This window comes from Nothobranchius furzeri, chromosome 12 (assembly GCF_043380555.1).
Source record: "Nothobranchius furzeri strain GRZ-AD chromosome 12, NfurGRZ-RIMD1, whole genome shotgun sequence".
NCBI classification, from domain to species: Eukaryota; Metazoa; Chordata; class Actinopteri; order Cyprinodontiformes; family Nothobranchiidae; genus Nothobranchius; species Nothobranchius furzeri.
In genome coordinates, this window is record NC_091752.1 from 43,398,339 (window position 1) to 43,470,427 (window position 72,089).

At 42.6% G+C, this 72,089-nt stretch overlaps 1 protein-coding gene and 1 long non-coding RNA gene across 4 annotated transcripts; both read left to right on the plus strand.

Annotated features, from left to right (window-relative positions):
* The first annotated feature begins 28,965 nt into the window (after positions 1-28,965).
* LOC129160017 (uncharacterized) lies at positions 28,966-31,446 on the plus strand. Of its 2 annotated transcripts, none has more exons than XR_011515607.1 (8): positions 28,966-29,104; positions 29,189-29,293; positions 29,369-29,401; positions 30,332-30,379; positions 30,492-30,583; positions 30,664-30,928; positions 31,069-31,281; positions 31,365-31,446. XR_011515607.1 is itself a non-coding variant. In XM_070542026.1 (8 exons), exons 2-8 carry the CDS (start codon positions 29,261-29,263, stop codon positions 31,427-31,429), a joined length of 795 nt encoding a protein of 264 aa, XP_070398127.1. In that variant the 5' UTR covers positions 28,977-29,104; positions 29,189-29,260; the 3' UTR covers positions 31,430-31,446. The 2 variants fall into 2 exon arrangements, 1 of the variants encoding a protein (XP_070398127.1); XM_070542026.1 differs by having other exon boundaries at positions 28,977-29,104; positions 30,664-30,974.
* Positions 31,447-43,069: 11,623 nt separating this feature from the next.
* On the plus strand, positions 43,070-44,006 carry LOC139061994 (uncharacterized). Of its 2 annotated transcripts, XR_011515609.1 has the most exons (4): positions 43,070-43,263; positions 43,341-43,409; positions 43,479-43,550; positions 43,628-44,006. It is a non-coding gene; the product is annotated as an uncharacterized lncRNA (long non-coding RNA). The 2 variants fall into 2 exon arrangements; XR_011515608.1 differs by having other exon boundaries at positions 43,341-43,550.
* Positions 44,007-72,089: the final 28,083 nt, after the last annotated feature.

A 72,089-nucleotide genomic window follows, 5' to 3' on the forward strand; every position in this document is an offset into this window, starting at 1 on the left:
ACAATGAGTGTCTGCGTATTCTTGATGATGACATCAAAAATCAAAGGCTGACAGCCAAGTTGCCTGATTGGTTAAGCAGCAGATGGAACCGAAAAGCCACACAGTATCAGCTGGAGCATGGGAAGTTCCCAGATTTCAAGTATTTCGTAACTTTCCTGACCTTGGAGGCTAGTATTTCTTGTAACCCTGTTACATCTTACTATGCTTTGCGGCAAGGGGAGCAGGAAAGGACAAGATCTAAACCGCAGAATGTAGTGACCCCTAAGAGCCAAGCAGCAAGTGCAAGGATTTTTACCACTAACACCACTGAGAAGAACATAAGCACATGTATGTTCTGTAAGAAAACAGGACATGTCCTGCACAAGTGTCGTAGACTAACTGCAAGGCCAGTTGCTGACCGAGTGAAGTTCATTCAAGGTGAGAAACTGTGTTTCGGCTGTATGAGTCCTGGCCATCAATCCAAGAATTGCAGCAACAGGATGGTCTGTGACACCTGCTCTAAGCGTCACCCCACATGCTTACATGAGGATCGCTCAAAACAACAAGAAAATGATGGGACGAGTTGCATTAAGGAAAGAACGCTACAATCGCTGCAAGACACCATTCAAGAAACCACATCCAATAGAGTTGTACATGATGGTAACAGTGCTCAGACTTCAGCAATAGTTCCTGTTTACGCGTCAATGCCTGGTAATTCAAATAAAGAGGTCCTTGTCTATGCTCTGTTAGATTCACAAAGTGACTCTTCATTCATTCTTGAAGAAGTAGTGGATGCTCTTGATGTTAATGCAGAGCCAGTCAAGTTGAAGCTGTCCACAATGTCGTCCAAGGAAACAATTGTACCATGCAAAATAATCAAAGGTTTACAAATAAGAGGGTTATCTTCTTTTAAGAAGATCACAGTGCCAACGGTCTACACTCGTGAATTCATACCTGCCAATCGCACACACATTACAACATCTGAGACAGCAAGGGCATGGCCTCATTTAGAGCATCTTGCAGAACACATTGCCCCGCCGAAGAACTGTGAAATCGGTCTTCTTATTGGGTATAACTGTCCACAAGCACTGATGCCAAGAGAAGTTGTATGTGGTGAGGACAACCAGCCCTTCGCACAGAAAACTGACGTAGGCTGGAGCATAGTAAGCTATGGTGATCCAAGTGAAAACTACAGTGATGCAATTGGAGTAAGTCACCGCATCATTGTAAGGCAAGTGATTCCTGAACCCAAAGTAACAAGTAATCTGAAGAGCAATGTTCATTATGTCTTCAAAACAAGAATTAAAGAACTGACTGCTCCAGAAGACGTACTTAAGGTGCTGGAATCTGACTTCAGTGAAAGCATTATCATGAGAAGGTGCAGCATCAAGGAAGAGGTATGACTGTAAATGAGTTGCGATCTAATGGGATATGGGTCGTTGGATGCAGTGGTGCAGTTGCCTCACACATCTTTAAGTGCGTCACATGCAGAAAGTATAGAAGGAACAAGCACGACCCAAAAATGGCAGATTTGCCAAAGGACAGAGTGGAAATAACCCCGCCATTCACATATTGTGGCATGGATTGCTTCGGACCATTCTATGTGAAGGATGCAAGAAAGGAACTGAAGAAGTATGGCCTTCTCTTCACTTGTATGTGTTGCAGAGCTGTACATATCGAGATGCTTGATGACCTCAGTTCGGATGCTTTCATCAATGCATTGCGCGTATTCATTGCAATACGTGGGAATGTTAGGCAGTTGAGATGTGATCAAGGTACCAACTTTGTGGGCGCAAAAAGAAAGTTCATGGACTCAATGAAGAACTGGGATCATGAGTAGGTGAAGGAATATGGCTGTGAGTTTGTAATGAATCCCCCATCGTCAAGCCATATGGGACGAATTTGGGAGAGGCAAATAAGGACAGTCAGAAGTGTCCTAACAGCAATTCTTGATCAGTCTGCTAAAAGACTTGACACCGCCTCTCTTAGGACATTTTTGTATGAAGTGATGGCTATAATAAATAGCAGACCCCTGACAACAGAGCACCTGAATGATCCAACAAGTCTTGAACCGCTCACACCAAATCACATTCTGCTGATGAAGTCTAACATCATATTGTCACCTCCAGGTCAGTTTGTAAGTCAAGATTTATACCTGCATAAGAGATGGCAGCAGGTGCAGTTCTTGGCGAATGAGTTTTGGACAAGGTGGAGGAAGGAGTACCTTCTTAATCTCCAGCAAGGACAGATATGGCATGGGGATAAGAAAAACATCAAGGTCAATGACATTGTTATTCTTCAAGAGGAAAGTGCTCCACGAAATCACTGGAGACTAGCAAGAGTCACAGAGGTGTACCCCAGCGCTGATGGAAGGGTCAGAAAGGTGAAGCTGTTGGTTAGCGACTCAACTTTGGATGAACGGGGAAAACGTTCAACAAGGCCAGTTTATCTTGAAAGGCCGGTGCAAAAAATAGTTCTACTGGTTGAAGCTGAATAAGCATGTGTTAAACTGTTGTAAATGCTTATCACTTGAAGGTTCAAATCTACAAGGAAATCTCAAGTTGAGATTTGGTGGGAGTTTAACTGCCACAATTTAAATTATGTCAATTTGTTTGATTTATTGTGTTATGTATGTATCTTATTTCCCTGGTCTATTGTTGTTTCTTTTGGGGTAGGAACCAAGTTTCATGCTGTGTTGCGCACGGCCCATTTTGGGTGACGGAAAGGGAAGTAAAAGAGCATGTGAAAAGAAGCTGAGCTATAACCTACGCAGTCACAGGAATGAATAAATAAGCAGTTTAAAGTAAGGGAAAGCTGTAGAGAAGACGAAGAAGAAACCAGCGAATTACCTTTGTTAAGTTTTGTTCCTGAAGCGGATTCACTCCCTTATGGTTACGTGCAGCCAGCGAGGTACGTTAACTGTGTTTATTTATAGAGTATCTGTGAACTTGGGTTAATGTTTATTTGTAATATTTATGTTTGGTTATTCTGTACTTTGGTGTAATGACAGTTTGACGGTGGATTAATGGTGTTTTGGAGGAGAAGTGTGAAGGAAGAATAAATCCATCAGTGAATGAAGAACCGTGGTGTCGTCTATTAACCGGAGGGAGCGAAATAAACCATCACCTGGCTTCTAGTCCACGCTATCAGCATTATTTTAATTGGTGTGTGTGTGTGTGTGTGTGTGTGTGTGTGTGTGTGTGTGTGTGTGTGTGTGTGTGTGTGTTTTCCACTTCAAACACTGGTCTAACCAACCAGACCAGCGTGTTCAGTAACATATTAATGTTACAATTAAACAGTTTCACTTCATGCTAGGAACATCTCACCTGCCGTGGCCCGACCGCTTCTGCTCCACATAAACTTTGTGCGTGATCAAATGTCTCTACGCATCATGCGTCTCCATTTTAGAGATGGGAACAAGCGCTGTTCAGCCAAAGTTTCATAATTTCATAAAAAGAACATTTTTCCAAGTGACACATCCCTCAGAGAGACCGGGTTTCCAGACTGTTTCAGTGGGAGGAAATCTTATCGCATGCGCCGTGGTTCTGCGCTGCGCTGCGAACCCCAGATCTTCAGCTCACTGTCCACCATGGGCGCTCCGAGCCACGCTGAACACAGTGTCCAGTATAAAGCTCTGATGTTCTGATGGGAATATTTTACCTCCGCGATGTGCTTTAACGATTAAAATGTCAGCTCATCCATGCGCATCAGTGTGCGTCGGGGTAATTCTTTCAAACCAAGCAACATCCTTGAGTTCATCTGTCAAAATAAACAGTCAAATGGAAATATATGTAACCTGCTGTTTAACTGTTTTGCCTTCCTGTGAAGATTGTTGCAAAGAGAAACAATTAAACTTGATTAACCCCAGAGCCACCCAGAGAACCAGAGCGCTTCCTCCCACTGAAGCGAGTGTTTTCCAAACCCGGTCTCTCAGAGAGACTTGTCACTTAGAAAATGTTCCCTGATTATGAAACTTTGGCTGAATAGTGCTTGTTCCTGTCTCCAATGTGGCGACACATCCATGAGCCGTCTGAGGAGAATCCCAGAATCTCACATCCTCTTCAGCTCAGGAAGCGCCTATGATTACGCACAAGCGTGACCCGTCAACCCGGTCTCACAGTAAGACCGGGTTGGAACTGTTCAGGTTTACGCAGACAATCTTTACATTTAGAATTGGCATACAGATGTAAAATTAATGCAGTAAAATATAAAGCATTTTATTTAAATATCCATTCATTATTTTACAAGCACAGAGAGCCGCATCAGATGGATGGAAGAGCCGCATGCGGCTCCAGAGCCGCGGGTTGCCGACCCCTGTGCTAGCCTACTTTATTGTCCCCAGCAATTTTTAAACCCCACTCAAGTGTATGGTTATTGTCCCCAGCAATTCTGAAAACAAACTGACGCCCTTGCATGTGCAAAACCCACCTAAAGTATCTTCCTGGGGAGGTGTGGTGCCAGCAGACTGTCCCTCCTCGAGCTCAAATACTGGCCTACTGGTATGAGCAGTGGAGGTAGATGGCTGTTCCTCAGTGGCAGCTGATGTCATCCCAAAATATCTGTGTAGGGCTCCTGTTGTTGCATAAAACAAACAATACAATCTTCATGTCACGTCTGTTGCTTAAGCATTTTAATTAACATTTTACAATGAGCATTTACAGTTTTCAGCAGTGGTGGAAAGAATTCTGAAAATCTGTACTCAAGTACAAGTACTGTTACACTGCTAAAATATTACTCATTTACAAGTAAAAGTACTGGTGTTAGAGAATTACTCAAGTAAAAGTACAAAGTATTCATAAAAACCTCAGAGTTTTATTTATTTTTCACGGCTGATGTCACCATCACTTCACCCAGACTGGGGCTGCCTGGAAATTGTGTGTTTTCCTTTACCAAAAGTTAAAATACCAACAATCAATCATTAATAATTAATAAGATACAAAACAAGTGTTTTTCCCAAATTTTTTTGTCATTTTAAGTTTTTATTTCCTTATTCAGCAAATGTCTCCAGCAGACAAAAAACAAAATGACAAGAGGAGCCACGACTATTGATTAAATATCCATGAATCCATTTTAACTGGTTAAATTCTTCAACTCTCCCACGCTGCTTCTTGGTCACTGTGAGTTAACATAGCCGCAGCGTGTAGCACACTTAACGCAACATGATGACATCATCGACTTGTACAGTACAGATGTGCTGAAAGGCGAGAGTCTCAACTTTCAGCTAAAAAAAGACCACTCTAGCTATTACAGTTTTTATTTTATGGTAGTTTACAGCTTAAACGGGATCTTACTAGCAGGGCACCTCCAGCGGCCCGCTGCCGCTCGGTTTTTCAAAGCTCATTTCCCGATTCCAAAAAGAAAGGCGAATGGCACGAGATAGCAGGACAACCTGCCGTGGTGATCAATACTAATATCAATGTATTTCAGCAAAATTCTCGAAGACTCATTTTTATTTGATAGCGTTTGGTTATCAGCCTTTCGGTTTTCCCCTCCTAGCTTTTCATAAAAGCTCATTTGACAAAGAAAAAGTTAGCGGTTGGAAGTAGTTCTAAATACATGCGACGTAAGAAGCTAGCAAGACATTTGAAAGGATCATCATAGCACCATGCAAAACGTACAGATTAGAAGTTAGTTAATCAATAAGTTGGGGGACAGGCGGGAAAAATACCAACTAAATAATAAAGACACTCATACCTGCATCTTTTCCTCGTTTCTCCTCCTCTTCTTTTCTTTTTTTTTTTCTAAATTGGGCACCAGATGGCTTCGACCATTTCTTCTCAATTATGTTTGTGAGTGGTGATATGTCAAACGGTACCTGTATCCCTCCACCATCATTCTCCGAGATCCCTCCGCCCCCACCTGACGAAGGGCGCTATAGAGCGCACTATCCCACCCTGCATCCACAGAGGCGAGGCGGACACAAGGGGGCGCAATAAAATCACAATTTAAATGCAAACAATGACTTTGTTGTGCTTTTATTACAGAAATATTATTATTATTATCATCACTATTATTTTTAAGAAAATGCGATTTCTACGTTTTGTTTATGTATTGGTTGATGCTAAAAAAAAATTTTTTAGAAAAAAAAAGGGAAATTAAATGCTGCCCCCTGCAGACTGCCGCCCTGTTCGGCCGCACATGTTGCACATATCAAGCTCCGCCCCTGGAAATGTCATCTGTCGGTCTACATACCCAGCGGAAGTCCCCCGTTTAGATCAGAAGGTGTTGAGGTCCAGGACCTTGTCTGGAATCGAAGCCTGTAGCAAAGCCGCAGTTGCCGACCAGTCCCGTCTTGAGATAATCCCAGGTCATGACAGTTTATTGGCATCAGCGAGACCCTGAAGGGTCGTGATGGTTCAGCTTTTATTCTGAAGGAACTGTTGCAGCAGGTGGAACATGCAAAAGATTTAATCCAGCTTGTCATGGATGTAATTTTCACTTTAGAAGTGTGTGTGTGTGGTGGGGGTGGGGGTGGGGGGCACGGGGTTTAATATAGCGTAATATTGCTTTTGGATGGTAAAAGTGCAGGGGTCAAAACTTGACTTTGGAAAAAGTGTGTGTGTGTGTGTGTGTGTGGGGGGGGGGGGGGGGGGACCCAAAATTACGTCCATGCAGCTTGTCGTTAGGTTCTTTTGGCTTTAAGAGGAAAGTTATGGATTGGCCACTCCGACAACTTCTCTAGAATCTTGGAACTCAAGTTAAGATGACGTGGGGCATAGTTTTACAACTTGGATGTTTTGATTTATGGTCGAATCAGGATTTGCCAACAAAAGGGGATTTACCAAGCACCAACAAAACCACGCCTCGCGTCATATCTGGAAGGTTCCGATTGGATCAGAAAAAGGAAATGTGTCATGTGATTTTTAACATTACGTGTGATCAGTCTAGTGTCTAGTTTAAAGTGATATTAATTATTAAAATACTATCATAGGATTATAATATCAAGTAATTAATATTCTCATTTCACAGATTGATTGAACATTAGCTTCACATGATTATTTGATTATTATTTAATAGAGAAATAGTTCTGTTTCTAAAAGAGTTCTTTCTTCTTTCTTGTGCTGTCCGGGGAAGCAACAGTTTAGATAAGAGCACAGAGCATGAGTGGCCTTGGCCCATATCTTGTAGATTAGGCTTGTGTCAGAAACTTATGGTTTTGTTTGGGCAGAGCGAACAGAGCAGGGCCTTTAGGGCAAAGATGGACAATTCATCACGCTACAAACGATAGACCAACAGTTCATTTTTAATCATTAAAATTATTTATTTAGACATATGTGTTTGTGAGTCATGAAAACATAGTGAAAGGGTTATAAGAAATGACTAATAAATGGCAGAGCTGTTCTCTGACTGGAAAAAAGCAGGGTTCAAAAGGAGAGAAGGCACAAGAAGATGGTATGGAGTCATAGGGCGCCTAAGTCATACCCATCTACTTTTGGACCCCGGAAGAATAAAAAAATTAATGCAAGTCAATGGTGCCAAAAACACTCTTTTCTAATTCCACTTGTTATGTGTCAGGGATTTCACATATGGTGTCCATGAATTTTAAAGAAGCATTTTGATACCAAAAATGTGTTTATTTTCGAATGGGGGAAATGCTATTTTAGGTTAAGTGTGAAAATAAGTAGGAGTACAAATGCGCTTCAAAAAAGTGATGTCGTCGAACCAGAAACAGAGAAAAGGAGAGGGCTGTAAGTTCAGCGAACTTCAAATCCTTCCTTCACGAGGAAAGAACCAACATATAGCTGATCATTTGGTAAGTAGGAGCTATATGCTAGAGGAGAGGAGATTATGTGGTGATGTCACATATAGGACGTGCTGATGTAGTCATGATAATTACGAACAATTACAAGCTGATAAATCTCAAAGTACGTGACAGGCGTGGTCAAAACACCCATCATTAGTTTTCATTTAAATTGCAGTACAACTTATGTGTGATCCAGGGCGTAAGGCAAAGCGGGTTAGAAAATAGCTCTTTTAGCCCCGTTGACTTGCATTCATTTTTTTGTTCTTCTGGGGACTCATTAGCTGACCGGAAAGGGAGGTGACTTAGGCTCCCTATGGTGATCTTTCCTTTGAAGTAAAAGTTGCACCTGCAGACTTTGCAGTCTGGTTCTAATGAGACAGCTATTACTTGGACCATTTCAGATGTTTTATAGGGCTGACAGATTGATACACTGTCCCCATTTCTGTGTTAGCAGGCGCTAACATCTGTGTGAGCTAAACTATGTTAGCCATTACAAGCTGTTGTAGGTATGAATAGAGAATAGTGTTTGTGCTCCGTAAGATGTATAGAATGATTTAGTTGCATTGCCAGACTTGCATTTGAATTTGTTCAGATTACATCAAGGGTAAAAAGGCTACATAGCATTGTAGTTTTGCTTGGTTAGCTTACAGCCTCTTTAAAATCCACCTAATAACATGACTTCAAGCTCTCACCTGCCTCCTCGGATCTCTCGCCGTCATCTCTGGTTCTGACCCATGCTTCCACATGACCACGTCTCAGCCTTCTCCCTGGTTCTGACCATGCTTCCGCCTCACTACAACCCAGCCATCTCTCTCTGCAGTGTTGGTGACAAAGTCCTGAATTGTTTTAATAAAAATTTTAAATGTCTTACTGTGTTCAGTGTCCTCACAGGTCCTTCGTCCAAGCTCAGGTCATATCAAAATAAACAATTTTAGATTATTAAAAATTAATTGTTGGTCTATCTTTTATAACTACAGGATCCTGAAACAATTTTTTCCACAGAAAAACATCTGTCCCCTCAACACAAATTGTCGAATTCCAAAGGAAATTCAAATTTCCCAGCTTCCACCCAGCATTCAAATGCGCCATGTACACTCAAATCAGTCAAGTGAGGAAAATGGTCTCAAAAGGATTTTTGTATTTGTAAACTGATCTGTGTAATGTAGTTTTGTCTGTGTTTACCAGGTGGTTTGTGTGTGTAGGAGCTGAAGTTACACACGAAAATGTAAACAGAAGTTACAAATCAAGAGTTACACACACACGCACACAAATGTTTAGTTACATACACACAATATCCACTAGGGCTGCACGATATTAGGAAAACCTACCATATTCGATAACAGTGCTTAATATTGCAATATCGATATTACTCACGATAAATGAACATGATAATACTCACGATGAAATGTAAGGCTGGCAAACATCTCAACCTTCCGATGGAGACAGCCGAGCAGCGTGGGGCAGCTCGTAGGGGGCGGGCGTACTACGTGAACGGACCCATCTGATTGGCCGCATATCAGAAGGACTACATTTGATTGGTCAAATAATACTTCCGCATAATAAACAGAGCTGGTTTACAAAAAGTTGATGTATGACACGGATGGAAATGTTTGAACCAAACATTTATCGCCGTTTTTGACGTGCTTTGCGATGGACCTATCGCACATCCTGTTATCGCGATGACGATAATTTTTCGATATATTGAGTAGCCCTAATATCCACACACACATAAATTTAGACACCAAGACAAATTTAGATACACACAAATCTTTAGTCTCTCTCTCTCTCTCTCTCACACACACACACACACACACACACACACACACACACACACACACACACACACACACAGATCTAGATACACATGCACAAATCTAGGTACACACACACACACAGACCGATCTTTTGAGACTTTTTTTCTCCCCACAGTTTATGAGCCATAAAAATGTAGTCAAAGGTTGTTTTTTCCTTACTGTGGCTAACATGGTTAGCAGTGTTGCTGCAGTCATGCTAACGGGACTCTGGAGTCCAGAAGTACTGGTGTGGGTCTAGATGGATTTATAGATGCATGTTTTTATTTTAGATCAGACCTATTATTTTAAAATGTGTGTAGGACACGGACATATGGCTCAGACCTTTTGCTGCAGCTGTAAATGGACTTTTCCGTAATAATTAAGAGCACGAATATAAACAATACAGTTATACACAATACTAGCAAAATTAGCTACCTTGTTTTACATGTTGGAGTGATGTATGAGAAACACAGTTCTTCACTCTTTGGAGGAGAGGATTTGGATTGTCTGTAATGATTCTAGGCAAAACTCTTCAACAGAATGAAAAACAGAACCCAGTTCATATTTATATAGATGGTAAATTGTAGTTATACTGTATTTTTAATGCGGAGTCTGGCCAATACCTGTAACCCTTTGGGCGCCAGAGTTTTTTTAAGAAAATATTCAATTTTGACATGACTTTCAAAAGCTTGTTGCTTGGAAACGGTTAGAGATAAAGGTAAACTGTAAATGAGAAAAATCCTCAGTAGGACCTAAAGTTTGTGTTGGGACCAAATGCACTCGTCAGATTTGCCTATTGTGACATCATCAGGCTGCCATATTGGAATTCATCATTTTTTACAGATGTTTTGAAATTTCCATTTTATTTTGAGCTGTTTGATGCTGCACCCTGGGAGAAGCGTAACCTTTCCGACTGGATGAGTGAATTTCGTCAATATTCTGCGATATAATCGACGTCAGTCATGACCAGACAAAGAGATCAGTCAACAAAGACCAGACCTGCTGGCAGTTGCAAGTTTTATCCCTTTAATATTCTCCCTCTTCCTGCTGCACTCACCTCCTTGTCTCTTCCTCTCTGACCGAGAGCCTCTCGGTGGGAGGCATTTTTCTGAACTTTCAATAGAAACACACCCATAAGTCTAGTTCAGCCTGAAGTTACACATCTCCACTGTCTTCTGGTGTAAAGTGGTAACTTCATGAGGAATCATATTTGTAGCTGTGGCTCGTTAAAGTCAGCAATGACGCTTTGACGTTTAAGGGGTTAACATGGCGCACACAATAATGCACTGCCTCGGTAAACATGACAGAGCTTGAGGGCCGAAAAGTGGAGGTTCGTGGTCTGGACCCGGCCCGTGAGTCGCCTATTGAGGAATTTTGTGCTAATATTTTCAGTGACATAAAAAAACAGTCAGAATATTTAAGCTCATGTCATGAGAAATGGTTTGTTTTTAGGCCTGATGGAACCAATTACTCTGGACAGGCTGCTTCTGACACATCTTACAGCTTAACGAACAACCTCCAGTCACTCAAGCTGTTTACTGGTGAGCTCTTTAATGCAAACACTTTGGTCAAATGTCCGCAAACTGGCTTCATCTTGTTTCTGGTCATTTCAAACAATGACTGGTTGTTCTAATTGTCCTTTAATTATGAGGCTGTCACTAAAAACGGGTGCAGTTTTTATTTGCTTGGCTTGGCTTTGCTTATCTTCCTGAGGGCTCAAGCCACTCTGTGTACAGACTAACTGGTGTTACTTGGTCTGAGTGGTGGGACGCTCTGTGGTTGTCTCTAATGAGACGTCCATTGTAGTCGGCTGTGACAGAGTATGACAGTGGTTCATTAAATTGTTGTAGTAGCGATGCCTCCTCATAAATGCTAGCCTTACTGGGGGCAAACTCATTAAACAGCAAAGCTGCTTTTCATCAGGCGACTTGTGGTTCGATATGACAGTGTTTACTGAAGCAGAGCAGACAAAGAGATGAGGAACGTGTCCATCGATAGCAGGATGCTGAGATTTATTGTTTCATTCATCAAAATTAATTTGTGACAGCTGCTGTACCATACTCATATAAACCTGTGACTAGATAATAAGACTGACATTTACATATTTTTGTTAAACTAAGCATTAAAATCCTCCTTGTGTGAAATTTCAATGAATCCAGCCTGTTAACAACAATGCTGTCAAACACACACAAGATTTTCTTGAAGATTTTTTAGTCCCTGCATTAAGTTTGTTTACAGCCTTCTCAAATGAAACAGTTTGTTTTAGTGTGAAAGGATGAGACCTGGAAACCAGAGGCTAAGCCCAAATACAAGGCTCCCTTGCTTCTGCTTTGAGCTTTCTTGTTTAAGACTACATTTAGGTCTCATTTGATCCAAATTAGCTAATAATCAACTTGATCAGCTTATGAATAATAAACATAATTGAAACCAAAGCATGCTGGAGGGACTGTGATTCTTGTCTGGCCTGGTAACACCTTAGGATTCCCCTGAAGGAGCTGGCCCAAAGGGCTAGGGAGATAAAGGGAGGGGTGGGTGGATATATAAAGAGAATGTCTGACAACAGTGAAACCCAATCAGTTATCTTAATTGTGAAAGAAAGCGGGAAAAGTTAGAAGAAAATCTGATCTGATCCAGCTGAATGATGAGTGGACTGTCATGTAGAGATTGTTCAGAGCTGTCCTAATAACTTAAGAGAAGAGCTGACCTTTATGAGAATTATTCACATTTAGTGTTGATGTCGTTAAAACCAGAAAGAGCACCAATACGTCCATGATGGTGCCGGTAAACATGGCATGCTGCCTATCCTCCCATGATTTAAGGTTTTTACTTGTTTTTTTTTTCTTCTGTTTTTCATGGACTGTTCGTGGTTTATGTGACTGCCCTTTTAACTTATGATTGGGAAACTTTGCTAGAACTTAGCCTGACTTTTCTTCTATGAATGTGGTGACGCATACAGACCGTATCGATTCTACCATCTTCTTTTATCCCCGATGTGCTTCGTCACCGCCCCTTCTGACCCATCCGATTATGGAGCGAACTTATAGTGTTAGTATTGTGTCAAAACATCACGCAGTTTTTGCCCCTGTGTCAAACATCATGTGCATGAGCGTGACGCACAAGGAAATTCAAACTCTCAAGTAAAAATATACATCATGAGAGGGTATTTGTTTACTGTGAGCAAGGAAATAGTGTATGAGCTCTTAAGGATGTACACGTGACAAACCTGCGTGCACTCGTTGGCCAACGAGCATATGGCAGGGGAAAACATGTGTGTGGCAGCCTCACTGCACATTTGATTGCTGATTCTACTCGCTCGGCTGTTGAGGCTTTTGGTACTCTGGAGGTGTGGCCTGTGGCTGATCTTCTCTGTCCTCTGATTGGTAAGTTCTGTACTTTCCCTACTCCCTCTCTCACTGGCCCATTGACTTCCTCTTGGACCACAATGCCAGTGTGTAACACGTCTGTAAAACACAAGTGTTTATGTTTATCTCTTAAAGTTTATACATAGTAAAACACAGTCTACCTCATTGAAATGGTAATATTTGAGTTACAGGAAGTTTATTTTATTTTATTTTTTTTGAGAGTTCAGTGAAGTGCACACAGATGGCTAGAAATGACAGGTTACTGTTATGCTATCTAATGAGTGCTTTTTCATGGCTCTAGGAGTCAAATACTTCTCTATAAAAGCACTCTAGGTTTTTGTTTTAAGAATTACACTCCTGTGCTCCTCTTTTTTTCAGTGAGTGTAACTGGTTGTGTGGAAAATAACAAATAAGAAGCTCAAAGGTTTGCACTGTCAGTTAATCTTAGTGCTAGCACTAAATACTTCTGTCACATTAGAAATTCTTTCTTTGTTTAAATGCAAATTGTTTATGAAGTTGTAACATGGTGAGTGAAAAACTTGTTTCACAACCTAAATAAATTCAAACATTGCACGTGGAAATCGTGTACATATGTTATAGTATGATCCAAACACCATAGAAATCGCCTGACGAAGCGATGGAAGCATTGGGGAAGTCATGATGGACAGTGTCTCAGAATGTGACACAAACCTTTTTGGTTCTGGGGGGGGGGGGGGGGGGGGACCTTTTTAGGCTCTTTAATTCCGGCCGTCCTCATTTGTTGCAGTCATTGGATTCAGCCCCATCCTGCCTCATCTCGCTTGTAGATTTTGAATCAGTGACTAGCTGCTCTCATACCCTTTCGGATCTTTGATACCGTTGGAAGGGAGTGAATATAAACAAGATACACACTCTGAGGGATGTAGGATTTTTTTTTGGCTCATCCTGCTGGTGGTTCTGGCTCAGCCATTCTACTCAGCTACCCAGTTTGGTCTGATTAATACCAGGTCTGTAACGAACAAAACCTTTATTCTAAGGACCTTTATTTTATCATGCATTGGCTAGATTGTTTCTGCCTTAATGAAACTTGGATTCCAAGGTGTGACCTAAGTACTTTAGGGGAGCTTATACTTGTGGACTGTGCTTGTTTCAATGTACCAATGTGTATTTGTTGTTCGTTATTCCAGTCATTTTCGTCCTTTATCACTCTCTCACCCTACTCCTAGGACGAGAGCTACGTTCCTTTTAATTAACTCCCCTTTTAACTCATTCACTGCCATTGACGACTAAAGTCGTCATTTTTGATCCAACCATTCACTGCCAATGATGACTAAAGTCGTCATTTGCATTTTTTTTTTACTGTTTGAGCATCGGAACGAGCCCCCGCGCTGAGAGAACAAACATCTCAGCCCTGAAGCCGATCTTCATCCACATACGTCACATGATCAGGAAGCAGACCATCCATGTATTAGGAGATTGTTTTGGGCCGTTCCTGTAAAAAAAAGTGAGGCGCGAACCGGAAAAGCGTCTGCCGATCACAATTCAACAACGGATTATGAAAGAATGGATAACGCTCGAAACACGCGGCTTCTTCCTGATGTAAGAGGTGAGTCTCCTCTTTGTTTTGGTTGTTTTGGCATTGACATCATGCTAGCGCGCAACGCTCTGTGACTCTTAAAAAAACAGTAAAAACAGTGAGAAACGCTGGCAGCGAAGGCCGTTAGCGATCAGGAAATTGCTGGCAGTGAATGAGTTAAGAGCATCAAACTTGGTTCCTCTCATTCACGCACATGAATTTCATTACTCCCTCATATCATACTCCTAGCAAGCAGAGGGACGTAAAAGTGTGGGGGCTCGTCCGGAAATTATTTTTCCTTTTATGAAACTTAATTCCCGGTTTTATGTATAGATTTTGTATTTCACTGTCTTTGGGACTAACCTTGGCCAGTGTTGTGCCCGAATGCGTTCATTGAACGATCGTTCGTGAATTTGTTCGTTTTTTTCGTGAACGTGAACTGAACTCATTCATATTTTGCCTAACTGTAAAAGTGAGTGCGTTCGTCCTGGTGTGCGTGAACGGGTTTATGAATGTCGATGCTGTGTGCAGGAGTCAAAGTTCATTTCATTAATATTGCACTATGTGATTGCTACCTCAGTCTGGCTGCTAAGATTATTTATTAATTTCCCATTGAAAAAACTGTTCAAATAATGTTTTCCTCACGGTATTGACAATTAACTGTAGGGTAAAAACTGCAGCTGGGTATGAGTGTGGACTGAACGGGTGCCAACTATTGGAAAATTATTTCATGGTATTTCATAGTATTTTATATACATATATATATATATATATATATATATATATATATATATATATATATATATATATATATATACAGGAGAAGAAAGAACTATGAACTAGTTCGTTTTTGAAACAGTGAACTTAGTTAAAAAATGTTTGAATTATGAACTAAGAAACAAACTAGTTTGTTTTAAAGTGTATGAACTGAACTTTGAACTAGTTCGTTTTTTAAACGAATTTTACCGACACTGTTCATGGCATCCTTTGACGTGCAGGCATTTGTAGAGGCTCCCTCGCGCTGGCTGCTGGAGAGGTGTCGAAAATCTTACCTGCAGGCTGCTGCCCACTTCATTCTGCTCGTCCCGAAACAGCTGACCAAAGACGCCCTACATCAGCTCGTCATGAATTTCCTGGTGTCACAAGATATCCTCCATCTTCAGAAACTGTCTCGCCCCTTGTCACATCTGGTGACCCATGAGGAAGAGGATCGAAAAGGAGGAAAAAAAGGAAACATCCTCCTTGGTATCGTCTTCACCAGGTCAGAGTCCTCCTTGTCCCCCACTGGCCTAGAGATCCGGCTCCAAGAACTTGAACTACAGAGCAGGAAGCTTGAGCCTGCTGCTGTTAGGATTCCATCTCAAACACCTGAAGGCCCAGATGCTACAGTAATGCCTTCTCACATGGATTACCGACCGGGAGCGGCGACCCAATCAGGTTCTATGTCGCCCACGCCGGACTTTGACGTCAGCAAGTGCATCACTCTTCTTCCGCCATTCCGAGAGACTGAAGTGGATGGGTATTTCCTAGCTTTCGGGCAGATTGCAATGACTGCAGTGGCCTCGCGAGGTTTTGCCTCTACTTTTGAACTGCAAGTTAATAGGTAAGGTCCTTCAAGTGGTGTCTGCTCTGTCTCTAATAGATAGTGCTAATTATGAGAAAGTAAAATCCGCGGTTCTGAATGCCTATAAACTTGTACTGGAAGCCTACCGGCAATGGTTTCGTCTTGAAAAGCCAAGGCAAAATCAGTCTTATAATGAATTTGCTCATACTAAGTCAGTGTTATTTGAAAAATGGTGTATTGCTTCCCACATAACCACACTAGCTGAACTTAAGGAACTCATTTTACTGGAGGAGTTCAAGAGACATGTTCCTGAGAGGGTGGTTCATTACCTGAATGAACAAAAAGTCACATCCGTTACTTCGGCTGCTCTAATGGCTGACGAGTTGTCTCTAACTCATTGAGTTAGAGAAACCCGTTCTGAACCTGTTCGAGGAGTAAGACAAACTTTAAAACCACCCAACCATGTTGATCTTCCTGAGTTTTTTTTTATTGTCATAAAGGCGGCGGCCATGTTATCCGTGATTGTTATGTGTTAAAAAAATAAATAAATAAAAATGTAGAAATGGAAACTCGCCACATGATAAAGAAATAGCATTCTGTTCTCAGAAACCCCCTGCGCATACAAATCATTCTACTGAAACAGCTCTTCTTAGGGTCTCTAATGACATTCTGACTCCCAGTGATGCAGGGGACTGCTCTGTACTGGTCCTGTTGGACCTGACTGCAGCCTTTGACACTGTTTACCATCACCTGCTACTGGAGAGGCTGAGAAACTGGGTAGACCTATCAGGAACTGCTCTGGAGTGGTTCTCTTATCTTTCTGAACGCTCCTTTTTTGTGGCCGTCTCCAAGTTTAGGTCCTTCACCACTTCCCTTACCCATGGTGTCCCACAAGGTTCTGTGCTGGGGCCTCTGCTCTTCCTCCTCTATCTGCTCCCTCTTCAGCACATACTGAGTTCCTTCAAAGGAATGTCCTACCATCTTTATGCAGATGACATCCAACTGTACATCTCCTTTAAGCCCCATGAGATGTCTAAGCTGCAGCTTTTACATTTCTGCTTAGACTCTATCAAAACCTAGATGGCTGGGAGCTTTCTACAGCTGAATAAGATGATAATGATAAGACTGAGATCCTCATCTGTGCCCCAGACAACCTGGTTCCCAAAGTCAGAGACTCTCTTGGTCAGCTTGCTTCTCACACCAAACCTTCCGTCAAAAATCTTGGTGTGATCTTTGACCCAGCTCTCACCCTGGATTCTCATGTCAGTTCTCTTGTTCGCTCTTCCTTCTTCCATCTCAGGAACATTGCAAAGCTGAGTCCCACTCTGAACTTGAGACAGTTCTCCACACCTTCATCTCCTCATGTTTAGACTACTGTAAATCTTTTCACGTGTCTGAGAAAAACCTCCCTGAACCGTCTACAGGTGGTTCAGAATGCCTGTGTTCGGCTTCTGACCAAGTCCTCCAAACACACCTACATCACCCCGCTTCTCCTCCAGCTTCATTGGCTGTCAGTCAACATCAGGATTCATTTCAAGGTCCTGGTTCTGGTCTATAGGGCCTTACATGGTCAAGCACCTTCTTACATTGATGATCTTCTTAGTCCCTACACCCCCAGCAGGTCCCTGAGGTCCAGTGATCAAAGCCTACTGGTTGTGCAGCGCACCAGGCTAAAGACCAAAGGTGACAGATCATTTGCTGCTGTGGCCCCCAGACTCTGGATTTCTCTCCCCTGAGCCTGAGATCAGTGGACTCCTTTAAAAAACAGCTGAAGACTCACCTGTTCAAGCTGGCTTTTGTATGATCTTCTTCACCACTCTCTCTTTATTCTGCTCTCCCCACCTATTCGAACTTCCTCAGGATCCCCTCTCCCTCTTTCCTAGTCACTCTCTCTCTTTTTGCTCATTTTAAATATATGTTTAACCATTTTTTTAAATTATTTTTTATATTTTTACATTTTTTGTTTTTGTGAAATGCCTCGTGATTTTTATCTTGAGAGGCGCTATAGAAATGATATTTTCTTCTTCTTCTTCTTCTTCTTCTTCTTCTTCTTCAGAAACAAACATGTTTACTGCCTGATTTCAAAACATGTTTAAGGTTTAATAGATCTAGTTACACTCACGACAACTCTTAGGGGGGTGAATTTTTTGTTACTCTTCTGTTTAAGTGTATTAAATGCCTAAAATTCTGAATAATTAATGAGCATCAGACGCACATGACTGCAGAGCTAGCTCTAGGGAAAGGCCTCAGCCTGAGCCTCGGCCTCACCTTAAGACTGTTCCGCCATTTTCAGTCTCTCAAGTTAGACCATTAGTTGTGCCGTTTGTGCAATTATTTATTAAATTTTTTATTGTTGGACAAAATGACTGTGGTATTAATTGCACTAATAGAGTGTCTAAGGAGTCTCCATTTTTTTCAGTAAGCAAAATTATGTTTATGTATTTTAGGTCACTGCCGCTCTTGCGCTAGTTGAGCTTATCAAAGTAGCTCACTAACTAACCCAGTTGTTTAACATAACCCAGTGCATTTAACATAACACTGCATTTTTGAAAATGGGTTGAAATATGACATGTTGGTGGAGCTGGGTTCCGACTATTGGTATGGTCCTCTCTCTTCAGCTGTAGCTCAGCGCATCTCTGACCGCAGCGGTGCCTGTCTGCTGCGTGGGCTGCCAGCTTGTGGAACTCTTGGGAGACCTCTGTGTTCCACCCGGTTTAACCCAGCAGCAACTTGGCGCATCTCTGACTCAGAAGCTCCGGTGTTGTGCATAGTTAACTCCGGATGTAGATAGGTAGCTACCTATGTTAGCTTTGCTCCCACCTCTGCGTTAGCTTTGGGTTAGCTTGTAGCTACATCGCTTCAGTTCACCGGGTGTCGTCGTTTGATCCCAGCGTTACAGCCCCACCCTCAGCCAGTGTTGCCAACTGTTTTTGACTGAAAGTAGCTGAAGTTCCCCCCAAAAGTCACTAGATGTCGCCAGATGACGTCACGTGCTAATTTACATATTGATGACGTCATCACGCCACATTAGCGTTCGTTTTCCCCATAACATCTAAAACATATAAATATTTTGACATTATGCAATTACTCAATCTTCAATATCATCCCTTGTACATTGTCATCTTCCACATGTAGAACGTTCTGTAAAAGCAATATCACAATTGAGTTTGTGATGGGGGGGGGGGGGGGGGGCATAGGTGTGTGTACTGGTTATGTAAGCTCTTGTGTGCAAAGAAAAGTGTACCCCCAGCTGCACATCAACATCTTCGTTAGCTTTCCAACTAGCTAGCTTTCATTAGACTGTGAGATACAAGCTAATGTTTGCTAGCAAGAAAATGATGTATGGTAACGTATAAAAATCATATACACACAGGCCTTGAATACCTGTGAAGTTATTAAGCTTGGAAAAGTATTCTGAGAGGACTAAAATGAGCCATTGTACATCATTCTAATATTTTAAATAAGTAAATTAGGAGCGATCCTGCAGAGAGTTTTCCTTTAGTTAGCGACATAGTTTGTGCCCACTGGCAACTATTGTTGCCACTCACAGAAATAAGCTTATTAAGAAAAAAATATTTATCTTTGGTATAATTTTTGGATGGAGACTGTAGAGACTTGAATGAGTAAATTATTACAAATATATTTGGGGGCAGTTCATCAGAAATGTCTAAAAATTACCTGTTTCCAGGATGATTTGCAGTCACCATGTCTTCAGCGGGAAGGAGCAGGAAGCAGATGATGTCATACGATAGGAAGCACTTGGAAACAAAAAATTTTTAAACAAAATTTTCGTCTAAGTTGTTTACTAAGTGGAAAATGTTGGATTAGTAACACTGTAATTTTTTATTGTGAGTCAAAAATGACAGGGATACACTTTGGCAACAATAGTTGCAAGTGGGGCTAAGCGGGTTAAATTCAAGCCACTGCAGAGGAACACACTATCCTCACCTACACAGATGACCGTTGACCGACTCAGGGGCCAAAATCTTATAGTCAAAGAAGCCTCTTCACACGAGCAAGGACCTCCAAGGCTGCCTAAGCCCATTTGCCCCCCCCCCCCCCCCCCCCCCCCCCCCGGCGATGAGGAAAAAAAGACTGTGGATCATTTCCTTTGGCTGACTTGTTATGCTAAGCCCGATTGGTGAATTCAAATTATCAGAGTTTATGGCGTGTTTTATTTCGATCCAAATTCTTGTTAGCTCTCAAGAATTATCCTCTTTTTTCTGCTACCACACCAACTCTCATTTGCACACGCACACACACACACACACACACACACACACACACACACACACACACACACACACACACACACACAACGGAACGGAATGACTCTTATTTTTCCCTTCTTAACTCAGGACTAGTCTGCATGAGCGATAAGCCTGGTCTATGCTTCTCCGTCAGCTCCGCAAGGGACAGACACGTACGGATTGACAGAAGCATTTTGCTCTCATACTTCTCCGTCTCCTGGAGAGTGTTGCTAAGCAATTCCCCGGCAGGACAACAGAGGGCGTAGCGCTGTTCTGTGGTATCCTGTCATGTATCGGTCAAGCTGGTGTGTTTATATTGTGTTTTTTGTGTATATAAGAGACTTTTTAACACGGACATATTTGTCTCTCATTCTCCCACCTCTTCATGCGCTCCCCATGTCTAAACCCACGTTTCCCGTCATTTCCATCCACAAATAAAATGCTTGCTGCGCATCTTTTCACTCCTCCAGTCACGGGAGAATTAAACTTTCATATTTTTAGAGTTTTTTCGCGAGGTATTCTTCAAGCTTCTCCGTGTCTGCCGCTAGTTATCCTCGGCTCTCTTTGCAATGGTGGCGCTGTAAACAACAGTGGCGTCCTGACCAATCACAAGCTTGCGTAATCCGTCTCGTTCGACGGATGTTTAAAAAAGTGGGCTCGACTCCGTACGTACTTGTGTGCCTGCCGGAGCCCTACGCAAGGACGGATAATGGCGTTGCGTGTCTCCACACTGACGCAGACAGAGAAGCATAAATCAGGCTATAGTCTCAAGGTCTCGTGCATTCCTTCTAACCTGCTTATTTTCAGCTCAACAGAAGAATGAACTCTTTTCTTTTAATTAATCAAAGAACTCTATTTTAATAAAGCTAATCCATCAATGTGTTCGTCAATGAATAAGATGTGACCGACCTGTGAAATCAAGATATTAATTACTTTATTATGATCCTATAGAATATAATAAGTACTGTGACTTTAAGTGTTCCAACAGGACTCATTTTGCGTGGTGTTAAAAAGACATAACACATTACTTTCACTGATCCAATCAGAATCTTACAGATCTGACGGAGGCGTGGTCCTGACAGTGTTTGGTAATTTTCATTCGACAATAAACCATAACATCCGAGGTATAAAACTATGCCACGTCAGCTCTAACACCAGTTCAAAGCGTTCCAGAGAAAGTGACGGAGTGGCCAATCCATACCTGATAACAGATAAGCTCTCTCCAGTCATGTATCAGATCAAGATCACCCAAACAAACAAGGAGCCCGTCTACAAATGGGTCCACAGGGACCAAATCAAACTGCACAAGGGTCCCACTAATTTAGTCAATTCTACCACCAACAACTTACCGACTTCGAAAGGGGGGTGATTTCGCACCTCGTCGGTTCCATAGCTCTCTATCTTGAGTTACACAAGTTTGTATGCTTGTGTGTGTGTGCATGGTTGTCTTTCCCGTTTATACATGACGTGCAGACTTGGGTGATTGGAGATGAACATGCTGTGGGTTCCTGAAGTCAGGTAATCAGGTAGAGAAAGTGACGGAGTGGCCAATCCTGATCTAAAACTCTTTAACCGAAAGAACCAACGACAAGCTGAAAAATCCAGTTGCTACACCAACCAGCGGCACCAGCTCCTTTTCAGAATAAAAGCTCCATCCACCGACCCAGGCTTGGGTCTGACCAGACGCCAATAAACGTGTCGTGTGCCAGAAGTACCTCAAGACGGGTTTGATCCGAACCGCGGCTTTTCCTACCGGCTCGGTTCCAGAGAGGTTTCACTGGACCTCGATACTCCTGATCTACAGAGGACTTCCACCGAAGGCAAGGTAGGCCGGCATGATTGGGTCTCATGTTTTTCTGAAGCTATTCAAAGCTTAATACAAAACAACATCTTCAGTTCCCGTCAGAACAATCACTTCTTCGGATTTGCTGGTTCTGATTTACATCACACGTCATCCATTCACCGCCTCATCCATTTTTAGTTACACTATACATTTAGTTTTGAAGTCAGTCTAGTTTAATTTGTTAGTAATAAAATTCTTAACTTTTAAACTTGACTCTATATTCTGTTGTCTCTGAGTGAATATGTAACGGTTATCTAATCCCTGCAATAAAAAGATCCAATCTTCTGGTTTAAATAACCCAGTGTCCATTACATGGGATTCATACTCGATATGGATCTTTAATGTCTATGGTCATTAATTAAACTGTAATTCTACATTCCTTACACACATGAACACACCCCCTCCTGCACCTATACTAACACACACACACACACACACACACACACACTTCACATAAACTCACATGAAAATTCACTTGTTCCCCTTTAGAAATTATTCCCAATTCTACTATAATCTTGTGTGTCACCAAATGTCCACTTTTATTACAGATCAGTTATTTCATATCACTGCTATGAAGTTTTGGGTTCAACCATTTTCTTAATTCCATGCATGAAACTATAAATTATGTTTGATCCATTTGTCAAATGTATTAAATGATGTTTGTAATTAACTAACAAAACGTAAATAACGCCTGCTCATTTCTAGCTATCTCGAGAATAGTTTGCGCATTCTGGCAATAATTCATCCTTTGGATTAATTTGTGGTGTTAAATTTGAGACTGATTACATTGAACAAATCTGAATATCAATTCAAGTGTTCCAAGTTCACACTAACAAAGACTTGGTGGTGCCCTGATTAATTGATATAAGATTATAAACAACTAAACAAGCTAAATCTACCGTAAATCCTCTAATACAGGCCCGGGCCTGTATTTTACTCAAGCTCATCAAGCTCCAGGCCTTTATTGGAAGGAGGGCCAGTATTAGAGGCAGACCTCAATTTCTATTTGAGCAAAATGAAGTAATGGTTCGCTGGAGTTTTTGACAATCAAAATTGCGCCCACATTTTCAAAGTTAAACACATTTCTTTTAACAACGGAAGTTTCTGCTTCAGCCCTCTCCCCCCTCCCCCTGCGCAGCGGCCGCAAACTCACTGGTGCGCCTGCAGCCTCTCAGTTTTCCTGCTGCTCTAAACATTAAAATAATTATTTCATTTTCTGTTCCTCACTTCTGGTTACCTTCAATGGTGTCTGTTTGTTGCAACCACCAGGTACAAAAACTAACTTGTTTTTATTTGACTATTTTTCTGTCCTGTCTCTGTTTATTATCTTCCTGCGTCTCCTCTCAATCCTAAAGAAAAACTGCTACCTGGGTTCATATATATTCACCTTATGAGTTACCTTTGAACTGCAGTTCTAAAAGATCTACCGACCGAAAAAACAGCGGAGTGAGCGCTACGCGCTGGTCGCACCGGTGAGGTTCGTTACCAGAGGACAAGGTGATGCGCCCCGCTCCACAGCAGTGAAAAGCATCAGGCACAAATAAAAGACAGAAAACCTAAAAGGAAATGAGCCGACATAAACGATCGCGTGTTAAATTTTTGAGGTGGCGACACCTGATTTGATAATGTTACTGTGGCCGTGCTCAGGACGCAGATGTCTGGAGCGCATCAACAATCAGAGCTTTGCATGCGCAAGGTTAGGATGGGGGTGAGGGGAAGGTCAAATTGCAAGAGGGTAAAGGTCACAATTTGGTTAAATGTCCGTTTTACGGCGGGTGTCAGTACCGACGCTCTGGCACAGCGCGTTGCCTCCCAACGCGCAGGAGCTTGTCACCTGCTGACAGCAGGCTGCTGTCTTTTCCGAGGACTGCATCTTGCCGGTCATTATCATGTGACAGCGACTAGTCGATGACAGGCATAAAAAGTCACTATAGAGCAGTGAAGTCCACTAGTCAACTAGTTCATATAACCCCTATTTCTCCCCAGAGTGTTCTGCAGCATAATCAGCACGTTCTCTTTGAACTTGATATAAAATTTTCGCCTCCTCTTCGTCTCCGCACCTGCCATGGTTAAAGTTACCCTCGCGGTCTATCACTGGCAAAGCAAAAATGAGACGGATGACACAACCGCCCCCTTGTGGTACTTGCTTGTTACCACATTCCCCCCAGCCACAACAAAAATCCAGCCATTATTCACCTCTGCCGACTCCGACACCGGCCAAAATGTGATACCCGGCCGTTAATTAAATACAGGCCAATATTAGACGATTTACGGTATACCACATTTGAAATATGGATATAATTCTATATTTACCGCTACAGTACACTATATTCAGAGTGGGGAATGCAGCAGTCTGGCTTTACGCAGAGATTGTAGGACTTTTGCAGGAGATCTTTACAATTTTGTTATGTTTTCTTGTATATAAACAAGGATTTGGATGCCAGACAGTGGGTTTATGTCTGCAAATGAAAATGTATCTTGTGGTCAACTAGATGGTGAAAATTTGACCCTTTGGTATGTTATACAGGCTTGGCCCTCCAGTGGCTGCAATCTTATCTAGATAGGATTTTTTGTGTTTGGATGGGGGAAACCATGTCTGCCTGGGAGGAATTTGTGTGTGTGTGTGTGTGGGGGGGGGGGGGGGGGGTCCCACAGGGCTCTTTGCGTGGTCCCCTCCTTTTTGCACTCTATCTGCTGCTTGTAAAGCAGGCACCATCTTTACAGGCCATTTTAGCATGATGTTGATGATGATGATAAAAAGACATCAGGAACCAGACCATCCAGGCATATACACAAAGGTAACTTTATATCCAAAGCTAACATTTTTTTCTCACAATAACAAGCCAACATTAGACAACCTCATTTCTTTTTGATTATTAGATTCAAACATCCTCAACATAAAGGGATCTTCATTTTAACCTCTGAGTGAAAAGATGGCGGATGATGCTAGTTTTATTGATGCAGTGTGACCAGATGTAATATAAATGTTCCAAACACACACTCCAACTGTCTCTGGTGTGTTGTTTTGACTTTGTACAAAAAATACAAATTGCACAAAATCTTCCAGATGACTCAAACATCGATGGTAAGTCTGTCACCCTCTACACTCGTCTCTTCTCTACTCTGAAAACAATCTGACATAAAAAAGAGATCAAGCTTTTCTTATCTTCTGTTCAGTGACGTTTAAAGCTAATATTGACCCCACCCACAGTCAACGCTCCTTTCGTCTACCAGCAACACAACAGATGGCTTTTAAACTTGACACACTCACACAGAGGAAACAGGCATGATGGAAAAGGGTGTGATGCACTCCCTTATGTATGTTCGTGCTCTTGTTCAAACGTTGCAAACCCATAATGCCCCACTGATGAGAATCATAATGAAGGGAGCACTTGAGCTGTAACCATGGTTACATAAAGGAGCCGCTTACACCAACATCTGATTTTATATGTGTTTAATCTGAGGTTCTGGCAGGAAGAGCATCATATTGGTGCCATCTAGTGTCGTCCAACATCAGGAGACATGAAGAAACATGAACCTCCTGATCTCATCCCTTCATGATTTCACTTCCTCCCTAAATCACCAGAACTAGGAGCCTAAATGTTCTAGTCAGTAATCTGATGAACACAGGCCCAGACGTTGCTCTCTACACTCTTAAGTCCTAACTGACATTGACAGAACTTTCAGCCATGTTGGAAATGAATAAATGTTTGCCAACTGAAGATTTATGGGTGTGGGCGAGGAGAAAGTAAAAAGCTTGTGTGCCACAAAACATCTGTTTGTGTGCAGCGCTCCTCCTTCGTCTGACCTCCAAAAGCAAAACCTGCAATTTGTTGCAAATGAGCGAAGTCAATGTGAACTCTGCTCGCATCTGGAAACAAGAAAACAAATTTTAGGGCAAGAACAACTATTTTCCTCTTCAAATGTAGAAAAGCTTGAATGAAATCAAGTGGCAAACCATAATGAGGTCTGATTTATGAGGTTTTTTCATATATTTTAAAATTGTCTCTTATGCAGTAAAACAAAGATAGTTATTTAAAACATGTTAGTGAGTAAATCAACCATTGAAAATTATTTTTGTCATCCACTCAGATAATTTTTGCATTTGTTGCTAGGAAGATAATGGTATGTAATCTGCTCTCTGATTGGCTGACTCAAATACAACTCATTGCAAACAGATTTTCTTGTACAGGCCTTCTCCAAAAATCAGAGCATTTTGAAAACAATCAATACTTTTTGTCCCCAATTTTTGAAAGTGAAACTTAAATTATATATAGACTAATTTCAGATTGAATTAGATGTTTCAGGCCTTCATTTGTATTGTCTTTGAAAATTAATGATATGTGAAATCAATGAAAATTTATATTTTAAAAATACATTTCAGGCTCCTAATAAGTTTGCTCAGTTTGATGCATCAATACCTGGTTGAGCCTTCTTTTGCATAAATTAGTGCATAAATGCACAATGGAGTGGGAGTGTCCAGCTCTGGCCAGTAACACCAGGGTTACTGAAACGGCTTTTGTTTATTTTGGGCAGTGTGGGCAGGAGACACATGCTGCTCAAAATTGAAGTCAACATCTCCATAAAGGTCTTCAGCAGAAGGAAGCATGAGGAGCTCTAAAATCCCCAAACTGTCTGCATTGACTGCACTGTAAAAAATCATAAGCCAGTTAAACTTAGAAATGAAATCTCACTAGCTGCCTTAAAAAAGTGTTACATGTCAACACCTCTTTCTTTCAACTCTAAATGTCAAGATGTACAAATAACAGAAATAATAACAATGTATGTAAAATAATATTGTGAGTTGAAACCAAGCCCCCACAATGCCGCTCTAAAAATGGTCCCATCCCGGAAGTAAGAAAAATTGCAGTTCCACCCTCATCCGCTGGGGGCTGGTACCAGAAGCGAGCAAATCCTCATTGACTCCCATGTTAAAAATGCCGATTTCACAGCAGAAATAAACATGTTTACAGCCTGGTACCAGAACATGTTTTTTGTCTAAATTATCTAGTTTATACTCATGACAACTCTGAGGGGGGTGAATTTTTTTCTCACTCTTCTGTTTAAGTGTATTGAAAGCCTAAAATTCTGTATAATTAATGAGCATCCCACACACGTGACCGCCGCCTCAGACCCACGTGACCACAGAGCTAGCTCCGTGGAAAGGCCTCAGTACAGCCTCGGTCTGGCCTGGAAACTGTTTCGGGATTTTGAGTCTCTGAGCTTGTGAATTCTGTTTTGGATATTATTGGTGCAATTGTTGGACAAAATGACTTGCAGTTGTATTAATTGCACTAATAGAGAGTCCAAGGAGTCTCCACTTCATTTTTTTCGGTAAGTTAAAATCTATATTCGTATTTTATGTCACTGCCACCTTTAAACTAGCTGAGTTTACCGAAGTAGCTAGCTAACTATCAGTTTAACATGTAGCATGTATTGTTTAACCATGAAATTTAAATGTAAAATACGGTAAAATAATTAATAGGGCATATTTAGATGGGTAATAGGGTAAAACCCAGTGCATTTAAGATAAAAATGGGTTGAAATATGACGGGGCGCGCCGCTTGGGGGGACACTTCTGTGCTCCATTCTTTCATCCGGTAATCCCCAGCGGTCAGGCCGGGCAGGCTGACCGATGCGGCGCCTCGCTGCTGCGGGCTGACCGCTCGTGGAACTCGGAGACAGATCTGACCGGAGAAATACTGCAGCTCGTTGAGAAGTCTATAGGGCATACAGCGTTTCCCTTATATCCCACCGCCACGCCAACAAGATCCCAAGTTTCTTTGTTTTTGTTGGCGCTGTTTACCGAAGAAGCAGCGGGAATACCAGCAAGTTTCATCAGACTCGTAAAGTTAGTTTTTGCAGGGGACACCCTGTATTTTACTGCTCCCTCCTGCAGTCTTCCCCATTAAAATTTAAAATGTGTAACTTCATGTATTGGGATGAATGACTGATATTCATGTTAAACTCAAACGTTAGGTATTTAGGTGGAAAAAACAAAATAATAAACATTATACAGATGTCAAATAAATCAAACTGTAATTAAACTATATATTTTCAAAGTCTCGATTCTGGATAAAATCCAACAACATATGCTTTATAAATAAACACTACACATGGCTTTTACACACACACACACACACACACACACACACACACACACACACACACACACACACACACACACACACACACACACACACACACACACACACACACACACACACGTTACATTGTGATTTCTTAGTAAATATTCTATTTGGAGAGAGATAAATTTTATTGTATTTTTCCTAGTGAATCTATAATTAAACGGGTAAACTAGCAGTAGTACATCCAACATCTAAGAAAGTAAAATGTTATTATCAGGAGAGGGAGAATGATTAAGTGGTTAGCAGCGGTGTGCTAGCCGATGGCCCCCTCCATGAGGCCACCACAGCTCAGCAGAACATCATTGTAGCTTCTTCTGGGGAGAAAAACACTTACAGAAAAAATAAAGTTAACAGCTGAAATAGCAGGAAATAATACAGTTAAAGAGCAGATTGTAGAAGAAAGAAACCCCTGGGTTAAACTGGTCGGTCTACTGCATAATGCTGAACTCTAACATGAGTCCTCAGGGAAGGACCTGATTGGTGTCCAGAACCTGCTGAAGAAGCACCAGGCTCTGCAGGCTGAGATCACAGGTCATGAACCTCGCATCAAGGCTGTCACCCAGAAAGGAGAGACCATAATGGAGGAAGGTAGAGCAGGTCTGGTCCTGACATGTTTCTGAGGTGTCTGCAGGTTCTGGCTCACTTTGTTTGGGTCCAGGTCACTTCGCTGGTGAGGAAGTGAAGACTAAACTGTGGGAGCTTCATGGACGTTGGGACAAGCGAACATCTCCACACCTGCTTTGTGTTTGTGTGACTTTAGGTTGTTTTACTTGAACTCGCGTCTTTAGCTGAATGAGGATGGAGAGACGGGTCGGACCTGGAGCAGGTCGAGGTCTTGCAGAAGAAGTTTGACGACTTCCAGAAGGTCGGACTTTTCCTCCTCTCCGTCTTCCAGCAGCAGCTGTCAGATCAGCTCAGGTGATAATCAGCAGGTGCTTTTGTCCTGCAGGACCTGAAGGCCAACGAGTCTCGCCTGAGGGACATCAACAAGGTGGCATCTGAACTGGAGTCAGAAGGTCTGATGGCTGAGGAGGCTCCTATGGTTCAGGCTCAGGTGAGCGTCACCTGTCTGCAGCAGCTGGTCCCTCTCACTTCCTGGTTTGTTAACTCTGCTCGTCTCTGTTTGTAGCAACAAGAACATCTGGGTTCTGCTCCTGGAAAGGTGCGTGTTGTCCTCCGCCTCCACCAGAACCAGACGTGGTGTTTTTGTTACCACTCATTTGTTTGTTTACAGGATGAAGCCGACTCTAACCCCGGCTTTCCACAGGAGTCGCCAGCAGCACGTTACTGCAGCAGCACGTCATAGCTGCTGATAGGAACCGCTGTGGTCAACAGAACCTTTTCCACCGGAGCCGTCAGCAGCGCGAGTCGGCCGCGTCTCAGGAGCAGCATGTCGCGGCCTTTACGCGCCGGTTCTATTTTCTACGCGCGACGCCTCTGAAACGGTTCAAGTTCGACATTTTTGGGGAAGGAAAGACAGGAAATCGGATGCGGAAATTGAGAGAAGCTACCGAGATTTTCAGAATAAAGAACGTACTGCCTTCCGGTTGCTTTACTTTTAAAAAAGGTTACTAACTGCGGCCCCGTGAGAAGTTATCACCTAGCTAGCGGTCTCCTTTGTTTTTCAGGTCCGTATTGGCGATTATAAAACGGACAGAACATAAAACACAAACCATGTTGTAATTTTCTCCTGCTTGTTGTTGTGTTTACTGACGAAGTCACTCGTGTGACTTCGTGCTCGGTCGGTGACAGCTGCTCCCCTGCTGCTTCGCGTCTCGTGGGAAGGGCCAAGCAGCAGCTTACGCAAGCAAGACGTGCTGCTGCAGTAACGTGCTGCTGACGGCTCCCGTGGAAACCCGGGGCAAGACGGCGTCACCCTAGAAGGTGAGTTCATTCAGCTGATCAGAGGTCACCTCTGATGGCCGCAGTCACGGCCGACCGTGCTGACATCACACAGGAATTCAGGTGACCCGGCAGGCACCAGGTGCTGGTGAAAGTGGGGACATGTCAGCTGGTTGCCATGGCTACAGTTATCTTTATGCATCTGTATGACTGCTGACTGGTGTGTGTTTCCTGTGACCTTTGACCTCAGACCGTACGGTTGGGCGTTCAGACGACGGCTAACTTTAATTCCATCAAGGTAAGAGGAAGCTCTTCCCTTCCTGTCTGAGCGATCCGTCTCCAGGTTTCCTCGTCCGGCGTCCAGCCCGCTGGCGTCCACCTTCATCTCACTGGGTTTGGTTTCTCTCCAGGAGCTGAACAACCGCTGGCGCTCGCTGCAACAGCTGGCTGAAGACCGGAGCAACATGCTGGGCAGCGCCCATGAGGTGCAGCGCTTCCACAGGTACCCCGCACACTTATGCGCCGCTTACGGGTCAGTAGAGTTTGGACCCACACTCAGACGGAGTTCTGATGTCTTCTCAGAGACGCTGATGAGACCAAAGAGTGGATCGAGGAGAAGAACCAGGCCCTGAACACAGACAACTATGGCCACAACCTGGCCAGCGTTCAGGCTCTGCAGCGTGAACATGAAGGCTTTGAGCGTGACCTGGCAGCTCTGGGTGATAAGATCCGCTTCCTGATCGGTACCAGGACCCGGGTTGTCTCTGGAGACACGTTCTTCATGGTTCTGGTGACTCCACCCCAGCCGTTCCTGGTCAGCAATCAGCGGGGTGCTTTCCTATTTAAGGTGGATGGAGGACACAATTTGACGCCAGAAGATTGCCTCAGTTTTGGTAGTAACCAGCCACTCGTGTTACCTCTAGTGTTCCTAGGATTAATGTTATGTCGTAGTGTTTTTGCTCTTATATTGGATTTACCATTTTTCAGGATTCCTGTCGACCTCATTGGATACTGACCTCTACTCCAGGATTTGGATATTCAACACACGGACCTTATCACCACCCTCCATAACCCACCTCTCATCTCACCCAGTGCCCCATCCACCAGGACGCCCCGCTTCTCTCCACCTCTGCTCCCTCTCCTGCGCTTCCCCCGGCTCTCTACCTCTCCCTCCTCCAGCCAACACATACACCCACCACAGTAAGTTCTGCTGAACACCTCTGCCTGCCTACAATGGATTTTGAAACCAGAACCTAAGCTCACCTGTGTTCTCCCTCCTCCAGACGCTGAGCTGTTGTTGCAGTTCCAACCACAGACTTATCTGTGCACCTTAAGTTCCTCCTTATAAATAAATCATTTTTTCTATCAGTTTTTGGTCAGTGTTGTATTCTGCATGTCTTGGGTTAAGTACCTTCCTCCAAACATGACACTCCTCTTCAAAGAGCAAATCTGTTCAGCACATTCTGACAGACAGACCACCATTCTTCTGTCATGATGCTGTACAGGACATTTTTAGAGTTTTTCTTTTTAAAGATAAATAGGATTACATTTAAAGAGCAATACTTGCAACATTATCATTTTCCCACACTTCTGTATAACTGTATTTTGTTGTTTTTCAATAAAGAATGACAAATTATTTAAGTTTGGTTTTTGTTGCACACAAATATATATCTGTAAAAAATATCTAAAAAGCTAATGTTTACATAAGTATGATTGGGTTTTGCAATACGGCACTATTTTAGTAAGATTTTTAAACCAAGTAAAGTTAGTAAAGAACACATTTCTATTGTCTGCTAAGAAACTGTTGGGATTTAAAATGGGCCTGTTGTACAAATAACTTGTAAATGATTATTCCTCACTTTTGTCTTAACCAAAGAAATTCCAGTAATTGAGCAAAAACATTTATTTTTAACACTACATTTTATAAAACAGGGCGCAAAGTGTCGGCACATGTATGTATGTCGATGGTCCACCCCAGCCGAACCAGGAGACACAGACGTCAGGGAGGCCAAGGTTGTCTCCGGTCTCTGCAGCTCTCTGGGCACCACGCCTCACTCAGCTGTCTCCAATGATCCAAATGGCTATGGAGAAAAAATAACAGGTTTGTCATAACTGTTTAAAGTACAAAACCATACATGAAGTGGTGAGACAGGTATGTGGAACTTACACTTGCTGCTTTGTGTAGCTGATGTTGGAGACACACAGGCTGCCATGGTGACATTTAAACAGATCTAAGAAAAAAATAAAAATTAAAATTAAAAACTCCCAGACCTCATGTCATATTTACTAATCAGCTATGGCTGATTTATTGTTTGGATCACAGTGAGTTACACTAATTCTAATATATTTTTATTTCTATTATACATACATACTTTTTAACTTATTTTCACATGACTGTTATCAGGCTCTCTTGTTCTGGTTCTGATGATAATTCCGTGTCTTCCAGTAAGTTATCTTGTGCTTACTTCATCTGTAGAATGTCTCTTTACTTTTGGTAAATTGTACTGAGTCCAGAATAAAGACTAGTTGGCTGTACAAGATACAAACAAGTATCACATTTTGGAAATATATGAAATGTATTTAGGCTGCATATTTAGCTCGAATACTAATAACTGCCATATTTTCCGGACTATAACTCGCACTTTTTTACATATTCTGGCTGGTCCTGCTACTTATACTCCGGAGCGACTTATATAACAAAATATGTAGGCTACACCGCGCTGCTGCGGGCCGACTCCGACCCGCCCAAGAATGGGTTCCCCTGTCCCGCTGGAAGGGTTTCAAACACCGCCAGCATCTGTTAGAGCCTGTGGCGGGGTGCTGAGGGCCGGCTCCAGCCCAGGAATGAGCTCTCCTCGCCGGCCGGGAGGGTTTGAAACACTGCCATCCTCTCCTCTGCTGGCTGTTGTTCATTCTGTTATGGTTACCAGTGCTTGTGTTGCAATGTGAAACGCTTGGTCTCAGATTTTGTAAGAAAGATAATAAAATGTCCCCCCAAAATACGACTTAAATATATTTTCTCTTCTTCATTATACATTTAATGGCTGGTGCGACTCAGGAGCGATAGCCCGGAAGATACGGTACTGAAAACTTGCTCACAGCAAAATGTTTTCATTACGGAAATAAATTATAAACTTACAGATTCAATACTTTTTTAATCCAGGTACTTGTCACTAACAGGCGCCGAAAACCTCCGCCTAAACTCCGTGTGAGGTTCAGGTCGATGGGTGTTCCAGTTAGCTCCGGTTGGGTTGAAGCTAGGTGGCTACATCCGTTAGCTCGGCTCCCACCTCCGCGTTAGCTTTGGGTTAGCCAGGGTTAGCTTCAGGTTAGCTCGTAGCTAGTTCGCACGGGTGTCGTCACTCGAGCCCAGCCTTACAGCCCCACCCTCAGCTCCTCCTCTCTTCCCTTTTATGGAATTGTCTGGGCTGGACGGAACCTGTGACACGGTCAAAATGGCGGTGGTGGCCACCTCCCATTATAGACAAAAAACGTGTTATTGGAGTCTATCGAATCCGTTTGTCCAGTATGTACAGTCTATGGTTGAAACAAAAAAGTTTTGTTAGATTAGCATAGGCGTCATTTTAACCGGGGACGCTGGGGACATGTCCCCGGCAAAATTTGTGATTGGCAGCTGTGTCCCCCCCCCCCCCCCACACACTTTCAAAAACGCCTGCTGATGAGGATTTTTGTTTTACCAGCTCAGATCTTATACCAGGGGTCGGCAACCTATTCCCATCAAAGAGCCATTATTACCCGTTTCCCGCGGTAATTTTGGACGGACCTTAATAAGCAGTGACTTAAGTGAAGCAGGCAGGTCGCGCTAGAAAATTTAGTTTAAAAAGACGTCATAAATGTGTTCCCCCGACCTTTTTATTTATAAAATATGAAGTAAAAACTCACAATTTAATTTTCATTCATTTGTCATTAATATTTAGTCTACACCCGTGTGTTAAGTGGACCATCTTCCAGTAAAAGCAAAGCATCCAGCCCACCTCTCCAAATACGTAAAATGTGCATCAGCCGCTAGTTAGGCGCGCCGCGCGCACCATCAGCTGATCAGCCCAGACAAGAGCAGAGCAAATAGAGAAAGAATAGAGGATAATTGTGTCTTGATGTGGATGGAGATTACATTTTACAGCAGCCTGATCATCATTTAAATACATAAACCATCACCTGGCTTCTAGTCCACGCTATAAGCATTATCTTAATTGGTGTGTGTGTGTGTGTGTGTGTGTGTGTGTGTGTGTTTTCCACTTCAAACACTGGTCTAACCAACCAGACCAGCGTGTCCAGTAACACATTAATGTTACAATTAAACAGTTTCACTTCATGTAGGCTAGGAACATTTCACCTGCCGTGGCCCGACCGCTTCTGCTCCACATAAACTTTGTGCGTGATCAAATGTCTCTACGCATCATGCATCTCCATTTTAGAGACGGGAACAAGCGCTGTTCAGCCAAAGTTTCATAATTTCATAAAAAGAACATTTTTCCAAGTGACACATCCCTCAGAGAGACCGGGTTTCCAGACTGTTTCAGTGGGAGGAAATCTTATCGCATGCGCCGTGGTTCTGCGCTGCGCTGCGAACCCCAGATCTTCAGCTCACTGTCCACCATGGGCGCTCCGAGCCACGCTGAACACAGTGTCCAGTATAAAGCTCTGATGTTCTGATGGGAATATTTTACCTCCGCGATGTGCGTTAACGATTAAAATGTCAGCTCATCCATGCGCATCAGTGTGCGTCGGGGTAATTCTTTCAAACCAAGCAACATCCTTGAGTTCATCTGTCAAAATAAACAGTCAAATGGAAATATATGTAACCTGCCGTTTAACTGTTTTGCCTTCCTGTGAAGACTCTTGCAAAGAGAAACAATTAAACTTGATTAACCCCAGAGCCACCCAGAGAACCAAAGCGCATGCGGGAAGATTCCTCCCACTGAAGCGAGTGTTTTCCAAACCCTGTCTCTCAGAGGGACTTGTCACTTAGAAAATGTTCCCTGATTATGAAACTTTGGCTGAATAGTGCTTGTTCCTGTCTCCAATGTGGCAACACATCCAGGAGCCATCTGAGGAGAATCCCAGAATCTCACATTGTCTTCAGCTCATAAAGTGCCTATATGATTACGCACAAGCGTGACCCGTCAACCCGGTCTCACAGTAAGACCGGGTTGGACCTGTTCAGGTTTACGCAGACAATCTTTACATTTAGAATTGGCATACAGGTGTAAAATTAATGCAGTAAAATATAAAGCATTTTATTTAAATATCCATTCATTATTTTACAAGCACAGAGAGCCGCATCAGATGGATGGAAGAGCCGCATGCGGCTCCAGAGCCGCGGATTGCCAACCCCTGTGCTAGCCTACTTTATTGTCCCCAGCAATTTTTAAACCCCACTCAAGTGTATGGTTATTGTCCCCAGCAATTCTGAAAACAAACTGACGCCCTTGTAGATTAGCAATTAAAAAGACACATTTTCTCTTGTTAAACACACACAATTCTACAATATTTTAACTTACAAGTTTAAGTTAGAAAACAATTATGTATGTCCAAATTATGTATGAAATCAAAAGTTTATGTTGACTGAACTAATGGAATAATTGTTTCTACTCATGTTACCAATGTTGTCCCAACGCAGGCAATAGCTGGAGCAGGACGCTAACAGTGACACTGAAAGACATCAGACGACAACAGAAACTCCACCTTTGCAACACTGAACAACACAGTAACTATGAAAAGCAAAAACCAATAATAAACATTAATGATAATAACATATAAATAAACAATAAACATTTATAAACACCCCTAAATTGAACACAATATGAAGGAACATGACTATCAACAATGAACCTTGCCCACACACACAGAGGAAAACATAGGCATGGTGAAGTGTAGACAGCAGCTTCTGTGATGGGCAAGGTAATTTTTAATCTAATTTGAGGTTAAGTGTAGTCCACAGACGCCCTATGATGAGTATTATATATAGAAACGGTTTTCCCTCCCCAGACGCAGTTCATGTTTGGATGTTAAACATTGGATTAGTTGGACAAAAGGGCAAGCTGTGGTTACTAACAGACCATCCAAGCAGTTTCTGCTTCTTTTTATCAGTAAATTTATATTGCTGTACTTTATTTTGCTGGTTGAATGGTTCGAAATGCTGTGTCATTTAAGTGCTTGGTCAAACATGTTGCTTGTAACTACTGTTGGCTATTTCATCAGCAAATCATCTTCCCATGCTAAGTGCAGGTTGTTCTCCTGCCATTGTCACAAACAGAAAGCTGTTTTTGGGAGTTATGTAAAGAAAATGTGAACTTAGCGCTATAATATTCAGATGCGAGAAAGACGGGAGCTTCCTTGGACATACTATGATTCCAAATGACACGACCGGGAGTCCTGGCCTTTAGGACCAGCTTATTCTACATGGCTGGAGATCAGTGGGATATTCGCTATATGCTAACCCAAAGCTAACAAAGTTTTTCCGAGCATTTTTAGCAAGAAAAATGAAGTAATGCTAAAAATGCCTGGGAAAACTCCATTAGCTTTGGGTTAGCATGTAGCTAATGTTCCGCTGATCTCTGTCGCTAGTAGCTACATTGGTGACATGTGTTCCATTTAGGGGTTGCATGACTTAATTTTTTTAAAAGTCGACAGTCAAGTAATGAAAATCGAGTCTACTTCGACTAGTCGTTGATGACGTCATACACCTGAAGCAGCGGCGGCGGCGGTGGGGGTGGGGGGTCGGTAGGTTCGCCTGAGTTTTTGACAATTAAAATTGCGCCCACATTTTCTAAGTTAACTTATCTCTTTTAACAACGGTAGTTTCTGCATCCTACTTCAGTCCTCTCCCCCTCCCCCTGCGCAGCAGCCGCAAACTCATGCGCCTGCAGCCTCTCGGAGTTCCTGTTGCTCTAAACATTAAAATAATTATTTCGTTTTCTGTTCCTCACTTCTGATTACCTTCAATGGTGTCTGTTTGTTGCAACCACCAGGTACAAAAACTAACTTGTTTTTATTTGACTATTTTTCTGTCCTGTCTGTTTATTATCTTCCTGCATCTCCTCTCAATCCTAAAAAAAAACTGCTACCTCGGTTCATATGGGGCGACGGTGGCACAGGAGTTAAGTGCTCGCCCCGTAATCGGAAGGTTGCTGGTTCGAGTCCCGCTCAGTCTGTCGCTGTCGTTGTGTCCTTGGGCAAGACACTTAACCCAACTTGCCTGCTGGTGGTGGTCGGAGGGACCGGTGGCGCCTGTGCTCGGCAGCCTCGCCTCTGTCAGTGTGCCCCAGGGCAGCTGTGGCTACATTGTAGCTCATCCCCACCAGTGTGTGAATGTGTGTGTGAATGGGTGAATGACTGATTGTGTTGTAAAGCGCCTTGGGGGATTCTAGGACTCTAGAAGGCGCTATATCAAATACAGGCCATTTACCATATATATTCACCTTATGAGTTACCGTTGAACTGCAGTTCTAAAAGATCTACCGACCGCAAAAACAGCGGAGTGCCGCTGCTCGCCGACTGATTACAACGGGACCGTTTTTGCTGCGGAGTTCGTGCCGGAGCGGAGCGGAGATAGTGGAATCTTGGGGGTGAGTCACCGGAGAACAAAACAGGTGATGTGCCTCGCTCCGCAGCAGTGAAACGCATCAGGCACAAATAACAGACAGAAAACATTAAAGGAAATGAGCCGACGTGAACGATTGCGTGTTTAATTTGTTTTTGAGGTGGTGACACCTGATTTGATAATGTTACTGTGGCCATGCTCAGGAGGCAGATGTCTGGAGCGTGTCAACTATCAGAGCTTTGCATGCGCAAGCTGGTTAAAGGTATAGCAATTGATCTTTTTCTTCCGGGTGGATCACGTCAACCATTGGTCCTCATAACTGTCAATCATTCTGGCGAAGCCTTTGCGTAAGTCCGTCGTACGTGCTCTTCCCAGGTCAGTTTTCTCCTTGCGCATGCGCACTCTTTTTTCTCAACGGATTCTTTTGAAAATGGCTGAGAGTCGCAACAGAAAAGGTGTCCTCAAAGTCTATGAGAAGAAGAGAAAGGCCTCTGAAGTGAGAAATAAGACCAGAGTGTTTTTAGGAGACTCCTTTCAACATTGGCGTTCGCTGAAAGAGACGGTTGTGCTGTCCACAGACGCTGCGGTTGCCTGTTTTCTGCTTGACAGGTAAGCTAAAGTTCGGCATGCTATTTGGAGGAATGCATTCGAGATTACTGCTAGAAGAACTGTGTGAAAATAAAACCTGTTTTATATTCCCGCTTCAAGCTCGCTGAAATATTCTACTGGCCAATCTAAGGGCGTTCTCTGCTGACGTGATTCCAACATGGCAGCACCCGATCTGCTTGTGAAAAAATAAACAAACGGTGAGAGAGCTGTAAATAGAGGAAATGCTTCTACTTGTTTTATTGTTGATGCGTCGCCGCAATGGTCATTTCAAGTTTCGGAAAGTATGTGTAAGGTGGATCCAAAGAAGGACCATGTCACGCTGCCTCCTTCTCAACCTACGACATCCTCCCCCGGTGGAACCCACACTCACTCAGCCCAGTCGAACTCCACTACCCAGCATTCCCAGCGCCAGCCTTCCGGCTCACGTCACCCGCCATGTCCACATAAGGAAGTGCAGCTCAACACGAAACCACTCAATCGTTCCTAACCAGACTATGTTCCGAATTCCTACCAGATCCTATCGGATTACTCAAGCCTGTTCTGACCAGATCAGCCCAAGCCACTCACCCTGCCGACTCACAGTAAGTCAGCTTGTTTCCTTTTGGAGCCGCCGTGCTCACTAGCTTTGTACGGTTTGACTCCTAGAGCAAAAGCGTGTCAATCTGCCCGGCGTCAGTCACTCCGTGCTTGGGTCAAAATACACGCAACAATCCGAACTCTCGCTCCAGTCCAGCTCAGCTCGAGTCAGGCCTTACAGACCAGTCTAGGATTTTATGCCTATCTACACAAAGAGATGCGCTTTGCTGACACAGAATCTTTCCGACCGTTCCACTGTCTGTGTCCTGAATCCTTTGAGAGTGTAGTGGAAATAGTCGGCTCATCGATCCTCAAAGCACCATTTAGTTTATTTTTTTGACATGCAGACAGGAAGCTGCTGCATCTGAATCTGAACACACCTTTGAGCGGAGACATTAAAGACAATGTCCTGATGCATGAATCAAACAATAAAGTAAAACACGTAAGACAATGTCATATTTAGTATATCATAATTCATTAGAGGTAGTTTCAAATGCAGAGCTGGATGACCTTCAGAAGAATATACTTTAAATAATATCTGTGGACATCCATATGAAATATTTGTTATATTTGGATTTTGTATAAACAAAGAACTAATATGTTTAAAATTCTACATTTGTTACAGCGATGATATCATCACCTCCACACCTGACTCACACTCAGTGGTCAAGACCAAAGCCTCCAGATGTATCAACAATTCAGGATTCACTGTTTGATCGGTAAATTCCCAGTAAACAAACTGAGTTGTGCATGTGTGTAAGAATGTTGGATAGAAAAAGGCATACCAATTATCATGTGTTAGCTGTGTATTTATGTGTATGTGCGTGTGTGTGTGTGTGTGTGTGTGTGTGTGTGTGTGTGTGTGTGTGTGTGTGTGTGTGTGTGTGTGTGTGTGTGTGTGTGTGAATTACAGAGAAGCTGATTTCGCTGTCGAGGGGGTTCAACAAATGACCAGCTGTGACGAAGAAACCATTCCTCAAGAGAAAGAAAGGTAAAATCGGTGCACATAGTACCGGGTAGTTACTTTGTAGATCAATACCTATTTTATGATTAAATTGTGACCTAAGGAATATTTTTTCCTAGGGCCTCAGCTATTGTACATACAGTCGACATTGATGAGGACACCTACAACAATCTACAAAATTATGTGTAAGTTTCAATGCTATGGAGGCTCATGGTTATGTGCACATGTTATTTTTGTCTGGAGCAATGTCCTCTGGCATGTTGTTGATGGGAAAAATATGATTGCCTTGATAGTATACAAAAGTAAAAGATCAGTTCTGTTGTTTGGTCCATGTCTTTCATTAGAATTGACTGGGATGACACATTGAATTCTACTTGGACTCCTGATACAGAGCTACAGCTACACTGTCATTGTCAGATGAGGACGATGAATTAGCTTTTTCAGAGGATGAAATCCCAGCTGAAGAAGAAGAAGCAGAAGACCTGGATTGTGGCATTTGCGTTAGGTATTTGTATTATTGTTATTTCATAATTTATTAATGGAAAGTACTTTGATGTATCAGAGCAGAGCATGAATGTTATAAAGGTAAACATTAATGTTGTTGTTCCAAAATGCCTTCCTGCAAACAGTCTCCAAAAGTAATACAGGTGTAAAATAACTCCTGTAATGTCCCTCAAAAGTCGGAACAAACAGGTTTTCGGTGTGTTTGTTTGAAAGGTTAGTTTCACATTCCAGGCTGTGTCCCAAACACATGGAGATGTGATGTTTGTCACCAACATCCTATTGAATAGTAAAAGCTCATTATTGTTCAGGTTAATCACATGCTGAATCATTGGAATGTGTGAAAAGTTGCCAGTTTGAGTGATTGGAAGAATGTGTTGTTCTCCAGGTGATGTGTGATTTTTTTTCTTTATATTTACAGGTCTGGTGTTACACTCCCAAATGGAATGTCCTTAGAGGATTGCCTGGTGATTGGCCTTGATCAGACTGTGCATGATGACCCAGAAGACAATGAATGTGAAAGCCAGGAACTTGCCACTCCACCAGATGAAACAACAGTCTTCAGAGAAGAAGATGCAATTGGCCAGCCCGCGTCCATAGTCTATCATGAAGTTATAAAGCAGCTGCTGGACTTCCTTATTCTACCAATAGAAAAATGCACAATGAAGGATTCCATCACAAAGGCACCCTAAGCCATTTGAGATGTCTGTAAAATCAAGCTTCAAGCAGCTCGTACCGGTCCGGGGTGGGGGGAATGTGGTGGCGGTGATGGGCCGGTTAAAACTCCTCTGGTGATCGATTCAGCCCCAGGAGTGTAAACCGCGGGAAATGCAGAAGGAGGGGGAGGAACTGCGGGAAAAAAATCACTGCTAGCAGGGGGGTGGCCCAACACAGCCTCAGTGACAATAATAATGATGATGGCTGGATTAGTTTGGGAGAAGAGGAACAGTATTCCAAGTGGATCAGGCATTTTGATGAGCCAGTTTGATACTGTAGAGACAGGGACCTGACAAATTCAGAACACATTAATTTTCTGTCAGTTTTTTGGATGAGGAATTCTGGACCCTCATCGCAACTGAAACTAACCGATATGCTCACCAGTATTTAGAGAGGGAGGAACTGAAATCTAGCTCCAGATATAATTACTGGTACGAGGTCACTGTCCCAGAAATGAAAGCTTTCATTGCCATTCAGTTCTGCATGGGGCTTGGGGAAAAGCCTGAGATTGAGGATTATATATATATATATATACATATATATTTGGTGGTCAGAGGGACCGACGGCGCCAAATGGCAGCCTCGCCTCTGTCAGATCTCCCCAGGGTGGCTGTGGCTACAAGTAGCTTACCATCACTAGCAGTGTGTGAATGTGAGAGTGTGTGAAAGCGTCTTTGGGTGTCTTGAAAAGCGCTATATAAGTTCAATGCATTATATATATATATATATATATATATATATATATATATATATATATATATATATATATATATATATATATATATATATATATAATAAACAAAATAAACCAAAGAAGGGATGAGTGAAATGTGTTCATGACACTGAAGCACCAGAAACATTGTTCATGATTGATACGCAGTAAACATAACAAAATACCAATAAAGTAATAAATATTATATATACACATACATAGTTATACATGTCTACATAGGAATATGTATATATGTATCATAAACAATAACAACACTAAGAAAATAAGACAAAAACATAAAAAAAATCTGCAAATGTGATGCAATCCAATATGGCTGCCACCTGATGACGTCATAATATGCTAATTATGTGAGTGAATTTGTTCCTATCACAAAATTTGGCTCATACTGAAGATGTTTCTAATTTACAATATTCCTCTATCTCTAACCAGATTTAAGCTACAAGCTCTTTAAATAGTGATGTAAAAAATTCATACTTTACTGAAAACTATGGCACCTAAAGGGTTAACGCTGTCTGTGTACTTACATTGGCTTGCAAAAGTATTTGTCCCCCTTTTCCATATTTTGTCATGTTAAGTGAATCAATTTTAATGGAATCCAATTGCAGAAAAATGTGGTTCTACTAAGTATTGACTCAGGGGGCTGAATAATTACACACGCCCCACTTTTCAGTTATTTGTAAAAAATGTTTGGAATCATGTTTGATTTTGTTCCACTTCTCAAATGTACACCACTTTGTATTGGTCTTTCACGTGGAATTACGATAAAATTGATTCTTGTTTGTGGCTGTAATGTGACAAAATGTGAGAAAGTTCAAGGGGGCTAAATACTTTTGCAAGCCACTGTAAGTCCTGTCCTCTTTTGTTCAGTGTCAGGTCATCTGTTATCTTTGGTGCCATGTTTCCATTTTCCAGGTATCTTTGTATCCATGTCAGGTTTCATGGTTTGTTTGTTTTTTAATAAAAAAATGTTTTCTCCAGGTTAGGTTATTGTTTAGCCTTGCCTCTGTCTTTTGTTTTGTAATATTTTAATTAAATTAAATTCAATTTTATTTATATAGCGCCAAATCACAACAACAATCGCCTCAAGGCGCTTTATATTGTATAAATATTGTATAATTTACAGACCTCAGGAGGTCTGTAAATTTCTTAAACTGTTAGATCCTAGACAATCTCCAGGGCCAGACTTACTAGATCCTTACTTCTAGAAACTGGCAGCTGATTTTGTGGCAGAGCCTCTCACAACACGTTTCAACCTCACACTGGATACGAATAAAATTCCCTCAGTATGGAAATCGGCTTTTGTTATTCCGCTTGTAGCAGTACGAAATACCTGCTCCAAGTTTATTGGTTTAGAACAGTACGCCCTCCATACGTAGGAGGGCGCTCCGGCTATAAAAGGGGAGCTCCTCCGGTAAGGAAGTAATTTCAGGAAACGGCTGGTTTTAAGTGTACCACTACGTGTTACCAACCCGTGTCCTTTGGCTGCGTTTTTGGGGTGATCGGCTCTGCTCCAACTGTGGTATGTACCTGGATGGCTACTCTGTTTAGCAGTAGAGTTACTGTGTCTCGTCTCAAACTGTGTTGTGCACTCGGCAGCTTGGGCAATTAATCAGTGTTGGGTGTGACATCATCGCTTGCCTTTGCTAAACAAAACATTAGCAAACGGTACGTACCTTCTGCAGGTAGATAACCTATGAGTCAAACAATCTTAACATCAGCTCTTTGTAAAACCAGGGAAAGATTGAATCCCCGTTGCTGCTGGGCAGGGAGTTCCCTTCTACTCAGGGGTCATCGGTGAGAGGATCGGTAGGTGTGTGCTGCGCCGTCTCCACACTTGGTCAGTTGTTAGTTTGTTAACTTCTACCTCTTCCTTGTCCTTTTAGATTTCTCCGTGGTCCAGCGGGAGGCGCCGCTGTTTTGTTTCGTTTCCTTTTTCTACATTTCAAATCAGCTGTTTGAAGGAAGTTCCCTGGCTCGTGGCCGGAGTCCAGAAGGAAGAACAGCTGATTTATATTGTACACATTTTATACCGTTTTTAATCTTTTTTTCTTTGTGCAGGCTGAGGCAGGAGGTGTGGTGTGTGGCCTCGGAGGTGGTGGTCCCGTGTGCGTGTGGTGGTGCTGGTTTTCTCACGTTGGTATGAATGTTCACTGCCAGGGGTGAATCCTTTATACGTTCTTCATTATTTTTCTTGTGTTGGGGCTTCTCTGCCCCGCGTTACCTGCCTCCATCGCTAGCCTCAGTCCTGCTTGTTAACCTTTTTATTTATTTATTTTTTTTTTAGTGGGCAAGGTAAGAGGTTATCATGGAGGAGGAAGAGCTGCGGGAGTTGAAGAATGTAATTCTACAACTGAGAGCAGAAAACGAGAGGTTAAAACAAGAGCAAATGGCGATTTCTGGTCCTAGTGGCCACTCTTCTGCAGCTTCACCTTCTACTTCTGTGCTACAGAGGGAAAGATTGGTTGTGGTCCCCCGAGAAAGGAAATGTCCTTCCTTTAGGGGGCGGACAGGGATTAGTTTGGCTGAGTGGCTGGAGGAGGTGGAGGCTTGCACGCGGTCTCGGCAGCTCACTGATTTGGAACAGGCTTTGTTCCTGTTCGATCATCTTGAGGGAGAAGCCAGGGAAGAAATTAGGTTTCGCCCTAGAGGGGAGAGGGAGGATCCTGCCCGGGTGATTGCAGCGTTAAGGGAGCTTTATGGCTGTGTTGACTCATATGTAGCCCTGCAGAAAGCATTCTTTTCTCGGCACCAGCAGGAGGGGGAAACCTTGCAAGAGTTTTCCCTCGCCCTGATGAGTTTAATGGCTGCTGTTAAACAGCAAGCCCCCACTGACATGCCCAATGCTGAAGAGTTGCTTCGCGACCAGTTTGTAGAGCACGTAAGTGACGGTGCCTTGCGCCGTGAGTTGAAACAGTTTGTGCGTCGCAATTTAACAGCTACCCTGTTGGAGGTTAGAGCCGAAGCCATTAGGTGGGAACGGGAGGGTTCCTCGGGAGGAGCTAGAGGCCGAAGTTATTCTGTCCCTTCAGTTTTTGGGTTGCAGTATGGGGTCCAATGTCCCCAGACCACAGCAGCCTCCCCCATGCGGTCGGAGTTGACTGAAATGAGGGAAATGTTGAAGCTACAGCAGGAACAGTTAAATAAACTTACGGAGGGTCTCTCAGCACTCCAAGGTCCGAGGTGGAGTAATCCTGCTGGTCGTAGTCCCCTAATTTGCAGACGTTGTCGACAGCCAGGCCATTTCGCTAAAGACTGTGATGGGGTCCGGGTTCCTTCTCAGTCCGCAGCACACTCTCAGCAGTCTGGGAGGCAGGGTGGACGGGTGGCACCGTCGGAAAACTAACACCCGCCGAGCTGTGGAGCCAAAGTTCGGGGGGTGCCAAGCCTGGCTCAGATGGAGAGTCTACTGCCGTGGAAGTGGCGAAATTGATGTCGTCTTGTCCGTACGTGGATGTAACAATGGGGGGAGTACAGGTTCCGTGCTTGTTGGACACGGGGTCAATGGTGTCAACTATTTCGGAAAGTTTTTTTTACCAGCACTTCGAACCCTGGGGTGCAGACAAACTGCAATCTTGCCACTGGTTGCGGCTTAAGGCTGCCAACGGGTTGGCCATCCCAAACATTGGTTATTTAGAACTTGAGGTTGAACTTTGTGGTAAAGTGTTGACTCAGTGTGGTGTCCTGGTGGTCAAAGACACCCCTGAAGGTGGACTCTTGTCGCGTCCGGGTGTTCTGGGGATGAATGTGATTAGCAGGTGTTACAGGGATCTGTTTGGGGAACACGGGTGGACCCTATTTGAACAGTCACCATTGTCACAAGCCCCAGAGCCAGTGAGGTTAGCGCTGCAGAAGTGCCACCAAGCCAGTAGGAGGGTTGCTGGGGGAGTGCCTGGTACCATCAAGGTCGGCGGTCGTCAGGCGTGCCAAATTCCGGCTGGCACAATGAAAGTGGTGGCTACTACCTGTGCCGATCGGTTTTCAGGTAAGAGTGTACTGTTCGAACCACCAGTGTTTGGCCTCCCTGCTGGCCTACTTTCCTCACCAGCCTTGGTGCGGGTGGAGAGAGGGGTCACCCATATTATGGTTATTAATGTGGGGAGTACGGGTGTCTTTCTCTACCCTCGGACCAGGGTGGGTACAGTGGTGGAAGTGGGAGTTTCAAGCTTCCCACGCGGCATCACAGAGGTTCCCCTCCATGAGGCGACAGTGACATCCCAGCTGGGATCTGAGGTAACATCAGATCAGCTTAATGAGCTGGACTTGTCAAACCTTTCTGTATGTGACCAGGAGACGGTAAGGTCATTGCTGACACGATATGACTCGGTCTTCTCTGCCCATGATGGAGACCTTGGTTGCACTAACTCGGTTGTACATGAAATCCCCCTGCAGGACGATGTTCCCGTCCGTCAGCGGTTCAGGCGAATCCCACCATCTGACTATGAGGCGGTTAAGGACCACATCAACCAGCTGTTGGAAGCACAGGTGATAAGGGAGAGCAGTAGTCCTTACGCATCCCCTATTGTGCTGGCCAGGAAGAAAGATGGAAGCCTGAGGATGTGTGTGGATTACAGGCAGTTAAATGCAAAAACTAGGAAGGATGCTTTTCCCCTTCCTCGCATCGAGGAGTCACTTGATGCACTGACAGGGGCAGGTTGGTTCTCTACGCTTGATTTGGCTAGTGGCTATAATCAGGTGTCAGTAGCAGAAGCAGACAGGCCGAAAACAGCGTTCTGCACTCCTTTTGGCCTTTTTGAGTGGAATCGAATGCCATTTGGCCTTTGTAATGCTCCAGGCACATTTCAACGGTTAATGCAGAGGATATTCGGTGATAAGCAGTGTCAATCGTTGCTGATCTACCTGGACGACATCGTGGTTTTCTCCTCTTCAGTGGAGGAACACCTGCAGAGGTTGGAAATGGTGCTGGGCAGATTACAAAGAGAGGGTCTTAAGGTAAAGTTGGCAAAGTGTGCTTTCTTCCAAAAGGAAGTTGGCTACTTGGGCCATGTCATTTCTGGCAGAGGCGTTGCTACAGATCCCAAGAAGGTGCAGGCAGTGGCTGAGTGGCAGACCCCGACCACGACCTCAGAACTTCGCTCGTTCCTAGGGTTCGCCAGTTACTATCGCAGGTTCGTGGAGGGATTTGCCAAGTTGGCGGCACCACTCCACAAACTGGTGGCAGAAACCGTAAAAGGGAAAGGGTTGAGGAAATCCAATCGGGACCTGAGCAGCTATTGGACAGCTGAGTGCCAGACCAGCTTTGAGACATTAAAAACAAAACTCACCACTGCGCCCGTTCTAGCGTACGCTGATTTTTCACTTCCCTTCATATTGGAGGTGGACGCCAGTCACGGTGGACTAGGCGCCGTGCTCTCACAGGAGCAGGAAGGCAAAGTTAGACCAGTGGCCTATGCAAGCAGAGGGCTTAGACCAAACAAAAGGAACATGGAGAACTACAGTTCCATGAAGTTGGAATTTTTGGCCTTAAAGTGGGCCATGGCCGAAAAATTCCGTGAATATTTGCTGGGCCACAAGTGTATTGTCTTTACTGACAATAATCCATTGAGCCATTTGTCATCGGCTAAGTTGGGGCCTACCGAGCAACGGTGGATAGCACAGCTGGCAGCCTTCGACTTTGAAATTAAGTATCGGTCAGGAAAAAGTAATGTAAATGCTGATGCTTTGTCACGAATGCATCCGACAGGGGCCCAGGATTTGGGAGCCATGCTTCCAGGGACATCCCTCCCAGAGCCTCTGAAGCAGGTCCTGCAGGGCCAGAGGCCTGAAGCCACCCAGGCTGTGATGACCACATTCCCAGAGCGTACACCTTTGGAAATAGGGGTCATCCAGAAAAACGATCCAGTTATCAAAGATGTCTTAAGCTTTTGGAGAAAGGGGAGGCGCCCTAATAAAGAGGAACGTGAAAAACTATCCCAGCCAGCCTTAACCTTGTTAAGGCAGTGGAAACGTCTTGTTGACTGTAACGGTGTTCTATTTCGCCAGGTTACCCTCCCAAGGACCACCGAGGATACACTTCAGCTAGTGTTGCCGGAGGCATTGCAGGAGGAGGTGTTAAAGGAGGTTCATCAGAACCACGGTCACCAGGGCGTTGAAAGGACATTGGAGCTGCTTAGGCTAAGGTGTTACTGGCCAGATATGTCCAAGAGCGTATTGGCGTGGTGTCAAAATTGTGAACGATGCCAGGTAGCCAAGGAGGGACCAGCTACAGGTAGTTTCATGGGTCACTTGTTGGCCTCCCGACCAAATGAGATCTTGGCCATGGACTACACTGTGTTAGAACCTTCCTGCGGTGGGTGGGAAAATGTTCTAGTGCTAACGGATGTATTTAGTAAATACACTTTAGCAGTTCCCACCAGCAATCAGCACGCATCTACGGTGGCTCAGGTGTTAGTCACGGAGTGGTTCTCAAAGTTCGGAGTGCCAGCCCGCATCCACTCTGATCAGGGGCGGAACTTTGAGAGCACCATCATCCGTCAGTTGTGTGACCTATATGGCATTGAGAAAACGCGCACTACCCCATACCACCCTGCAGGTAATGGGCAGTGCGAGAGATTTAACAGGACGCTACACAATCTGCTGCGGACGTTACCTGTATCTAGGAAACGAGACTGGAATTCTTGTCTGCCGCAGTTACTGTATTGTTACAACACAACACCTCATCAGGCAACAGGAGAGTCTCCGTTTTTCTTGATGTTTGGACAAGAACCTAGACTCCCAGTGGATTTTCTGCTGGGAAAAGTGGAGGAACCTGTAGGGGGCAGTGTACACCAGTGGATTCAGGAACATCAGAGTAGGCTTAAGGTAGCCTTTGAGGGAGCTAACGAACGCCTAAGGGAAGCTGCTGAACGTAGAAAGAGAAGTCATGACCAACATGTAAGGGAAGTCGGACTAAAGGAAGGTCAGTTTGTCTTGGTCAGACAGCTGGGCTTCAAGGGGCGTCATAAAATCCAGGACGTATGGGGTTCAGTAGTGTATAAGGTGGTGAGGGCTCCTAGAGGGGAGGGCCCGGTGTATACGGTCGCACCTGTGGACGATGATCAAAAGTGTAAAACTGTTCAACGCTCAATGTTGAAACCAGTGGTATGGACCAGATCACCAGTAGCAGTGGGCTATCCTTCCTCATCGGTGCAGGAGCAAAGCACGGAGGAATCTCTGGAGGACGACGACCTGGTATTAGAAAGGACTGATGTCCATCAGTTGAGTCCTAAGAGGGTTGTTGGTGCCGCGGGACCCCCTGAGCCATCACTGCCCAGAGTACAACAGGACCAGCAGGAATCTGGTCCTACAGTAGAGCAGCAACCTAGTTTGGGGGGGTCACCGTTGGCACCGGCTGGCGACCTTGTGGTGCAGGCGGTTGCCCCCATTGTGCATCTACGTCGGACACAGCGCTCAACCGCAGGCCAGCACTCGAACATGCACCATCTTCCACGGGCGGTGGGTGATGTTGGGGTACGGGTTGTGGCGCCCCCAGGGTTTGGCTTTGCGGCACAAGCTTTTAGACCTTGGAACATTCAGTTTTGTTAATCGTTGGGACAACGATTCCTGTTGGGGGGGGTGGAATGTAGCAGTACGAAATACCTGCTCCAAGTTTATTGGTTTAGAACAGTACGCCCTCCATACGTAGGAGGGCGCTCCGGCTATAAAAGGGGAGCTCCTCCGGTAAGGAAGTAATTTCAGGAAACGGCTGGTTTTAAGTGTACCACTACGTGTTACCAACCCGTGTCCTTTGGCTGCGTTTTTGGGGTGATCGGCTCTGCTCCAACTGTGGTATGTACCTGGATGGCTACTCTGTTTAGCAGTAGAGTTACTGTGTCTCGTCTCAAACTGTGTTGTGCACTCGGCAGCTTGGGCAATTAATCAGTGTTGGGTGTGACATCATCGCTTGCCTTTGCTAAACAAAACATTAGCAAACGGTACGTACCTTCTGCAGGTAGATAACCTATGAGTCAAACAATCTTAACATCAGCTCTTTGTAAAACCAGGGAAAGATTGAATCCCCGTTGCTGCTGGGCAGGGAGTTCCCTTCTACTCAGGGGTCATCGGTGAGAGGATCGGTAGGTGTGTGCTGCGCCGTCTCCACACTTGGTCAGTTGTTAGTTTGTTAACTTCTACCTCTTCCTTGTCCTTTTAGATTTCTCCGTGGTCCAGCGGGAGGCGCCGCTGTTTTGTTTCGTTTCCTTTTTCTACATTTCAAATCAGCTGTTTGAAGGAAGTTCCCTGGCTCGTGGCCGGAGTCCAGAAGGAAGAACAGCTGATTTATATTGTACACATTTTATACCGTTTTTAATCTTTTTTTCTTTGTGCAGGCTGAGGCAGGAGGTGTGGTGTGTGGCCTCGGAGGTGGTGGTCCCGTGTGCGTGTGGTGGTGCTGGTTTTCTCACGTTGGTATGAATGTTCACTGCCAGGGGTGAATCCTTTATACGTTCTTCATTATTTTTCTTGTGTTGGGGCTTCTCTGCCCCGCGTTACCTGCCTCCATCGCTAGCCTCAGTCCTGCTTGTTAACCTTTTTATTTATTTAAATTTGTAGTTGAATTGTGTTTAGTTAACTCTCATTTTTTTGGGACCTCATGAATCAATTTCAGTGAGTTAAATTAATTTGTTTCTTCATACATTTCATTGGTTCAGTTTCTGTTGGGGCATTAATTTTAGTATTCTTTTATGGTATGTTACATGGCCAGTTTTTAAAATGTCTTTTAAACTGTCTCCTCTATAAAATAAAACAAATTTATTGTAACTTCTGAAACCACGTCTACTGTCAAGTGAAATGAATCTATATGCTTTAATTCCTTGGGTGAAATTCCCAAGGTGGCGTTGTTAATAAAATTACACTCGAGCAGGTACAATTGCCATCCTTGGCGTCAACAGGTCATAGACCACTCCCGTATTGCCACACCGCTATTAAAAGGGGGCAACCCAGCAGTGTTAACTAATTACAGACCAATATCTAATCTATCTGTGCTGGCCAACGTTCTTAAAGCTCTTGTGTGTGAGCAGTTAAAGGCGTTTTTACACACCAATGCCATTTTATCTGAATATCAATCAGGCTTTAGGAAGAATCACAGTACTATCACAACTGCAATTAGAGTGGTAAGTGATATTACTATTGCACTTGATAAAAAACAACACTGTGCATCCCTTTTTGTTGATTTGTCTAAAGCATTTGACACTGTTGATCATTGCATTTTAAAACTTAGACTCTTCCAGTCAGGACTCTCTGAGAGAGCAGTGGCATGGTTCTCAAACTACCTCAGTAACAGGTCTCAGTGCATAAAATCTGACGGTTTATGTTCTAACTTTGCTACAGTGCACAATGGAGTGCCACAGGGTTCTCTATTAGGTCCAGTTCTATTCATCATTTACGTAAACAATCTTAGTCTAAATGTGCCAGATGCAAACTTGCACTTCTATGCTGGTGATACTGTTATTTACAGCTGTGGTTCATCTCTTGTCCAAGCCATTGACTCCTTGCAGGAAGCCTTTTTTGCTGTCCAGCACTCAGTGTTGGGAGTAATGCGGTACAAAAGTAATTAATTACTGTAATGCATTGCTTTTTGCTATAATGTGGTAATGTAAGGCATTACAGAGAAAGAAAATGGTAATATTTACTCGGTACAATTGTCAGTAATGCGGTAATTACAATGCATTTATAAACCCAGAATCAAGATGTGTTCCTTAAAAATTCAAATTGCGGGAAACCTGAAGAAATATCCAGTATCTGCATGTATTACTTCATTTATGGACTCAGCTTTGCGGGCAGAGAGGATGCAGCGGTAACGGCTCAACTACTCCAGCTGCATCCTGCACGCGGCCGCTGTAACATTCACAAAATCGCTCCACTAAAACAAAATAATTCACTTGCGATCGTTCATATCAGTGCATATTCTCTGGTATTTTGTGCTTTTCTGACGTGCTTTGCCTCAGCTGAGTTCATAATCTGTGCCCCAATGATTTCAACTCATTACTGCTGGAGCGCCGCGCATGTGAAGATCCCTTTGGCTGATCGTTAGAAAGTAGGAAATCTAGGAAACAGTTTTTCTGGAAGACGGAGAAAACATGCAGCATGCAGGAAGGTTAGAGAGAGAAAGGGCAGGAAATTATTCAAATAAAATCAAGAAAAAAAGAAAAAAGTAGGTAGATTTATCCCCAATACACATTTTTACCAGTGAAAAGCAATAATATATAAGCATTTAATATTTATACATGTGATAGAATCAGATCACCCCAGAAGTCAGTCCCACACCCAGGGCTGTATAAAGGCATTTGGGGACAAAGGCAAATACCGGCTTGGAGCCCCCACCACCTCACTCCCTGCTCAGTTAATATAAGATGGCAGCGTGCTGAGAGTACAGATTGTTGTTGCTTTTATTTAACAAACAATCATTTTAAAGCACTGTTATTATATCTGACTGTTTTTAACAGCAACCCTAGCTCAGACACCACATCACTTTCCACATATATGTCATGAGCTCACTGAGCATCAGATTACCAGATTCATATTGAAGTTGTTTTGGTGAAAGTAACTTAAAGTAATGCAAAAGTAGTGTAATGCCTTACATTTTAAAATCAGTAATATTGTAATGTAATGAATTACTTTAAAATGAGGGTAACAAGTAATAAATAATGCATTACAGTTTTGAAGTAACTTGCCCAACACTGCCAGCACTCATTACTTCAGCTTAAGCTTGTTCTCAACGCAGACAAAACAAAGCTCATGCTGTTTTCTAAATCAAGGAATTTGGCCCAAATAATCCCATCAGTAGCCACTCTTGAAGATAATAAAATAGAGTTGGTTCACACCTATAAATATCTGGGAATCTTAATTGATGACTCGCTCACCTTCAAACCACATGTAGAGAATCTTGTGAAAAACCTGAAGTTAAAACTGAGATTTTATTTTCAAAATAAGCTGTGCTTCTCTTTTAAAATAAATAAGCGACTTGTTGCTGCAACATTCTTGCCTGTGCTGGATTATGGTGATATTCTATATATGAATTCTTCTGCTCAATGTCTTCGAATGGTTGATTCTGTGTATCATGCTTCTCTGAGGTTCTTCACTAACCGTAAATTTCAGACTCACCACTGTAATAAACAAAAAAATAAAAATTCTAAGCAGACATTCAACATGGAGACATGCTGCTGCCATCTTGGAATTGACAGCGTCGAGATTGAGCCTGATGATCATACTGAATCACATGATAGCGGCAGGAATCTCTAAGTTCAACTGCAGATTGTAGATGCAATGATATTAAAGCAGGTTAATATAAACTCTTCAAGGGTCAAAATCTGCACACACAACATTCTGCATAGTGAAGGTCAGACGATATGTGCATTGATCTTGAGAAGTAAAATTCATTAAATAATAGTAATATAATTAGACAAATGTTGAAACTTTATATTTTGAGACATTTTGTCAACAACAAAAAACACCCAAGATGTGCAGGCACTGATAACTGAATCTAAAGACCATCATTTTTGTCAAGATTTGCCTGATTTAACTATTGTTACCCTTGCTTAAGCCCCAAGAAGGGTATAACCTGGGTCAAATGTGTTATTGTGTCTGACACACCTACAAAATGAGGACTCGCAAAGTGACGTAACTGAAAGTGTGTTTAAAGTGTGTTTTGTTACAAAATTGGGCAGTAGGCGGCAAAACTGAAAGTGAGCAAAAACACTAAACACACTTAAACACACTTTTTCATAAAATTGTGATATTTCAGGACATTCAAGATTTTTGGTTTGGGAGCATGCTGGGGGCCTCTAGAACACTTTAGAAGGTTCAGAAAAATGAGGACCTCAAAAATGTCCTCATTTTGTGAGTGTGTTATCATAAAAGTGTCCTAAGATGTCATGAAAACAAGTGCACACACATAGACGCACACACACACACACACACACACACATGTCTCTGAATCCTTGTGAGGACCCTCCATTCGTTTTCCACTATGCTAACCCATACCCTAACCCTGACCTCAACTAGTAAAGTCCTTTTAAAACCACGTTTAAGGATATTTTGTCATTGTGTGGATCACCCAAATGTTCCCTCAGTGTGGAAATGTCTACACACTACAGGATAACAGATAAAATGTATCCACTTAAGCATATAAAGCCAAGTACACGCACACACACACACACACACACACACACACACACACACACACACACACAAACTTTCATCATTTCACTAGACAAAAACAAATGCTTATGCCAGGTTTCCTAAACTGTCCCAGAAACTTGTAAATGTTGATTTGATCGACTGAGAACTGCGTGTTGATCACACTGTCTGATCAGACAGAACAAATGTGCGTCTGGAAGGTGTTAAATTAGGATGTTGGTGCACTAACAGCTGACACAAGTCTCCCTTGACACCGGTGGTGGTACAGAAGCACTTCCATGTGTTCACGTGACACACTCTGGCGTGGCTGTTATACTTGAATGCTAAAAGAAAAGGAGACAAATAAAGTGGATGTTAGGGAATTTATCAGTAAATTTTATAAATAAACCCATTTCCTGCAGCTAGAGAGAGAAAAGGAGACAATGAGGCAGACATACAACCAAATCATGATTCTTGGCAAGTGCGCAGGGCAAATGCCCCGAATATCTGGTCACAGAGTTTATTTATGCAGAGATAAGAAAGGAATGCGAGTGGATCATGTGTGAGAGTGAGTGAGTGTGTGTGTGTGTGTGTGTGTGTGTGTGTGTGGGAGGACAAGAACACTGACGTCGTTAGGCCCGTTTTAGGAGGGCTTCAGCCCCCCTAAAATAATCACAAGCCCCCCTATCATTTTGAGTTTTTTTAGGGCTGGGACTTTAACGCGTTATTATGATTAATTAGAAAAAAACGACACGTTAAAAAAATTCCACGCATTTAATCGCAGCTTGCATTTCGAGCACGACGGAACCTTTGTCATTGCACGACTTCCTCGTAGACAGAATATCACTGACGCACACAACAATGCACAGTGCTAATGGCTACCAACGGAATAAAAATGGAAAGAAGTTGCCTTGCTTGGACTGATGCAGGATTTAGGAAGCACGTCCGCCTCTTTTCTTAACTTGAAAAAAACAAACTTCCAGACAACAACGGAGTCTGTGTCGCGGACAATTTTCAGAGATCGTCTCTGCTTCGGCTGCCCGGTGGCAACGGGAACTTTACAAAAGTTGCGGTAAGCTATATTTTTAACATTTACGTAACATCTGTGCAGCGCTGAAAGCACCAGACAGAATAATTCTGTGTCCTAACAGTAGTTTATGAAAGTAGTCAGACAAACAAGAGGCACCTGGCTGCCGCTGGGAGAACGCTCCGTGTTCTCACTACTCTGTAAACAATCACAAACAACGTGAAAGTTAAAGTTGAAAACAGAAGATTAAGTTAAAACAGAAACACTCTGAAACTTTTCTGATGATTTTCTAAACAATTCTGTCGGGGAATTATATGTTTCTGAGACGAGTCTCTGTCTAAACATCATCGCATGCATTACTATCATTAAGCAGCAAGGTGTGTTGAAGCTGTCATCAGCTAAGGGGCGGATGCTTAAGTGTATCAGGGGGAACGAGAAAGTTGTGATCAGGCTTGAGATCACACCAGATTCGCTGCTGCAGGCGTGAATCTGCGGGTCTGCAGCATCCCCTTCTTAACGTGACATCAGGACTTCCCATGTAAGGAAGGTCCGCTCACCTGTTCGTCAGATCATTATTTCCTCGCCATGATCTTTTATCTTCCCATCATCCTTCAGTCATCCAACTGGAACCAGTTAGTGTTCCTGATCATTCTCAGAATATGCCATGCCTGCTCTGGTGTTAAAAGTTTGTACATTTAAGTCCTAGATGATATTTGTGCCTGTTCTACTGTCATTTTGAACGATTATTATTTATGTGTTTTTACTACATTATGAGTAGAAATGCTAATAAAAACTCCCAATTATACAAAGAAGTAAAACTGGAAAAATTAGAATCTGGTGCAAAGTCAAATTTATTTCAGTAATTCAACTAGACAGAGAGACTATTTAAAGGCTCAGGAACCCTTTGCAGGCGTTTTCTATTTGTAATTATAAATTTTAGTTGATTTGGGTCTTGTTTCATATCACACAGTGACATTTGATTAATTAAAATGCATTTTTTTATTAAAAGCTTTAGTTTTACAGTAATAACTATGTCTAATGTTTAATGTTTAAGTCTCTGTCTCATAATTTCAATTAAGTTTTGCTTTGAGAGCACATTTTCCTGAACGATTAAAATGCGATTAATTTAGATTAATTACAAAGCCTCTAATTAATTAGATTTTTATATATATATAATTTTTATATATACTGTTATTTTGTCTTGTAATTGTTAATTACATACTCCTTTATTCCATATCATATCAGTGTTATTCATATATTAAATCTGTCAACTGCACACTAATTTGGCAGAATAAAAGTTAGACAATTATTCATTTGCTCTTTGTCACATTTCAGTAACATTTATAATTAAGCAAGTTGTAATTAAACAAATTAAACAAATGACTGCAACATTTCCCCCTGTTAAGTGCAGTAGACTGAAATGAATAGCTTTATATGGAAATATAACATATCTAATTTTTAATGGACTTATATAAAATCTTTCTTCAAACATAGACCCCTCTAATGAATTGATTAAGTGTTATTTTTTTATAAAAAGAAGAGAGAAAATGCACAAAGGTAGGAAAGGAAAAGAAAGTGATAAAATAATAGGTTTTGTTAAATGTTCTTCAGATAATGAATTAATTGACAAAGTTTTTGCAGGGTGTGGAAAAAATTGTTCAAGGTCAAGCTCCTGGGGCTAAGCCACCCCTATATCTCAATCCTAGTGACGTCCATGGACAAGAATCTGTGTGTGTGTGTGGGGGTGGGGGGGTGGGGGGGGGGGGTGAGTGAATGCTTTCAGGACATTCAGTTAATAGATTTGTTCATAGGACTATGTAGTGAAATAGAGTGATGTAATGATCTAGAGTTGTATTTTAATATGCTGTAAGTAGATCTAGTTTCATAATCAGAAGATGGGCTGTTTTTATCATCAGGGAGTTTAATTAAACACTCTGTATTGACTTTGAGACAAGAAAAGAGAGAGTTGGGATCGTTTAAGAATCTTTAATTTCTTGATTATAATTTCTTAACAGTCTACCAGGACTAACTCTGTGATGGATGAAAATGGATTTGGATGTTGTGTTGGTGCGTGTGTGTGTGTGTTTGTTCAGGATCTTTAGGCTGACGGAGCGTATCTGGTTGTTATGACTACGGACCACGAGGCTTCGGAAGCTGATGACATGAGCAGCTATTTTGCCGTGTACGTACCCTGTGGAGTCTCCCAGGTAGATCAGGAAATGCCAGGTCCTAGGACCTCGGATGTGTACTGGAGCTGGTTGAAGCAGCGGTCACAGCACGTCAAAGCCCGTCTGAAGGGTCGACCCCGGTACCATCGGCAGCGTCAGCTAGTGGTGCTCATATTTTGAAGGGATGTCGTCTTGTTGGTAAACAACGGAACTCTCCAGTAGCTTCACAGTTCTCAGTTAAAGAAGAAAGCACATGTGGCCAGGCTGTACTTCTCTTTTGATGACGATGGAACGCCGTAGGACTTCCAACTGAACAGAACTGAAGTCAAAATGGAACTGAACTTAAAATGGCGTTGCCTTGTTTTATATCTCTGAATTGTTGATAAGTTTTAGTAAAGCGGATTGGACACTTTAAGTCAACAAGCCAGATTCTCTTGCGGCAGCCGAAAGCTCTGATTGGTTGGAACAATGTGTCATGCGTTTCTATGGAGATGAGGGTCAGTCTGTCTGTGCAGTAGTCCTGTTTTCATTAAACACATAAATCATGACATCTTTATTCCACAGATCATTCACTTGATTATTATTGATCAACATCTGTTTCGACTAGCTTTAATCACAAATTAAGTACTTTGATTATTGAAAAGCGTTCTTCTTCTCCTTCTGGCTCTTCTCCTGGAATGTAAACAGTCTGAGGAACACCCGACCTTGGCGTTTTCTACACGGGTGTTACTGTGTACAGGGGCAGCTGTGTGGAGCTGAAAATTATGAAGTTCATAATGTTACAGCTAAAATAATTAAATATAAAATTTCCATAACAAAATCTCTCCTGTTTATCCGATTAGGATAACCAAACAAAAAGAAAACAACACAAGAAGAAGAAATAAAAAAAAGAACAAATAAAATAATAAAACACAATAAGGCAAACACGACTGACAATAACATCAAACAGCAGTTTACAGAGATACAAGTGAGATAATGGGAATCAGTTAAATCAGGGATTCCCAAACTGTGGTGCACCCCCAGGGGTGCGCGAGCTGCTGCTAGGGGGTGCGCGAGGTGAAAAGTGTAATGGCTGCCGAGCTCAGAGAAGTCTGTCATATGTCACCATTAGCATAGCCAGAAACTCATTTGTGGGTGGGCCTAAGAAAAAGTAAGTGGGCCCAATAAATGCAATTGAAAACAAGTATATTTTTGCGCGTGTGTGTGTGTCCTCCACTTGTGTCCTAGCTTCATAATAACAATGCGCCGAGCTTCAGCACTCTGGCCTGCGCACGCCGATATGTTCCGTATTTGATCATTTTTAACGATGTTGGAGAAATCTAAAGGTGGCGAGTCATTCTGGCAGATTGACTCGCCACTGTCATTCTGGCAGATCTGTCTCATGCATGTGTTCTGACATTGTAAACCTCACACACAGAGCATTGTGGATGTAACAAAATAAATCAAGAAATTATTCTTTTAACAGCGCACTGAAGATCTGAAATTCAGAGCGCGTCTGTCAGTTAGACGCGTTCCATCGGAACTACTGCTCATGGGTGCACATGTGAGCACATCTGGGCTGGGCAGAAGTAATTTTACAACATTGGTTTAAATAGCGCCAAATAACGAGACGCAGTGACTGGAGCGGCTCATGGAGCTGCGCCGCGCGCGCACACACACACACAAACTCCGGCGCTGTGCCGTTAGACTTAATGCAGAGATGAGCGCTGCCTCCTCTGTGATAAAAACTTTTAAGAGGTTTTATAACAACATTTTTCATTCCAGGTCAAATTAAGATATTAACTTCTATTTTGGGATGACGTATTATCGGGTCCACTCCAGCCAGTGACTCCGAACCTGCAGCATTTGTTATTCCAGTCCGCGTGGCAGCTGATCGCAGATTCAGCCACACCATAAAACAGCAATAAGTCGGTCTGAGGCAAAAGTGAACCTCATGGTTAGCTTTCCATATTTTCCCCTATAGACATTTGATTACGCACAAGTAGGTGATCAGTTCAGGTTTACGCAGAGCAGAAGGAAGGAGAGCGCTCTGGCCGCACAGGTTAAACGTTCCTACTTTAAGAAAACCGTTAAATTGCATTTTTTTTAATGTGCTACCTGGGCAATCTAAATGTTTATTTAAAATTAAATCAAAGGAAATTGTAATGGTATCGAATGTTTATTAATTACTATTTAAAAAATGAAAGTGATGGGGAAAAAGGTCGATCAGATTTTTTTTAACCCTTTCTGTTTAGCTCGACGTCTGATATATATATATATATATATATATATATATATATATATATATATACATATATATATACATATATATATAGCCATGCCCTGATGTGGGGGCTGGGGGGTGCTTCGACATGGTCGGGACATAGAAGGGGGTGCGCGGCTAAATAAGTTTGGGAACCACTGAGTTAAACCAACAAAAACTTTAAAAAAGCTATTTCATCAAATCAATATTAATCCCAGAGGGAAATTAGAGTTTCAGTACACACAATTCAGAGATCAGATACAGATGGGCAAGACACGACAAGAATTGGTGATTGTGGTCATTCACAACCATGAGTCGCACTACCTTAATAGAGATAAGAGGGGTGTACATGAGGATTGGTTCAGGTGGAGGGGAAAAAAGGCACTTCAGAGTTACCCTCCCACCAGGAGGGCAGCTTTGCTGTGCAAAAAAACACCTCAAACATATATGCAACAGACTTCCGACAACACAACATAAGTGTCCACTAGGTGGGTTGGGACTATCCCTACTTGAGTTCCTGCAGCCACAATAGAAGCAACGCATGTCACCTCAGTGTGGATAGGGGGAGGAGCATTGAGGGTTGGAGGGTTGCAGTTACTCTGAAACGTTTCAGCAGCCTTCCCGCAGTCCCGCATACATATTTAAGTGAACTTACTGTAATGGAATAGCTCTACAATTTATAGCAGTCCCTGTAAAGAGATTGGGAAGGGTCAGCAAAACCATATAATATACAGAAAACATCAGTAGAGTTTATTGAAACATCAGGTGAATTTAATTTAAAGCTTCAAGTTGCCGAGGACTCTTTCTGTGAATGAGGAAAAATGAACGTGTAGTATTAATTTATGCAGCTCTAACAATAACAGAAGCTGAGGCAAATCAATCTTTCCTCATCAAGGGCTTGTCCGTGGGCTGGGAGTCTCGGTTGGAGAATAGTTTGGAAGGTCAGAGTCCTCTTCAGTTGATCAAGATGGTTTCAGTCTCACGTTGATGAGTTCCTTGAAGTCCAGGTCCAGAGTGCAAGAATGAGTTCAGGATGTGGGAGTGCACAGTTCAACTTCTCAACAGGAGGATGTCAGGGTCCTTCCATGGCGTATTATGGTGGTTGTCCAATTGTCAGGAAGCGATCTTGTCCCAAAAAGTCCTTCTGATCCTTTGACTGTGAAACCAGGTCAGAGATTGGGTGCAGGTGATTGAAGCAGTTATCCTTTTCCAGCGTCTCTTCTTCGCTGTGTCCTGTCGTAGTTGCGTCCAGGGGGTCTCCAGCCGAGGTGGGTGCAGGTCACGTTGTGTCATGTAGGTGTGCGGTCAGGGAGGAGCCCCAATCCATTGTTTCAGTTCCAGTTCTAGTACCCCCTCAGATGCTGCTGTCCCAGTCGTTCCATCAGGTGCTGAGAGGCGTCCCAAGTGCTGGGCCATGAGTGCGACCACCAACATCAACAATGTTGTGCAACCAATGATCTGGAAGTAGACCTCCATCTTCACCGGTTTTGAGACGTGGCACCCTAGTGGTGGCCCACCCCTTTGAAGCCGAACTTCGTTGTGCTTCTAAAAGCAGTTAGTTGACGTCGATGAGCTTGCAGTGGGATAGATGAATCCAAGATGGCCTCTCAGCAATCTTCACAGCAGTGGGAATTATGAGGAGTACTTCGAATGGACCTTCTCTGGCTGCCCCAATTTTCTTGCTTCAGCACCTTCATCAGAACGCAGTTTTCTGGTTTCATGACCTGTGGGCGAAAAAGCACAAGAAAATTCTGGGAGATCACTGTTGATTTTGACTTGTTTTCAGCAAAAATTCTCATCATCCAATATTCAAGGTATTTTCTCTGTCACTCTGGACTCTAGTTATTTCATCCACAGTTGTACTAACAGGGGTTCTTTCAGCTCAAGAACACAAATGTGTTCTATTTACTTACCTAATAACAGAGGCACAAAGGTGAGTGAGTTTGTGTAGGAAAATCGTAATCAGCCGTCCCTCCTCTTGAGACATGAGACACTCATGGCCCACCAGAAACAAAAGAGGCATAAACGGGTATAAACAAAACAGGTCCGATACCAGCAAGCATTGTGTCAACCCGATGCAAAAGTTGAACCTCACATAACATGTTTTCTCCAAGTTCCAAGGAACTTACAATTAACAGTTTACACCAGCAGGGGCAGAGTCGTGCAGCACAGTGTGCATAAAACAACAAAACAAAACAAGACAAAACAAAAATTTCCATAACAGTGGATTTATTTAAAATCTAAAAGCAAAATCTGTTCTATACAATATCATTCAATTTCAATTCAAGTTTATTTATATAGCGCCAAATCACGACAAGAGTCGTCTCAAGGCACTTCACATAATAAACATTCCAATTCACAGTTCATTAAGCCAATCAGAAATAATGTTTCCTATATAAGGAACCCAGCAAATTGCATCAAGTCACTGACTAGTGTCAGTGACTATACAGCAATCCTCATACTAAGCAAGCATGCAGCGACAGTGGAGAGGAAAACTCCTTTTTAACAGGAAGAAACCTCCAGAGAATCCTGGCTCAGTATAAGCAGCCATCCTCCACGACTCACTGGGGATCGAGAAGACAGAGCAGGCAGACACACACACACACACACACACACACACACACACACACACACACACACACACACACACACACACACACACACACACACACACACACACACACACACACACACACACACACACACACACACAAAGACAAGTAATGTGTCTATAGTTATATTGTGATGTCTTAGTAAATATTGTATTTGGTGAAAGATAAACTTTATTGTATTTATCCTAGTGGATCTATAATTAAACGGATAAACTAGTATTAGCACATCAAAAGTCAATGAAAACAAAAAGTTATTATCAGGAGAGAGAGAATGTATTAGTGGTTAGCAGCAGTGTGCTAGTCGATGGCCCCCTCCATGAGGCCACCACAGCTCAGCAGAACGTCATTGTAGCTTCTTCTGGGGAGAAAAACACTTACAGAGAAAATAAAGTTAACAGCTGAAATTGCACAAAATAGTACAGTTAAAGAGCAGACTGTAGAAGAAAGCAGTAGAATGTGAAAAGTGGTCAGTGTGTCCTCCAGCAGTCTAAGCCTATAGCAGCATAACTACAGAGTTAACTCTGGATAACCTATCCTATTTAGATGTAGGCATGTTGGAGGCAGGGCAAGGGAGAGCCGTCTTTACCGACTGTACACTCCACCTCCCTGTAATCCCCCACTTGTCCAGATTTAGGCTAACATCAGATTTTAACTATAAGCCCTATCAAATAAAAATGTTTTAAGCCTATTCTTAAAAGTAGACAAAGTATCTGCCTCACGGACTAAAGCTGGGAGCTGGTTCCACAGGAGAGGAGCCTGATAACTAAAAGATCTGCCTCCCATCCTAAGTTTAGATATTCTTGGAACCACCAGTAGACCTGCAGTCTGAGAGCGAAGTGCTCGGTTAGGAACATATGGAACAATCAGATTACTGATGTATGATGGACCTTGATTATTAAGAGCTTTATATTTGAGAAGAAGGATCTTAAAATCTATTCTGAATTTAACAGGTAGCCAATGTAGGGAAGCTAAGACAGGAGAGATAAGATCTCTCTTTTTAATTCTCATCAGAACTCTAGCTGCAGCATTTTGGACAAGCTGAAGACTTTTAACTGCATTCTGTGGACTTCCTGAGAGTAATGAATTACAGTAATCCAGTCTTGATGTAATAAATGCATGAACTAGTTTTTCAGCATCACTCCTGGAAAGTATGCTTCTAATCTTAGCAATATTCCGAAGGTGGAAAAAGGAAATCCGACAAACTTGTGAAACCTGGGATTTGAATGACATGTCCTGGTCAAAGATAACACCAAGGTTCCTTGCTTTGTTCTCGGAGATTAATGTAATGCCATTAAGGTCAGGCGATTGGCTAAGCAATTTCCTTTTCTGGATTTCTGGTCCAAAGATGAGAACTTCCGTCTTGTCTTGATTTAAAAGCAAGAAGTTAAGAGTCATCCAATTTTTTATGTCCTCAAGACAAGCCTGTAATCTACCCAACCGATTAGGTTCATCAGGGTTAATGGATAAATATAACTGAGTATCGTCAGCATAACAGTGGAAGTTTATCCCATGCTGTCTAATGATTTTACCAATTGGGAGCATATATATAGTAAAAAGAATTGGTTCCAAGCACTGAACCCTGTGGTACTCTGCAAGTAACCCTGGAGTATGAAGAAGATTTGTCATGTACATTTACAAAATGAAATCTGTCAGACAGGTAGGATTTAAACCAGCCTAACGCTGTTCCTTTGATCCCTACAACATGTTCAAGTCTTTCTAAAAGAACATTGTGATCAACTGTGTCAAAGGCAGCACTGAGATCTAACAAGACTAGAACAGACACAAGATTCTTATCTGAGGCCATAAGAATATAATTTGTAACTCTCACTAATGCAGTTTCAGTGCTGTGATACTCTCTAAAACCAGACTGAAATTCCTCAAACAGAGTATTAGTGTTTAAATGCTGACATACTTGGATGGCCACTATTTTCTCCAGGACTTTGGATAAAAATGGAAGGTTAGATATTGGTCTGTAATTCATTGGGTCATCTGGATCCAGAGAAGGCTTCTTAAGTGAAGGTTTGATTACAGCAACCTTAAAATCTTGTGGTACATACCCATTTACTAAGGATAGATTGATTATATCTAGAATTGGGGCAGTAACCAAAGGAAATGCATCTTTAAATAATTTGGTTGGGATTGGATCCAAAATGCAAGTTGAAGGTTTAGATGAAGCTAATATTTTTGATAACTCTGAAAGCTCAACTGGATCAAAACGGTTCAAGCACAGATGAAGTTCTAGAGTCACCTCTGAAGCTGCCTCACTTACTGAGGAAGAAGAAATCGCATTAGGGAGGATGCTAAAGATTTTGCTTCTATTAGAATTAATTTTACTTGTAAAAAATCCCATGAAGTCATTGCTGCTGAGGGCTAAGGGAATAGATGGCTCAGAGCTACGATTCTGTGTAAGTTTAGCAACTGTACTGAAAAGGAATTTAGGATTATGCTTATTCTCCTCAATTAATGCTGAAAAATAAGCAGTTCTAGTTTGTTGAAGCTTATTTTTATAAAGCACAAGACTATTTTTCCAGGACAGGTAGGCCTCCTCATGGTGCGTAGAGCGCCATGTTCTCTCCAATTTCCTAGAGTTTTGTTTTAAGGCTCGTAGATGAGAGTTAAACCAGGGAGCCAACTTCCTGTCCCTAATTACCTTCTTTTATAAAGGGGCAACATCATCTAATGCCACACGTAAAGAGGAATTCACATGATGAACTAAGGCATCAATTTGTGAGGGGCTGGAACTGAAAATATTACCCTCTGCTACATGCCTCTGAGATGCTGAGGACAGTAAAGATGGAACAGTTGATTTAAAAGACGCAACAGCGTTGTCAGATAGAGACCGACTATAATGAAATTTACTTTCATGTCTCGAGAACTCAGTTATAAAAAACTCAAAGGTTATCAGAAAGTGGTCCGAGAGGACTGGATTATGTGGAAAGATTGTTATTTCCTCACACTCAATGCCATAAGTCAGAACAAGGTCCAATGTATGATGGCAGGAGTGGGTGGAGCTATGTATTCTTTAAGTAAAACCAATTGAGTCTAAGATATTACTAAAGGCTACATTGAGGCAATCATTTTCGATGTCCACATGAATGTTGAAATCCCCCACTACAATGACCTTATCAGTATTTAGCACCAAATCAGATAAAAAATCAGAGCTCTGATCCAAAAACTCAGAGTAAGGGCCTGGTGGACGATATAAAACTACAAACAAGAGTGGTTTTACAGTTTTGCAATCTGGATTAGGAAAACTAAGAATAAGATGTTCAAACGAACTGTAGCTATTAATCTGTAAGGGACTGATTAATAAGTCCGGATGAAAAATGGTTGCCACTCCTCCTCCTCGCCCTGTACTTCGAGCAATATGATGATTTAAATAATTTGAAGGAGTCGACTCGTTTAAGCTAACATAGTCCTCTTGCTGCAGCCAGGATTCTGTGAGAGAGAGCAAAGAGATCTGATTATCACAAATCTACTCATTAACTAACAAAGTCTTAGAAAAAATGGATCTAATGTTCAACAACCCACATTTAATTTTTCTAGTTTTCTGCTCAGTTGAATTTGTTCTAATATTTATGAGATTTCGATGATTTGCTTTATTAAGCATGATATTTAATCTGTGTGATTTTGGCCGTGGGCAGGACACTGTCTCTATGGGGTAGTGGGTGGGTAACAGTACAGAAGCTGCAGAGGGGTGGGTTAAACTACGACTCTGCTTCCTGGTCTGGACCCTGGGTTGTCATGGAGGACTAATAAAACTGGCCATATTCCTAGAAAGAAGAGCTGCACCATCCAAAGAGGGATGGATGCCGTCTCTCTGCATCAGACCAGGTTTTCCCCAAAAAGTTTTCCAATTATCAATGTAGCCCACGTTGTTTTCAGGACACCACCTAGACAACCAGCGGTTGAAGGACAGCATGCGGCTAAACATGTCGTCACTGGTCCGATCAGGCAGGGGGCCAGAGAAAATTACGGAGTCCGACATTGTTTTGGCAAACTTACACACCGAAGCAACATTAATTTTAGTGACCTCCGATTGGCGTAACCGGGTGTCGTTACCGCCAGCGTGAATAACAATCTTACTGTATTTACGCTTATCCTTAGCCAGCAGTTTCAGATAAGATTTAATGTTGCCCGCTCTGGCCCCAGGTAAACATTTAACTATGGTTGCTGGAGTCTCTAATGCCACGTTTCTGACTATGGAGCTGCCAATGATCAGAGTCGGCTTGTCAGTGGGTGCGTCACTGAGCGGGGAAAATCTATTAGAAACGTGGACAGGTTGGTGGTGGCCCACGGGCTGGGTTCTATGCTTCCTGCGTACCGTCACCCAGCCGGCCTGAGGTCCCGGCTGCTCGGGTTCCACTGGAGGGTCGCTACGGGGTTGTTCTGAGCTAGTTAGCCCCGCGCTAGCTAAGTAACTACGGCTGTTTACAGGTTTTTCAACAGCGCGGAGCCGGGACTCCAATTCCGACACCCTCGCCTCCAAAGCTACAAAAATGCTACATTTATTACACGTACCATTATCACTAAAGGAGGCAGAGGAGTAACTAAACATCTGACACAGAGAGCAAGAGATAGGAGACGGAGAAGCAGAGACAGAAGTAGCCATAGCCGTGCTGAGGCTAAGCTAACTGGACGAACAGCAAACTGTTCAGTACCAAATAAACTGCGTGCAGACTCAAATGGTTCCCTAAAAGCTAGGTGGAACAACAGAAAATGTGCGTTTTAGCGTGCTTTTGTGCTACAATAACTCAGAGATATCCAAGTACAGAGAAATTAAATCAACTTTAGCGAGCCCCAAACACCAAACAGCTACACGGAGTGCAACACTGAAAACAGGAAACAGGAAACGCCTTACCGCCAGGTGCAGCCAATCAGCAATCAGCTGAACCCTTCCCTTGCTTGAAAAATTGTTCCATAAGAAAAATGCAACTGCATTGTTCTCTGGGTGAGACATCAATCCTCTGCTGCTACTTTGAATCCAACTCTGTATAAACACAATAATCCTTTAGCGGTGTGATTAATACATTTAAGTGAAAGTAAACAAAGTGAGGGAGGAGTGTGGGCAAAATGTGTGTGTGAGAGAGAGAGAGAAAGAGAGAGAAACTCTAAGCCAAAACAAATGCATAAACTGTTTTTGAGAACCAAGATCAACAGAACTATGAAATTTGCTGACAGTAGCCAACTTGGGTCATCATGGTAACCACACACACAACTTGGGTCATCATGGTAACCACACACACCTGTGTTTCTCATTCTCTGACAGGACTGCTGATGAGACAAATAGAAAAACACGCAGATTTAAAATGCTGTCTCAGCCACTTTGGGATAACTATAGGTTTGTGATTAGCGGGTACCGAATTCGATACTTTTTAAGGTACCAACCGAATTTCATAGTACCGACTGAGCACTGATTCACGTCATTTGAAACGGTGCCTTGTTTCGGTACCCGTCCTTCATAACGAGAACTTGCCTAGACAGCTGCGCATGTGCAAGGGCGTTATGTCGTCGATCGCTGCGAGTTGTAATCAGAGCAACATGGTAGAAAGCTTGGGTCTACTTCACTAAATGTGATGGGTAACTGGGTGATGAAGAAACCAGCGACAACAATCTAAGTAAGGCATCCTCATCTTAATCTGCTCCGGTAGGTTAAAAAATCTTTAAGATAACGTTAGCTTGATATGTTAGCTTCCATTCCGCTAATGGTGCATTTGCTTTCTCCTCGGAACTCTGAATTTCCGACTAGAAGAACATGAATGCACTCTAAAGTTTGGCTTCACTTTACTAAATGCAACTGGTGATTGGGCGAAGATGAAACCAGCTACAACAATCTAAGTTTGAGGCATCATCGTTTTAATTTGCTCCAGCAGCTAAATAAACTGTTTAAGATAACGTCAGATTGATAAATTAGCTTCCATTACCACCATTGTTATCAGTCAATGGTGCATTCGCTTTCTCCTTGGAAATTCCAACTTCCCAGTGGGAAAAATCAAATGAAAAAGGACGGCAAAAAGAATGAAGATGTGCAGAAAATTTAGTTCACAGTAAATATGTTTGCTTCAGTTTAATTATCAGCTTATAAAACTACAAGGACAATGTTAAAATACAAAGTTGTATGTTATTTATCGTGATATTAATCGAATTTGGTTATATATTGAGAAAAATATATATTTAATTATAAAAGAGAATTAAAATATTAAATACTCAAGTATCGAAAATTGGTGCCATTAAGTACCGGTATCAATGCCTAGGTACCGGGAATTAGTACCGGATCGATTCAAATGTCAAAAGTACCCATCCCTATTTGCAGGGCCAGATTAAGACTTTGTTGTACCCTGGGCAACAATATTCAAGGGCCCCATCATCACGACCCAAGGATCACCATAATATGGTCACATACAGAATATATTACTGTAATATGCAGTAAATATACTCAATACTTGAATGCCTGACTTCACGTAACCCGCTCAGGGTAACCTTTGATCCACCTTGTGTGGACTGACCAATGAGGAGAGAGTCTTAACTTGAGGCCCTCTCTTCATTGGTCGGTCTACAAGAGACTGACTCTCAACTGATGTTCAAAGCGAACAGTCTCTGTGCAGCGAAAAAGCCCGGGTGGACAGTTTGTTTAATATAGGGTGATCATATTTCCATTTCCAAAAAAGAGGACAGGGGATCTGTGCCTATGACATCACACTATGGCAACGCCACACAACGCTGGGACCCATTTTTTTGTAAGAACTAAATTAATATCAGATTCTGTCAATAAAAGGGCTCTAAAACAATAAATACTTAGCATATTTACTGCAAAATCTCATTTTTCTGCTTCAGTGCTGCAACAAGGTTTTATTAATAATAAATTATAACTTTTGTTTTAGTACAGCATCGGTAAGCTTCCTCTGTACAGATTATTAAGGATGCATGTTTCAGCTGTGAGATTAGACGATAGGATCAATGAAAACATAAGTTGTCACACACTCCATGGAAACTTTCAGAGAATCCACAAATAGTGGCTTTCAGAGGGTTTTGTTACTTTTTGCAAGTTTAGAAAAGAAGCAGATGAGACAGCATGTCTGATAATTTAGTTTTTCATCTGATAATATTAGAACATGTCAGTAATGCCTGAGGGGCTTTTATAAACACTGTATAACTAACACTACTGGAGAGGGTATGAATTACACAGAGGCTTCTGGGGAGCCCAGATGGTGGTGGGGTGGTGGTGGTGGTGGGGGGGGGGGGGTCATTTTGCCTTGGCCCCCAAAATGTCTTGAAACGGCCCTGGGTGTGCGACTGAGTTTTGAAGGTGATCTGAATTGTATCAGATGTATAAATACTACATGTGTATAACTTATTGGTTTGCAGGTAAAAACGTGTAGTGGAGATAAATCTACCTACATTTTACTTTTCAACACTTTTTTTTTGTTTGTTTTTATTTAACTATATTTTCCTGTCCTGTCTGTCTCTCATCTTCCTGCATCTCCTCTAAACTCTCCAGAAAATCTGCTGCCTGGATTCTTACTTTTTCACCTCATCAGTTACTTTTGAGCAGATCAAAGGGATCTCCTGACCACAAAGCGGAGAGCGCGTTTCGATGCGTCAGTGAGGTGAAATCACCGCAGCACAGGTGATGAGCTCCGCAGTGGCAGAGCGCTTCAAGCACAAATAAGACAGAAAGTAGAGAACATGTGCGGACATTAACGATCGTGTGTTAATTATAGTTTTTTGGTTGCGCCACTTTGAGAATGGACCGTGCGCTGGACGCAGCAGCCTGGAGCGCTGCGCACCGATCATCGCTCTGCCGCTCTCTGCTGAAAAGAGTCCATGAATGATAATATAGAATATAGGTAGAAAACTTTTTTCCGGCTCCCCTGAATGTGTATATACAGCTCCCCCATCCCTGCTCCTGGATGAAAAGCCGGACATTTTCATCAATACAAGAATCCGGACATCCCGGACAGAGTGAAAAGCGGACATGTCTGGGGAAAACAGGACGTACGGGCACACTAGTTTAATATAAAGCGGGAGATTACAGATACAGTAATTTGCTCGTGCCCTTGCTGCCCTGGGCCCTTTAGAATTTGTGGGCCCTGGGCAATTGCCCAGTTGCCCATATGGTTAATCCGGCCTTGCCTATTTGTGATATTTATGACATCTGAGGTTCCTGTCCACAGTCAGAATTTATTTTGTTCTGGTTGCATTTTAAGTTTAGTCAAACTGTCATCATTATATTTCAGACTTTGATGTTTGTTACCAACAATTTATGAATTTGCCATGGATTTCTTGCACTGATTGGCAAACAGAAATAACTGGGTGCTCGTCTGGGATCCGAGAACCAGCCTATGCAAACCAAAGCAAGAACTTTTAACAAAAGTCAAATTTGTTACCCATTTCTCCGCTTCTAACTCAGTAAACAAGTTTCAAAATTACATCTGTCACAATTTTAAAATAAAAACGGGTGGAAATCCTGCGACATTCAAGACATTTATGAAAACATGCCTCCAACCTATAAAGCCTATAACTGTTTAAACCTTTTGTCAGGTTGCACATTTGCACTAGATGTTATTGTTATATATCATATCCAAACTCTGTAACTGAAAGTCAGACAATGTGTGACCAGTAGAAGCAGAACCCAGGTACATCTTTGGTCCTTCTATCCTTTCCTGTTGTAGCTGTCAGTGAAGCTTTTGTAGAGTAGATGAGTGCTTGTGTCTCCCAGCTGTGTCCTTTTGTTGTCACCCTTCTAAACCAATCTTGTATGAACAACAGGGTGACCCCAACCTGCACCAGTACACCTGTAATTTGTCAGTTATCTCGTACCTAAAAGACCTCTTTTCTTACAGTTTCTATTTTTGCTGCAGGTCGATCTAATTCTAAGTAATAGATTGAAACGGGTGCTTGCTCCTCCTTCCAGCATCTCAGTGTTTCTTGTTGATGAATACCAATTCAGCTGCTGACATTTAAACGCCCCACTGTGTAACCTTGTTTCACTCAATGTGAGCACTCAAAAGTTTTATATTTAAAGAAAAAGTGTGTTTTTTTATCCTCCTTTTTATAAGCAACACAGGGAAAATTTCCAAAGAGCGCAGAGTTTTTTCCCTCGTTGTCTTGACCTGAGCACACTCCTGGTCAATTATGAAGCTTGTCTCTGAGTCTACTGGAAAGAATAAAAAAAGGCAGGAAAGTCAATAGATCTGAAGTGGGCTGGTCCTCTGACACATTTAAACCATTATGACCCTAATGAGCCGCTGGCAGCAGCTTTACATGTCTTATACATTTTGTAGATATAAACACAAACTTTATTTCAACTTAACTAAATTATTAATGTGAGCTCCACCAGTTGGTTTTATGACCACTGGTATTGCTATGATTGTTTTGTTTTGTGGATCTTCTCTTATGTTTTCCTGTTTCACAGCTAGGCTGCCTGACCTCGCAGGCCATGTGAGGAATCCTTCTGTTCTGTAATTCCACTCCTAAAAGCCATTCTAAAGACAGGAAGTGAAGAGAGATCTGCAAGACGGACAACAGAGTAAGGTGAAGTGTAAAAGCAGCAGAAGAATCAGAGTGAAGAATAAAACGGACGAAACACTTGCTGACATAACAGAAAATAAGCTGCAAGGGAGAAAGAAAACCTGATGTCTGAGCAAGAAAAGGCTGATTTGATATAAATCATATTCCCTATGACTTGGGCAAGTCCCTCGAAGAGAGTACAATTTCTCACCCCACTGCCTCTGTGAGTGCACACACACACACACACACACACACACACACACACACACATGTTGTCTGTGTGTAGGTGGATTTGAAGAGCCTGAGTCAGACTCAGGTAGAGATGAAGAAATAAACCAGTGGGAAAATATTAGAGAACAAACGTAAGTGAAGCTCTTATCTGGTCCCACAGATGGCTCTTTCGTTTCTCTTGGGCTCGGCAGTTATAAAACTACAGATGGGTTCATATGAGGGAGGCTCTGCAGTTCCACTCATAACATCCAAACACAGAACTACAAACACAAATATTAATCCCTTTGTGTTGCTGGGAGCTTCAGGTGACTGAGGCAGCTCGTTCTTCACAGTAAATTAGTATTTCTCTTTAGAAATCTGGTTCATGCTGTAAAATCCACAGAAATAGATGCTTGAAGCGCTAAACTGGTCCGTGGTTACTAAATGTGACATGCATTTTCACTC

Bases quoted from the DNA above. Each gene is read 5' to 3' on its own strand.
- LOC129160017 (XM_070542026.1), top strand. From the start codon at position 29,261: ATGGCTGAGGAGGCTCCTATGGTTCAGGCTCAG. The intron at 30,584-30,663 runs GTACCCCGCACA...ATGTCTTCTCAG, and splicing joins GAGGTGCAGCGCTTCCACAG to AGACGCTGATGAGACCAAAG. The intron at 31,282-31,364 runs GTAAGTTCTGCT...TCCCTCCTCCAG, and splicing joins CAACACATACACCCACCACA to ACGCTGAGCTGTTGTTGCAG.